Source organism: Sapajus apella, unplaced genomic scaffold, assembly GCF_009761245.1.
Source record: "Sapajus apella isolate SASKATOON/1434 unplaced genomic scaffold, GSC_monkey_1.0 scaffold131, whole genome shotgun sequence".
NCBI classification, from domain to species: domain Eukaryota; kingdom Metazoa; phylum Chordata; class Mammalia; order Primates; family Cebidae; genus Sapajus; species Sapajus apella.
This window is the reverse complement of record NW_022437071.1, coordinates 2,629,085-2,697,144: the sequence shown is the minus strand read 5'-3', so window position 1 is coordinate 2,697,144 and position 68,060 is coordinate 2,629,085. Positions and strand designations below refer to the sequence as shown.

The window sequence follows — 68,060 nt, the reverse complement described above, 5'->3', positions numbered from 1 at the left end:
CATGCCCAGCTAATTTTTTGTATTTTTAGTAGAGACGGGGTTTCACCGTGTTGACCAGGATGGTCTCGATCTCTTGACCTTGTGATCCACCCGCCTCGGCCTCCCAAAGTGCTGGGATTACAGGCTTGAGCCACCGCGCCCGGCCTCTTCTATGTAGATTTTAAAAATTTAAATTGTGTTTCTATTTCTGTGAAAAATGCCAGTAAATTTTTTTTTTCTTTTGAGATGGAGTTTTGCTCTTGTTACCCAGGCTGGAGTGCAATGGCGCGATCTCGGCTCACCGCAACCTCCACCTCCTGGGTTCAGGCAATTCTCCTGCCTCAGCCTCCTGAGTAGCTGGGATTACAGGCACACGCCACCATGCCCGGCTAATTTTTTGTATTTTTAGTAAAGACAGGGTTTCACCATGTTGACCAGGATGGTCTTGATCTCTTGACCTCGTGATCCACCCATCTCGGCCTTCCAAAGTGATGGGATTACAGGCGTGAGCCACCGCGCCCTGCCCACGAGTAAAATTTTGATAGGGATTGCATTGAATCTATAAATCACTTTGGGTAATATGGACATTTTTAACAATATTAATTCTTTCCATTCATGAATATGGGATACCTTTTGATTTATTTGTTTTTTTTTTTTCTTCAATTCTTTTTATGAGCTTTAGGAAGTTTTCAGTGTAAGTCTTCCACTTCCTTGGTTGAATTTATTCCTAAGCATTTGCTTTTTGTAACTGTTGTGAATAAGATTGTTTACATATTTTTTTCAGATAGTTTATTCTTAGTATATAGAAATGCAACTCATTTTTGTATGTTGATTTTGTATCCCGTAACTTTGTTGAACTAGTTTATTGGTTCTAACAGTTTTTTTTTTTTTTTTTTTTTTTTTTTTGATAGCGTCTTTGGAATTTTCTGTATATAAGATCATGTTATCTGCTGACAGCAATAATTTCACTTCTTCCCTTCCAGTTAAGGGAAGAAGTGAAATTATTGCTATTTTTCTGTTTTATTTCTTTTTCTTGCCTGGTTGCTCTGACTAGAACTTCCATTGCAGACAGTCCCTGACATGACAGTTCAATGTACAATTTTGACTTTATGATGCTGCCAAAGCAATACTCATTTAGTAGAAACCATATCTCAAAGATCGAGACAACCATGCTGTTTTTCACTTTCAGAATAGTGTTCAATAAATTCCAAGAGACGGTCAACAGTTTATTAGAAAACTGGCTTTTTTTAGATTACTTTGTCCAAGTGTAGCCCAAGGTAAGTAAGTGTTCTGAGCACATTTAAGACAGGTTAGGCAAAGTTCTGATGTTACATCAGTTGGGTGTATTAAATTCATTATCCACCTACAGTATTTTTAACTTACAATGGGTTTATAAGGATGTAATCTCATTGTAAGTCAAGGAGCTTCTGTGCTATGATGAATGGAAATGGCAAGAGTAAGCATCCTTGTTCCTGGTTTTAGAGAAAATGCTTTCAACTTGTTACTACTGAGTGTGATGTTAACTGTCAGTGTGTCATACATGGCCTTCATTGTATTGAAGCACATTCCCTCTATACCTCAATTTTTGAGAGTTCTTAATCATAAAAGGATATTAATTTTGTCAAATGCTTTTTCTGCATATATTGAAATGATCATACAGTTTTTGTTCTTAACTCTGTTGATTTATAGAACCATTTTGCATTCTTGAAACAAATCCCACTTTAGCATGGTAAATGATATTTTTAATGTGCTGTTGAATTTTACTAACATCTTACTGAAGATTTTTTTCATCTATGATTCTCAGAGATATTCACCTACATAAAAAATATAATTTCTTAAAACGATCAAAGTATCTGTCAGAGTATTTGTATCATGTTGCTTTTCCATATCAATGTATGATAGTTCCTGTCTTTCCTCAGCTGCTACCCTCCACCTAACAGAGGATGTGTTGTCAAATTTGGAGGATTTGCAAACCTTACAATATCTCAGTATACTGTTAATTTGCATTTTTACTATTTTGAAAAGACAAATCCTTATTTTTTTAACCTGAGTAACTGTGAGAATGAAAATTGCCACTCACGGTGCTGTAGAATATTGTAAAAACAACAGCAACAACAAACCCAGAAAACTCTATAGTCACTTTTGGAATTTTAGACACGTAATTTTAAGTTACTTATTAGAAATTCAAGTCAATTTGTTGAGTATGTAGTTGATACATAAGTCTGAAGTTTAGGGGAATGGTATGGCCTGGAGATACAATTTTATGTTATCATAAAATTATGATATTTACAAGCTTGAGATGTATAAGATCACCAAAATAATGCATATAGTTAGAAAAGAGAAGACATACAAAAACTTAGCCTATTGGCCCTCTAACACTGAGAGGTTCAGGAATTAAGGAAGAACCAGATAAGAAGACTAACAAATGTTCAGAGAGGTAGGGGACAAATGTAAAATTGACGTCCTGGAAGTCACACAAAGAAAGAATTTTAAGGTGTAGAGAGACAGATGTTGCAAATAGGTTAAATTATTTGAGCGCTGATGTGGGATTTAAAAACATAGATGTCTTTAGTGACCTTGATAAGAGCAGTTTTTCTGGTTGTTGGAGTAAAAGCCTAGTTGAATTGGGTTCGATAAAGAATTGGCAGAAAAAAATAAACTGAACTGGAGACTAGTGGTATAGGCTACTGTTTAAATTTTTTTTTCCATAGAATGAAGTTGAGAAATGGGCAGCAATTTAAGCCTCTCAAGAACAGGCACCACATGTTTATTTTTTGCATGTTCACAGCACTTATTAATGTAAATATATTCATAATAAAAGCATAAATTCCCATTTAAAAATATTCCCAGTATATGAATTTCCTTTATACCTTCAGAGATAAACTAAACTGTTTGTTCACAGAAAGCATTCTCAAGATTGAGAAAGATGCAAATGCAAGTAATTCCAATCTAAGACAAACTTGAATATATTGCCTACTCACAAGGTTGACATGATTGCTTATTGTTGGATTGATCTTCCGAACCATCATGTCATTTTTAGTCAATTGTAGTCTCAATCAGAATATATATCTTTTTCTAACTGATTCATGGAAATAATATAACTTATTGAGAAGCGTAGATTGTAAGTAAGAAAAACTTTGAACATAAGGTGTGGGACATTCAGTTTCTCTGAATAGAATATAGACAAAATTATAGTTGCCATGCTTGCTCAAACAAATCACTATTCTTTTTCCTTTTTTGATTCATTAACACATTTCCCTAGTCAGGCTAATTGGGTTGTTGAGGTAGAATGCCTCCCAAGTGGAGATGCCTTCTATTTTTCCATTCAGATTTTTTTTTGAATGGAGTAATTACCATAAATCACTGTAACATCACCACCCCAAAATTATCATCCAAGTGAATGCTTTCTTTTTTAGAGATCTTAGCAAAGACACATTGGAGGATGGGAATGATCTAGTGCCTCATCTTTGCAAGGTTATTGGATAACTTTATTACTAACAAAATGCTGATGGGGCTTGGGGGTCAATGTACCTTACCAAGTTTTATTATTATTATTTGGTAGATGGAAAAAAGAAAAGCAATGTAAATGTTAGTAGTGTCATATTTCAAACAATGAAGCAAAAAAAAAATGCTTAGAAGTAGGAAATTTTTCAATTAAATAGCCATCACTTTATGTTCATTTAATTACTTCATAAAGCTGTGATAAATTCTGTTTCTTTTTATCTGTTTCTCCTTTGAAAATTTATATTTATTACATGTACTCTATTTTGTAATTGAAATAATTAATTTAATTAGAGATGATGAACTTGACATGTTTGGCTATATTTTATCTGTGTAGTGAAGGCAGATGATACGCTTTGGCTGTGTTCCCACCCAAATCTTACCTTGAATTGTAGTAATCCCATGTGTCAAGAGCAGGACCAGGTAGAGATAATTGAATCATGGCAGTGGTTTCCACCATGCTGTTCTCCTAATAGCGAGTGAGATCTCATGAGACCTGATGGTTTTATAAGGAGCTTCCCCCTTCACTCAGCACTCATTCTCTCTCCTGCCAACCTGTCAAGAGGTGCCTTCTGCCATGATGGTAAGTTTCCTGAGGCCTGCAAAACCATGTGGAACTGTTAGTCAATTAAACCTTTTTCCTTTATAAGTTACCCAGTCTTGGGTATTTTTTCATAGCAGTATGAGAATGAAATAATACAGTAAATTGATACCAAAGGAGTGCGGTGCTGCTTTATTAAGGATACCTGAAAATGTGAAAACAACTTTGGGACTGGGTAACAGGCAGAGATTGGAACAGTTTGGAGGGCTCAAAAGAAAAGAAGAAAGGCGAAAGTTTGAAACCTCACAGAGACTTAAAAGCCTCAGAAGACAGGAAGATGTGGGAAAGTTGGAACTCCCTAGGGACTTGTTGAATGACTTTGACCAAAATGCTGATAGTGATATGGACAAAGAAGTCCAGGCTGAGGTGGTTTCAGATGGAAATGAGGAACTTGTTGAAAACCGGAGCAAAGATGACTCTTGTTATGCTTTAACTAAGAGACTGGCAGCATATTGCCCTTGCTCTAGAGATCTGTGGAACTTTAAAACTTGAGAAAGATGATTTAGAGTATTTGGTGTGAGATATTTCTACATGGCACAGCATTCAGTAGGAAGCAGAGCATAAACTTTTGGGAAATTTGCAGCTTGACAATGTGCTAGAAAACAAAAATTCATTTCCTGAGGAGAAATTCAAGCCTGTTGCAGAAATTTGCATAAGTAAGGAGGAGCTGTATTAGTCTGTTTACTTGCTGCTGATAAAGACATACTTGAGACTAGGCAATTTACCAAAGAAATAGGTTTAGTGGGACTTACAGTTCCACATGGCTGGGAGGCCTCATAATCATGGCAGAAGACAAAGAAGAGCAAGTCACATGTGGATGGCACCAGGTGGAAAGAGAGCTTGTGCAGAGAAACTCCCATTTTTAAAACCATCAGATCTCATGAGACTTTTTCACTATCGTGAGGGCAGCATTGGAAAGACTTGCCCCCATGATTCAATCATCTCCCACCTGGTCACCCCCACAACACATGGAAATTATGGGAGCTACAAGATGAGATTTGGGTGGGGACACAGAGCCAAACCATATCAGGAGCCAAATGTTAATTCCAAGACAACGGGGAAATGTCTCCAGAGCATATCAGAGATCTTCATGGCAGCCCTTCCCATCATAGGCTTGGAGGACTAGGAGGAAAAGCTTATCAGTGTGCTGGGCTCAGGGCCTTGCTGCTTTGTGTAGTCACGGGACTTGGTACCTTCTGTCCCTGGCATAGCTTAAGGGGGCCAAGGTACAACTGGGGCCATGGCTTCAGAGAGTTCAAGCCTTGGTAGCTTCCACATAGTGTTGAGCTTGCAGGTGCACAGAAGTAAAGAATTGAGGTTTGTGAACCTCTGCTTAGATTTCAGAGGATGTATGGAAATGCCTGGATGTCTGTCTAGGCAGAAGTTTGCTGCAGGGGCAAGACCCTTATGGATCCACTAACAGATTGCACCATACCCCTGGAAAAGCCACAAATACTCAATGTCAGCATGAAGGAAACTTGGAGGGGGACTGTACCCTGCAAAGCCACCGGGGTGGAGCTGCCCAAGGCCATGGGAGTCCACCTCTTGCATCAGCATGACCTGGTGTGAGACGTGGACAAAGGAGATCAATTTGGAACTTTAATGTTTAATGACTGCCCTACTGGATTTTGAACTTTCATGGGGACTGTAGCCCCTTTGTCTTGGCCAATTTCTCCCATATGGATTGGGTGCATTTACCCAATGTCTGTACCTCTGTTTTATCTAGGAAGTAACTAACTTGCTTTTGATTTTACAGGTTCATAAGTAGAAGAGACATGCCTTGTTTCGGATGAGTCTTTGGAATAGTACTTTTGGGTTAATGCTGAAATAAGTTAAGACTTTGGGAGACTGTTGAAAGGGCATGACTGTGTTTTGCAATGTGAGTACACGAGATTTGGGAGGGGCTTGGGTGAAATGCTATGGTTTGACTCTGTCCCTGCTCAAATCTCACCTTGAATTGTAGTAACTCCCATATTCCAAGGGTGGGATGAAGTGGAGATAATTGAATCATGGGGGCAGTTATCCCCATGCTGCTGCCCTCATGAGAGTGAATGAGTTCTCACAAGATCTGATGGTTTTATAAGGGGCTTCCCCTTTGCTTGGCCCTCAGTCTCTCTCATCCACCCTGTGAAGAGGTGTCCCATGATTGCAAGTTTTCAGAGGCCTCCCCAGCCATTCAGAAATGTGAGCCAGTTAAACCTCTTTCCTTTAAATTATGCAGTCTCAGGTATTTTTTCATAGCAGTGGGATAAGGGACTAAAACAGCTGAGTTTTCTAACTTTCTTTCTACAGTTTAAATATTCAGGATAAAAGCAATAATATAGTTAAAATATCACCTAGCTGTTTTGGTAACTATTCATTTTTTCACTTATTAATTCAACATACTATTAGCAAGCTTCTTATATGAAAAACACTAACAATGTAAAACAAGCCAGTAATTATTAGAGGCTTAATCTGTGTGAGGTACTTTGCTAAGTGTTTTCTTTCTCACAACCCTATGAGGTATATACTGGTATAATTTCTTTTGTAAAGATTTGAAAGCTGAGCCTCCTGAAGGTTACGAAACTTACTCAAAATCAACCAGTCACTGTACAACAGAGCTGAAACTTGAACTAAGCTCTCTGACTCTGTAGTTCATGATCTCAGCCATAGATTCTGGAGAAAAATGTAATAAATTGTTGCTTTTGGGACAGTTGTTGTTTAGAGATGAACATCCTGGTGGCAGCCTGACATACTTGGATATAGTCAGGAATTCTCTATTGGTGAAGATGAGATGATGAAGAAACCGTTTTCTTCATTAACTGATTTTCCGAGATTTGTTTTTGCATGTTCAATACTGCTGTTATGGAACTATGACTGTGTGGACACGTGATGGGCACCAGAAAAAATATGGTAAATAATCTGCTTGTAAGGTGCTTAAGTCAAGTGCTGCATAGTATCTGTGAGCATTTGGACATGGGTAAACTTTAATTTTAGGTCTTATCTTCTTCTGGGGATTCTGTTTGGCCTCCTCTAAACCAAAACATTTGGTTTGCAAAGACACAATCACCAAGATGGTCTTAACATTTTCCTTAGCTTAACTAAATTTTAAACAGGTTTCTTTGGGACTATAGTCTCCTAACCTCACCTTTCTTAAAGCGCTTGCTTTAGAAAACTTGCAATTGTAATTATTTCTCTACCTATTTGAGACGTGAATCTTCTATAACTCACGAATGTCTTTCTCAGGGACTTGGAGACATCTCTTTGAAATACAGTCATCGGCCGGGTGCGGTGGCTCAAGCCTGTAATCCCAGCACTTTGGGAGGCCGAGGCGGGTGGATCACGAGGTCAAGAGATCAAGACCATCCTGGTCAACATGGTGAAACCCCGTCTCTACTAAAAATACAAAAAAAATTAGCTGGGCATGGTGGTGCGTGCCTGTAATCCCAGCTACTCAGGAGGCTGAGGCAGGAGAATTGCCCGAACCCAGGAGGCAGAGGTTGCGGTGAGCCGAGAGTGTGCCATTGCACTCCAGCTGGGGTAACATGAGTGAAACTCTGTCTCAAAAGGAAAAAAAAAAAAAGAAATACAGTCATCAAGAAAGGTAGGATCCCTATCTTTCAGCCTCTGTGGAAGGGCAAAATCTTAATTTTGATAAGTAACAGTTAGTAAATGCTGATGGCCTAACCACTTTGACCGACTTCTTCCTAACATCCTCTAGTACTTTTCAATTAATCCCAGTAATAAAGAAATCCTTCTGTTCTTTCTTTTAGCAGAGTTGAGCTTAATCTCTCTCATCTATTGCAACAACCTTAAAATATTCTTCAATGTTTAATCTATCTGGTACAACTTTACTTTGGCCCATATGCCATTGGTATGGTGGAATCAGAAAAACTAGGACATGGCAACTGTGATGAAGACATTCAAAGAAGGAAGGGTTCACAGCAAGTGTATGACTTAAGTTGGAAGCCAGAAAATCCTGCTTATAACCCTTCTACTAAAATACATTTCTATTCTTAAAATAAATTTATTTGCAACTAGAGAATGTGAGATTTGAAATGGATACTTGATATCAGTAATTTCAATCCTTATGGTGTACCAGCGAGAAAAGAGGTAATTTGCCCACAGTCACCCATATGGTCAACATTGGTATTATAAGGCCTATCTTCCAAAAAGCATCTCAGCCCATTTTGGGCAGTCTTGTGTTTTATATTTGTTGCAGATGCAGTCAAGAATCTTCAGGCTACCAGTAAAAAAAGTGCATCTGATCTATGTAAGATATTATTACTACCCTGGAAAAGAGTTTGATAATCATTGAGAGAAGACTATGCAAGTTGTCATAATCCATTTTTTATTCCATAAAATATTTGTGCTCATGAATTGGATTTAATATGAAATACTATATCATATAAATATGAAATACTATATCATATACAACTTCTTTATTTCAATTAAGAACTACCAGTCAACGCCCTATACGGTTTTAATTTTAAAACATCCAACTTTGCTTCAAACTGTTAGGAAAATTAAAATGCATTATTTTTAGGTTTTACAGCATTTTCAAGTAGTCTGTTGTCATGAGATGAATATTGCAACCTATCAGGTTTTTAAATTCATGATACTATTCAAACAAATATCAGGTTTTTGTATGTGCTGTTCAATTTCTCATTACCATGACAGAAATCTTTTTCCAAATTGCCTGAGGTTAGTGCCTTTGTTAGAATCCAGGAGACTGGAAAACATAGCTTAAATCGTGAGAAAGTTAACTGACCTATATTTGAAATAACATATATAATTAAAAAAACATTAACATCAAGGTCATGTCACCAGATCTAGCCATTATCAGACTTCAATCACTAAAGATTAAAATTCATAATTTTGACCCAATATAATATATCTGTCTGGTCATCTGCATTTAGCATCTGGCTCAAAAAAAGTGGCTTTGGAAATATCCTGGGTCACAGAGAATGTTTGGGGTTGCTTAGCTTTAAAGGCAGTTTAAAGAAAGAACAACTGAAGCACATAAATAAATAGATTTACAGTTTAATGCTTATCAGCCATTTTAACTTTTTCCCCAGTTATGTTCATCAGTGGATTGTTTTCAACTAACCACAGAGATATCAGAACACTATACCTGCAATTCTGCTCAGAAGCGGGGATAGTAGGCACCACCTTAAGCCTTCTAATTCAACCAGGATTGGGCTAACCAGGGACTCTGCTAGAACATGATCAGACCTACAATGTTATTGTTGCCTCCCACGCTTTAATTATAATCTTTATAGTAATACGAATCATGGTCGGGGTTTTGGCAACTGGCTCTCTGATAATTGGTGCACCCGATATGGCATATCCCCAGATAAATAATACGAACTTCTGACTTCTCCCCCCATCTTTTCTACTCCTACTTGTATCCTCGATAGAAGCCAGTGCTGGGACCAGCTGGACAGTTTATCCCCCTTTAGCAGGAAATCTAGCACATGCAGGAGCCTCTGTGGACCTGCCCATCTTCTCGCTCCACTTAACAGGTGTTTCTTCTATTTTAGTGGCCATTAACTTTATTACCACAATTATTAACATAAACCCCCCAGCCATATCCCAGTATCAAACACCGCTTTCATCTGATCAGTCCTCATTAACGCAGCCCTTCTGCTCCTTTCTCTCCCAGTCCTAGCTGCCGGCATCACTATAGTGTTAACTGACCAAAACCGCAACACTACAGCTAGTGCTCGACTTACGACCATGGTCGGGACTACAGACTGGTCGTAACACGATTTGGTCGTAAGTTGAGTAGGCTATATGTGCAGTTGAAATGGTGCACGCGGAGATGGTAGTGCTGCCGGAAGCTGGTCCGCACTGTCGTAAGCCCATCTGGGCAACGTTTGTGCTGCCAGACGTGGAGCAGTTGTGGCTAGCGATTGTGGTCGTAAAGTCGAATGGTCGTAAGTTGCGTAGGTCGTAAGTCGATCAATACTTTGTTTGACCCTTCTAGCAAAGGTGACCCTATGTTGTACCAACATTTATTCTGATTGTTTGGTCACCTTGAAATCTCTAACCTTATCTTGCCAGGCTTCAGGATAATCTCCCACATCATAACATATTATTCTGGAAAAAAGGAACCATTTGGGTACATGGGTATAGAATGAGCCATAATATCAGTTGGCTTCTTAGGATTTATCTCATGGGCCCACCATACATTTAGGAAAAGACACAGACACACGAGCATACTTCACCTCTGCTACCATAACTATTGCTGTCCTTACTGGCATCAAGGTCTTCAGCTGACTAGCTACACTGCATATCAAATGACCTCCTGCAATATTCTGAGCCCTAGGATTCATTTTCTTTTTCACAGTAGGAGGTTTAACTGGCATTGAATATACAGGCTATGAAGAATCAGGCTTCGATTCGTATATAGTCCCAACAGCAGACTTAAAGTCAGGAGAGCTTTGACTCCTTAAAGTTGATAACCGAACAATTCTCGCAATAGACATCCACAGCAGTATGTTAGTCTCATCCGAAGACATCCTGCACTCATGAACTATCCCCTCACTGGGCCTCAAAATAGATGTAATGCCTGGACACGTAAATCAAACTACCTTAACCGCCACATGACCAGGCCGTTCTATGGACAGTGCTCAGAAATTTGTGAGTCTAACACAGTTTTATACCTATTGTCCTAGAATTAATACCCTTAAAATGCTTCAAAACTCGATCCATGTCCGAACTATAATATTTATTGCAGAGCTGTCCATCATTCAACCTTTAAGTTAGACAGAGGGGATCTGCACCTCTCTGCAGTGAATGCCTCAGCTAGATACTTCCACATGATCCCTTGTCATCCTGTCAATAATCATAACCTTATCTTTCCTTATTCAGTTAAAATTATCTCATTTCATTTGTTATACACCCTTTGCACCAAAAATAATCAAAACTCAGAAAAGTCCCCTGAGAATGAAAATTTATTCACCTCTTTACTACCCCGACAATTCTAGGTCTACCTGCAGTAGTATTGATCATTTTATTTCCCACCATACTATTTCCAACCTCCAGTCTTCTAATTACTAACCAATTGATTTCCATTCAACAATGACTAATTCAACTTGTACTAAAACAAATAATAGTTATCCATAACATTAAAGGATGAACCTCATCCCTTATACTGGTCTCCCTAACTCTCTTCATTGCCTCGACCAATCTTCTCAGGTTTCTACCCCATTCATTTACACCAACTACTCAATTATCAAAAAACCTAGGTATAGCAATCCCCTTATGAGCAGGATCAGTAATTATAGGCTTCCACATTAAGACAAAAACCTTCTTAGCTCATTTTTTACCATAAGGCACACTTATGCCACTTATCCCTATACTAGTGATCATTGAAACTATTAGTCTATTCATTCACCAATGGCATTAGCTGTACAATTAACAGCCAATATTACAGCCAGACACCTACTAATGCATTTAATCGGGGGAGTTACACCAGTACTATTCACTGTCAGTCTCCCCACAGTTTCAAGCACTCTCATTATTCTAACCCTACCGACCATCCTCAAATTCGCCATAGCCCTTATTCAGGCCTATCTATGTCTTTACCCTACTAGTAAGCCTTTACCTACATGACAACACAATGACCCATCAAACACATGCCTACCATATAGTTAAACCCAGCCCCTGACCACTAACAGGAGCTCTCTCAGCTCTCCTAATAACATTTGGCCTGGCCGTGTGATTTCACTTTAACACTATCTTATTATGAATGTGAAAAAGAGAAAAAAATGGAATGGCTATACCACAAAGCTGGGCTAAGCTGCTCTGTTGGGCTAAAAGTTTTATGACTCATTTAAAAGTGCGTATTGGTGATGACTGGAGCTTTGTGGGAAGGACATTTTTATTATCAGTTTCAAAGTGTCAGTTTATCTATTTAGTTTCGTAAATGGAGAGAAAATGCTATGAAGCAGCTGTTCTTTTGTGGGTAATAAATGAATAAATACTTATTCTATCACTTGGTCTAAAAACCTTTGCATTTAGAAATATAAAAAGATCAAAACATTTAAGTTTTTAAGGAGCGAAAGCACACAGTAACTGACCAGGCACATTTGGCCTCTTTTCACTTGAATGAGGGCTCTTCTACGTGCTGCTGACAGCATCCAAGTCCTTCTCTTATGATTTTTTTGAATCTTGTTTGTGTCTTGATGAAGGTTCACAATTTCTTGTAGGCAGTTCAAACCTTAAAGTTTGTTCATCACTGTATGTTTTTGGAAAGCCCCTTTTGTAACTTCAATCAATGTGAGATTACTTATATTTTTATTTATTTAATATATGTATTCATTATGTATCGCAGTATTGTGAAAATTAATTTGTTTCACCGAAGAAATATTACTATGATTATAAGGATCTTTTCTAGACTCTAATGTGGATATTATATTATCTTCTTTTTTTTTTTTTTGAGACGGAGTTTCGCTCTTGTTACCCAGGCTGGAGTGCAATGGCGCGATCTCGGCTCACCGCAACCTCCGCCTCCTGGGTTCAGGCAATTCTCCTGCCTCAGCCTCCTGAGTCGCTGGGATTACAGGCACGTGCCACCATGCCCAGCTAATTTTTTGTATTTTTAGTAGAGACGGGGTTTCACCGTGTTGACCAGGATGGTCTCGATCTCTTGACCTTGTGATCCACCCGCCTCGGCCTCCCAAAGTGCTGGGATTACAGGCGTGAGCCACCGCGCCCGGCCATATTATCTTCTTATAATCTAAAATTTTTGAATACTAAAACCCAGCTGGCCCCAGAGGTTTTCTCTAGGGAATTACAAATCCCTATCACTTATGATACATAGCATGCTCTGGTAACTAAGGCTAATATGTTTCCCCACCTACTATGGTGTGGAAGTGTTCCTGACGGTGAGTGATCATCTAGCCATTATACTTTCCAGCTCCTCTTGCAGCAGTTGTGATCCCATGGCTAAATACAAACAATAGAATATAAAATATTTATTCATAATTTTATCTCACTTATTGTCATGATAACTTTGGGAAGTCACTATGGTTAGCAGTATTATTTTTGAAATCAGAAATATAGAGGCTCAGAAGTTCTTGCAACTCATAAATGAGAATCTTAGAGATGGAAAATAATTCTTCTGAGGTCAAATCCCATGCTCTTCCTACCACAATAAAATCTTAAAATAGATAGTTTCTCTTTTTTTCTCTTCTATTCTTAGGCAAGTATTGCAAATATGCTTCTATGTTTTCTTTTTTTTTTTTTTCTAGGTAAGGCCAGACACACTGTATAGACCGAATATAAATCTTAAGCATGTATTTATTTATGGATCTAGGCATAAGTTTGCCTGATCAACCTAAACAAATCTATCTGTAATTTTTTGGGTGTTTATTAGAGTGGTTTGGTTGACATTGTGAAGACATATAGCAATAGTTATTACATCTTTGAGTGTTTACCATATACCAATTATTCTCTAAATGTTTCTCATGCATTAATGTATTTTCTATTCACAACAATCCTATGAATTATTTAACATAATTATCCTCATTTCACAGATAAGAAAACTGAGACACAACAGAATGAAGCAATTTTCTCGAGTTCACATGGCTGCAAGTGGCAGAGACAGCCATGGGATTCAGCCTGCGTCCAGAGCCTACATTCTTAAATATGAGGATATCATGTCTCTCAACATGTGTTAATATTTACCTAACTTATAACAATTTTTATTCAGTGGAATGAATGATATGTAACTTACAACTTGCTATCATAATCCAGTAACTTGGATGAGATTTTTAAAGTATTGAATATTGACTTTTGATCCAGACAATTACATTTAGTTTTGTTTTTAATACATCTTTCATAAAACAAGTTCTTGTCTCAATGAAGTTTGGAGATTCACATTTAATAACAAGTTCTAACAGGGAGAGATATTTAAATGGTGTGTAGAGGAGAATGTAAGAGAGGAAGGGCTTATATTCAGAAGAAAAGAGATACTGAATTGAGAGATACTAAGGAAAAGAGACACAGTATAGAGAATTCCTAAGAGACCCCAGATACCAGAAGAGTCAGCAGAAGGATTGGATGATATACGGTGCTAACAAGACTGGAGGGAGAGGGTTCCTGCATGCCCAAATCCTATTAAAGATTGTGTAGTTGGGAACAGGGAAGCCAAGCCAATATAAAGAAGGACAAATACTGAGTGCATTAGCTATCCTGCAGGAGAGCTGCCCCTTCAAAACCAAATTGAATGCTGTTACTTCAAGTGAATTTTACTGGCTTTGGCTATTATCCCATTCCATATTCCCATGAAGATGTCCACCCAGTGGGATCCTTAAGGAAACTCACAAAATCAGGATTACTATTACATTAATATGTTTCTCCTCTAGAGATTTCAGAGTTCTTTTAAACATTCAATCATCATGCAATTTCAGCAAGTACCTTGTTTATGTTTTAAAAATTGACTGTCATTTATTTAGTCCTTTGTCCCTCTTCATGCATTAGTATGTGAGGTATTGTGATATATTAATTGAAGGGCAAACTCTGGGAGCTAGGCCGATGCGGAGTATAATCTTTGCTCATCCACTTCCTAGCTTTGTGACCTTGAACAAGTTACATAACCTTGCTAAATCTTAGTTACATCATTTGTAAGCAGGGGAATAATAAAAGTACCTACTTCATAAAGCTGTAGTGATAGTTTAATGAAATAATGTTTGTAAATCACTCAATGCAGTGCCTGGCCCATAATTAGTGTTCAATAAATATAGACTCTTATTAAACTGATGGTACATTTTGTGAAGTTGATTTACCTTTCCAAAGTGAGCAATGTCACTCTCTTCTTCCTGGCAGGAATAAACTTACCAATATTTCTAACAGTGCCACTGTTGCTCTGGCCTAAGTATGGAACTGCCTTTGAAAAGATTACAGCAACAAAGTAAGTCTAACACAGCTGACTGTATCTTGTCTTTAGCCTACAGGCTGGCTGTCCTCATTCATTCCTAGGCATAGGCCAAGCTAACCATCGGAGGAACTTAGTGTACAGTTTAACTTTGAAACAATAATGATAATAGTTCCTCCCCAAAATGAAGCCCCTCCTTGCTCAGAGACCAAAACTGCTTTTGTAAAACTAATGGAAGGCCACAAGCTTAGGATTATAGGAGGTGTCTGAAATCTCCTAAAACCTAGCAGTAAACAATAACCAGCCATTTTCCCTGACTTCCTTTTCTATAATCCCTTGCTGTTCAGGAGTCATGTGGTCAGACTTCCCTAATTGGGCCTTTAGATAACATCATTATTATAGAAACTAAGATTGGTCTTTTGAGATGTTTTTCAGACTCCTGCAGTCTGGCAACCAACTGACCCAGGACTTATGATTCACTCAACCGGTTCTGGAGCCTCCACCTAGAGGTAAACTCAGTGCATGAGGCTCGTTTTCCAGACGACTATGATTTCATCCCCAACCAACCAACAGCACCATTTCCTGGCCCCCTGCCCACCAAATTATCCATAAAAACCCTAGCCTCTGAGTTCTTACGGTGGTTCGTTTGAGTCATAACTGCAGTCCTATTGCTTGGGTAGCTCTGTGTTAATTACACTCTTTCTCTACTGCAATACCATGATCTCAGTGAACTGGTTTTTTCCGTGAGTGGACAGAAAGAAACTGTCAGGTCATTACAAGTGCAGCAGCTAGAATGAGGATGAAGGGAAGTTGACCAAATTGGCCAGGAGTGCAGTATTGACAATGGACGGGTGAGCTCTGTGTAGATTACCCTGGTTGACACTGAGGAAATGCCCTCCTTACCGAAACTTGTCCCAGAAAAGGAAGAAAAACCAAATAAGTTTAACAAAAGCAATTAAATCCAATAAGAGATGTGAGCCTGAGGTTGCAAGCCAATTTACCAAAAAGTCTCAGTCAAGTGAGGGAAGATTGTATAAAGCCTAATTTAAACAGGAGAAACTAGTTAACAGAAATATCCTAAAGCTTATGGCATACAGAAAAGCAAAGCAATGCGAATCTTTATTTCCCAAGCCTTGAATGGACTGAGGGTAGTTTTGGAGAGAAATAAGGTAAAGGAAAAATCTTTTTGGCTTTTTTTCCCCGTTTGTAATTGTTAAATAACTGAGTCCTCAAAGAAAAAATAATCTCTACTTTTACTTTCTGGCCCCTTTGTGGATATGAGACCAAGAAGTAATTATTTGTTAAATATTTACGTCCTTGGGCTTCATGTGAGCTATTACAATCACTTCAAGCCCACAGGCCTCCATCAATTTTATGAATGTCATTAATCTTGTCACTTAACCATCTTGGCCTTTGCTTTCTGCTCTCCTCCACCTTGTTTGTCCTTGATGTTAAAGAGCAAGGCATGTTTGTTCGCAGAAGGGAAGATGAGTCTCTTTCCTCCTCCTGATCAACACAACTCAGCTGTGTATATCATTTGTAGGTCAGTTTTCCTGTAAAATCTCATCACCCCTTTTACTAAAGTGCTTGGAACTCAGGCAACTTTTCTTTCCTTTTGTGCAAGTATTCTATTTAAAAAAATTTCAGCGTGATATCTCAGGGTTTCATTGAGCACCAAGGGATCACAGAGCTCAAAGTAAAGGTTTGGATTGTGGATTAGAATAAAGAAATTTGAAGAGGAAAGATTAGAAAAAGGACCTGCAAGGGGATATTAATAATTGTTGCCAGGTTCATAGCCCTGAAACCTAAATGGTGAAGGCCAAAAATTCAGAGAGTCACAATTGCTAGTTAATCTTGAAGCTGTGCTTTAGTGGTTCTTTTATTTATTTTTCATCTGTTCATTCAATAAACATTTCATGATTCCTACTATGTGCAGAGTTCTAAGGATGAAACAGTGATGAATAAGATAGAAACTCTATCTTACAGCAGTTTTTAGTCTCTCTGGAAAGATAGATATGCAATTACTGCTATAAAACAAGTATATATCTGTATATATTTAGATACATACTTGTATACATAAAACACATGTTAACAAAGATCTGAGGAAACCTTGAAGAAGAAGGAATTAATTCACATTAGAAACACTGGTAGCTTTATATCAGGGAAGGAAAAAGAGAGAAGTGGCGGGGGCCTGGTGTCTCATGCCTGTAATCCCAGTACTTTGGGAGGCTGAGGCAGGCAGATCACCTGAGGTCAGGAGTTTAAGGCCAGCCTGGCCAACATAGTGAAACGTTGTCTCTACCAAACAAAAAATTAAAAACTTAGCCGAGTGTGGTGGCACACACTTGTAGTCCCAGCTACTCAGGAGGCTGAGGCATGAGAATGGAGCATGAGAATCACTTGAACCCAGGAAGCGGAGGCTGCAGTGACTCAAGATTGCACCACTGCACTCCAGCCTGAGCGACAGAGTGAGACTGTCTCAAAAAAGGTGTGGTGGGGGGTGGCGGGGAGGGAAGCCTATCGAAGTGATGAGACAGTTGATGTGCAAAGTGCCCTGTGGTGGCCAGTGGGTTCGTGGCAGTCTCAAAGTCACCACTGGAGCAATAAGAAGCTCTCCCTCATAAGGTGATCACACATACTGTCTCACCTGAGGATGCCTCTGGTTTATAACTTTGTACTGATGTAATTGTTAATCCAGCTCCCTTTCATTGTGCAGACTAGACAACTGTCTACCTACAGCTCCTTTGCCCCTTGGTACCAAGAGTTCTCCTGTCTCTTTCTGTCTGGCTCCAACTTTTACTCCAAATCACAAAGAGGAAAGGAGTGCAGGACACTGCCTTCAACCTCAAAACCTTTAGGCAAGAACTAACAAAGAACTGAAGAAGAATGGTCATGAAGTATAGGTCTGGGGCTGAGGAGATGCCTTGAACTGAGCAAAGGGCTGAAGTTATGGGCAATGTTGGATCTTCTGTGATTAGACTTTTGGCCAGGATTTCCCAATATTTGTTATGAGTAACCATTATACAACAGATTAATAGTTCATGAATAAAAAGAATTTTGGGGTCATTTCTGCTCAATAAATGCTGTATTAAGCATAGATAAACAGGCTTCTTTACTCTGGATTTCTTATGGCCTTTAAGGTGTTCAGCTATCATGCAACCTCTATGAAGTGCTGTATATCCTATGCTCTGCGTCCAGCCTTAGATATTTAATTATGGAGCCCTCTTTTTTACAGAACATTTCATAAGACAAGCACTAATTTTAGGAAACCCAGCTTTCGGCCCTGAACTCCATATGTTGCTTCCTTTAAAGAAGATTAACTTTTCTTTAATAATTTACAGGGTGTGTTTAGTTAAATTATTGGACTTTCCAAATGGGCTTCCCACTCAGCTATCACATATGTTTTGTTGTTGTTGCTTTGCTTGTTTTTCTGAATGGTCGCTAGATTTGAAAAATATTTGTATAAAGGATTCACAGCATAACTCTCTTTCTGCTAAAGAGGCAATACAGTAAAGTGGTGAAGAACACTGACTCTGCAGCCAGACTGCCTGGGTTCAAACCCCACCACCCCCTGGCTATGTGACATTGGACAAGTTATAAACCTCTTTATGCCTCAATTTTTTTTTTTAATCTACAAATTAAGCATAGTAGAGTGGATTCCCCCTTATAGGATGGCTGAGAAGATTAAGTATATGTGGATAGTGCTAAGAGCAGTTTCTGCCACATAATAGGTGCCATGTATGTTTTCTTTCTGTAAAATGTGGATTACCAAGTACTTATCTTGCTGAGTCATTGTCAATGTTAATGAGCTTATCTATAGGGAGCAGAATTGCCTGGGCTTCACCAATGAGGATGCTCATGGAACTTGGGGATTGAGAAAGGCCAATGGAGATCATCCAACATTTCTATGCTTTAGTTCTTCATCTATCCAATGAGAGCAATGAGTGTCCCTGTCACTGGATTTCTTATAATAATATATAACAATATATGTAAAAGGCAAAAACAATGTGCTTAATATATAGTCAGAGCTGAATGAATGTTAGTGCTTAAATCATTACTGTTAATCCAGCCTCCTGATTTTCTAGTTAAGGAAATAGAAGCTCTGAAATATGAAAGAAAGAGCTCCCATTTTTTAAATTAAAAATCTACATTTATTAATATTTATTTTTATTTGTTTTTTTTTTTTTTTGAGATGGAGTCTGGCTCTGTCACCAGGCTGGAGTGCAGTGACACCATCTCGGCTCACTGCAACCTCTGCCTCTTGGGTTCAAGTGATTCTCCTACCTTGGCTTCCCGAGCAGCTGAGACTCCAGGTGTGCCACCATGCTCAGCTAATTTTTTGTATTTTTAGTAGAGAAGGGTTGTCACCATGTTGGCCAAGATGGTCTCGATCTCTTGACTTCATTATCTGCCTGCCTCAATCTCCCAAAGTGCTGGAATTACAGTTGTGAGCAGCAGCGCCTGGTGTACATATATTTTGCCATCATAGATTCCTCATGGGCTGTTTGGCTGATGGTCAATACAGGATAACAGAAAAGCTTCTCATCTAGGAATGCCAGATATCTGGACTCTTCCACTCCATCATTTGCAAATTAGTCACATGACTTCACAAAAACCTAGGGTGTCTAATGTTTCTTCCATAAAATGATAACATTGTGAAATTAACTGCATCCTTTGTTTTGGTTCCAAAATTCCATATTTATTCAATAATGTAAGTTTTACTTTGTTTTCAGTATATAGAAGACAATTCTGGAACAATAAGAATTAAGCAATCGGACTTGGAGTAAATTGCGTCAGGGGCAGAGATGGAAACCTGGAGGTTGTATTTCCAGTCAGTTCCTTAGCCCTCTAGCCTCTTTTGATAGTTTCTCTGCCTCCATTTTTATGTTCCTTGAAGTTTTTCAAGATACAAAATAACTTATGAAAAATTAAGTCTAATGCCCTGTACAAGCATTTCTCTCATACATAGTTCTCAAATTTCACTGGGGATTGGAGACTGAATTTTGTAACATCTCAGTGACCCCCCACCCACCCCAGATCTGAGAAACTTGGGTCAGCATATAATGACAGTAGATATGAAGCTTTTGGGAAGGTGGAGAGGAAATACTGAATACATTAATGAACAGTCCTCTGCATTCCAAAGCCCTTTTCCACTAAAGATCAAGCCCCAGTCTTTCTCTAATATTAATGAATTACTTTCAAAATTTACATAGATAAAGAAATCACTCAGAGAATATGAAACACTGAAAAACTGTGGCAGCATGACAAACCCAAGCTTTGCAACTGCTTTCATTTATTTTGTCTCTGTGCCTGAGGGACAAAATAGGTAATTTTCCTGTGTGAGGGTAATTATCCTAGGCTGGCCAACCTGGTAAAGAACCCCTGGAGCTGCTGGCTAACCTTGGCACTTTCATCTTTTAGTTCATGCCGACACACCCCAAAAAGAAGAGAAATCTTATATTGCAAAGAGCTGGTCTCTTATTTCCCCTACACTTGCTTGGGGTCACTTGATTTCTTTCATTCTCCATAGTTTTCTCCTTACAGAATTAAAAGCCAGTAGTAAAAAACAAAGAATCTAAAAATATAATCGTGCACTCTATTAAGTCAAACTCCACATTCTAATGATGTTTTTTTGTCATAGCCAAGAACTAAGCTCTGCTTAGATCTAAGTGAGGGCAGCTTTTAAACTTTTCAATTGTCATGTGGCTGGTGCTTGAGGTCTAAGTGACTAATAAAAAGTCAACTTGGATTAGTGAGAAGGAACGTCCTAATAGAGCTGACATGCAATCAAGCGGATCAGTAGAGGAGATATGAAATGATCTTTTCTTACCAGCTGAAGGGGCATTTCAGAGAGAGCCAAGTGCTTTAGTGGACTTTCAGAATGTGGCATCTTCCAAACACAATTTAATGCTTTCTGTAATTAGTTGGGGATGTGCCAGAGAGTTTTCGATTGCCTCATTTTCTTTCTTAACTCTTGATTTTGCTCTACTCACTTTTTGGTTATAGCTCTACATTATATTTGCAAAAATAAGATAATTAGCATAAATACTGTTCAATGACCTATCAATTTCATGTAATGGTGAGTTCTGGCCATCTCACTCTTACAATAGTTCAGTGCATAGATACACAACAGCCTGAGTCTGAATCCCAGTTCTTCCACTTATGTAACTTTGAACAAGTTATTGCACATTTCTGTGGCTTCATTGAATCAATTATCAAATAGGGTTGATGATACTATATTACCCATAAGATGGTGATGAGAATTAAAATCATGTAAAGTCTGACACGAGGCACATAAGATACACACACACACACACACACACATTTCTAGTAACTGAGTTGTCTTACATTTTGTGGCTATACAATCATTTATTTAATTATTCTGGAACTGGTGGTCATTTGAGTCATTTGAGTTAGTTCATAATATTGCTTTCTTTGCAGGCAATGTCTTTCTATACACAATTGTACGCACACTAGGGATTCTAACCATGAAGACCTTTCTTTCTCATTGCATTTTCTCATCCTCTTTTCTTATAATTATTAAACTATATTTCTTCCTTTTTCATCTTTCCTTCCTCATACTACTTTTTCTAATTAAAATAAAAAGTTACTTTCCAATGATAGAGACAGAAATCAGTTTACATATTTGCCCTTTTGAAAGTTCCAGTGTCTACAGGCTTTCTTTCTCAGTATTGCCATAGATGCATTTAATGGTTCCCCAGTGAATACACTACATTCTTTTATTCTGGATTTGATTGAACAGGTCATAAAGACAGTACAGCAATGGACATCCTTTTATCAGTTTGTTTTTATCATCAGATAATATCAGCATCTGTCCCATTTCCAGATGACTTTTTACATTCAGGGTCATTCTGACTCCAGCTTCTATAGCTTTACTTGTACAATTCTTTCTTGACCAAGCCCCATCTCCTCCATATGTGCTGGGCACAGGATTACAGGAGAGAAATGAGAAACAGTCCTTGACCTCAATGAGCTCACGTTGGGGCAAGACAGCAAATATAGCCTGGCATGTCATAAGCCTGACAGAATTTACTATTTGAAAACGAACAAAAGAAGAAAGTCTGTGATTTCAACATAGTATGTGAACGCCTGTAACAAAGAATATGTAGAAAATGAAGTGGGAACACTGAATGATTATGTACTTGCTCATGGGCTCTGCGTATATGAGGCAAAGGATCTCAGGCTGCAGGTGTAGGCTGGAATTATCACCTTCTATGGAAAAGAAAATTTGGGCTTGAATTTTTAAAGAAGAAATGAATAGGAAAAATAAGGATAGTAAAAAAATCAGTACAATGAATACCTTTTAAAAGGTGAACATACATTTAATATCTACTGTTTACAAAAAAGGGAATGTTTACCCAAATATCCATCTGCTTAAAGCAGTCCTTGCCATGTTTAAAATGAAAAATAGAAGTGTATTTAAACATCAATATTTCAAATTAGTTTTCGAATAAAAACAACATCAATGGTATGGTCACTTATAATTGCCTTTTAAGTGTTTTCTCCCCAAGAGATATAAAAATGTTACCTCCAGGAAGAATTCGTAATTACATAACAGAAAAGTAGCTGATGTCAGGCAACCATAAGTTTGATTTTTTGACTCTATATGTGTTCAGGCAAGTTTTTTTGATGTGTCTGAACCTCTGTTTTCTTTTCTACTGAAAGAAGAGATTGAGAGAATTAAACACAAATTAAAAAAAAAAAAAAAAAAACCTCATTATCTTACCTGGCACCTGAAAATATTGATTTTCACTTCAAAACAATTCTTCAAAATGGCCAAATTTTCCACAATATATGTACCAAGTGAATAGCAAATCACTATTTTTCCAAAATAAAAACTATAATTTGTTGTCAATAAATGCTTAATTTCCTGTTGGCTTCTAGTTCCCACATTCTGTCATCTAAGGAACCAAAAAGAATTCAATCACATATTAAAAAAAAAAATCACCATTCTAGAAGAAAGCCTTAACAAACACATCTGTGGGTTTTATGAAATCCATCAACCTAAGGTAAAAGACTACTAGAGGTGCATATCAATGTTTATTGTCATCTTCACCAAACTTCATGATTTACAATCCAGTAACTATAAATGCACCTGCGAACCAAAACTATGTACATTATTATAGCATGAACTGTCAATTGCCTACTGCAATTTCTTCCTAGCCAAAAAAGTCCTGACATTGTACCCAGACTCTTCCCTGGGAAAGGAGTCACAATTAGCCTAAGTAAATCATTGCAGTTACATTTCCAGCTTACATAGACTACCTTGTCTCTGGGGTCACCTGGCGAACTAATTCTGGCCTATGATACTTAAAGAGAAACCTGTTTTGGGGACAGTTAGGGGACTATCAGGAATGCAAGTGAAAAACACATTAAATGTATCCCTGTCATTCTTCACATACGGCAGCTGTCTTATGACCATGAGATGTCAACCAGGATGGAAAGATCAGAGCTTTCCAGAGCCACAGGTCTCCAGGTGACAAGTCACTGAACCAACAGCCCCAGAAGTCACCCATTTCCAGAATTTTTCTGTGTAAGGAAAATTAATTCCTATCTATTTAAAAATTTGAATTTTCTATAACTCTATAACTTGCCATAAAAGCATTATTTTAGATATCGTTATTTATAGTAATCAAATTTGAATTTGAATTATTTATTTTTATATTGCTTACTGGTAATGGATTCACTCAATGGGCCTTGAGGAAATACCATTTATCTATCTTCTATCTATCTGTCTACCTCAGAAATTTTCAAGAAATTTACTAGGAAATTTTTATTTGTTTAACTTACCATGTTAAAAATTTACTAAGAAATTTTTATTTATTTAACTTGCCATGCTTAAGGCTGCAACTATACTGTCTGCAGCTATATTGCCTACACTGCCTGTCCTTCATACTTTAGCCCAATCCTTAGTTTTTTTCAGAGAAGTGTATCCTGATTTCTTGAAAACAGTAAATCCCTCTTTGGCATTTGCCAAGTTTGCTCTTCTACATGGTCTCATACAATTTTCAAACTTAATTTTTAGCTCTAGGATAACAGAGAACATGTCTGTTTTTGCTCACATTTGTGTGCTCAATTGTAGCTCGAGACTTAAGAAACAAATATCAGACATATAACACATATTCACTGAATCCCTAATATGAGCCTAGCACTGGCATATCAAAGAGTAATAAAAGGCTTTCCTCTATCTCTTTCATGCATTCTTTTCTTGCGTTGTGATGATCCATCATAATATATTCAAGACTCACATATTTCCCTGGAATCTTCCTCTCCAGGTCACTCCGGAGAATAAGGCTATCAACATTATTTTTTGCCCAGTGCCCACCACTCAGCCAAATGTTTCAGACAAAGACATTTTTTTTCTTTCTTTGATGTTAATTCATTTATGATTATACTGGATGACTTGTGCTTATAAGCAAAAAGAACAAGAACAACAGTAACACTAATTCAGTACTTAGTAGGTTTCAGGCATTTCTATAAACATTTTAAATGTATAACTCATTTCATCACCAAAAACCACTATGATATAGGTTGCTATTATTATCCCTAGGTTTCAATAAGAAGGCTGAGGTTGCAGGTTAAATATATCACCCTAGGTCACATAGCTTGTAGTGCTGAATTTGGGTTTAAACTTAACCTTTACACTAGTGACTCTCAAAGTGAGATCTCAAACTAGCAGTATCAGCATCACCTGAGAATATGTTAGTAATGCAAATTACCGGACCTCTTCCTAGACCTACTGAATCAGAAACCTGTGGGTGGAAGCCCTGCAATCTGTCTTTGAACAAATTGTCTAACTTACTCTGTTTTGCACACTACAGTTTGAGAACTACTGCATTACACCATGCTGCCTTACAAAGAGTGATCTAAACTAGAAAACTTCTATAAAGATTAATTCAAAGAACTAAGTACCTCCCTAAACTACTCCAGTGAAATGAAAGTTGGAATTACTCTTAGGTGGGAACTGGCTTCCATCCAACTTCTTTTAATCACAAGAGATGAACGGGTGAATTTTTATTGCGATACCTGTGAGGATAATTTTTATGTTTGTGTTAGAGATTGTAGGATATTAAAACAACTTTATGGGGAATGTTTAGCTACAAAATTACAAAATACAAATTTGAAAATAGAAAAGAAATAGAAGACTACCTCCTGCTGTAAATCTGGACCTGTTTTCCCTGTCATTACCTGGGTGGAATAAGGAAATGCAAAGTAATTGCATTATTAAATTAAGCAAAGCATAATGAGGTAACTTAGCTGTGCCACAAATATATAATGCATTCATTAATTCAATGTACATGGGATTTGAATTTTTTGCTTATTTGTATTATTTGTGCCATGCATAACCACTTCTTTTAGCTCAGATAATCAAGTCTTGAATGCATGTACATATACAGTTGGGAGCAATTGGTGTAATTAATGTATGTGTAACAACTTTAGCTGGCTAATGTCTGAAGGGAAAAGAAAAAAAAAGTAAATTTATGAAGTAGGTTTTAGATTAGCATCATACTCAAGATGACTTTTTTTTTTCAGCAAAAAATTTAGCCTTAATAATGGCCTTTAGTTAATAAAGGTGTAGTTGGATTTCACTTGTGAAATCCTAAGCATTTGCTTCACCCTAAGGAGTCCAGTTTGGCAAATACATTTAACACAAACCATTAGCTGCACAAAGCAGAATATTTCAGTTAAATGAAACCCTGATAATATAAAGTAAACTAGAAATATAATCCCAAAAATGAATTTATCAATTTTCTTTTTCTCCCTCTGTGAAAACATTGAATTAATTTTCTTTCATCATTTTCCCCTGTTTTTATGTTCTGCCTCATTCCAGAAAGTTTTGAGGCTATTTATAGAAGTAAGTGCTTAATAATAGTAATAATGATAATAATAATAAGAAAACAAAACAAAATTAAGGAGAAAGGAAAATGAAGACTGGTTTAAAAATTGATAGCTTTGCACTTGTTCTAAGTAAACTTAAATGTTACAGTAAAATTCAAATTCAAGAAACACATTTGGAGCCTCGAATCATTGCAAGGTATGGCTCCTCCTCTTGTCCTGCAGAACCTTCCAGTTCTACATGCAGGGGAAGTCGTTGTGGGAATAAACACTTAAAAATCTGAGTTTCTCCTTAGTTCTTTCCAAGTGTCTGTGAGTATGATCAAGGGTTAACTGATCAACCAAAGTGCACAGCTGTTCATATGTTATAAAGGGAGATATTAGAAGCTATCCTCAGGAAAACAGAGTTCTTTTTCTTGACTATCAGCTTTTATTTTATTTACCACACTCTTCCTTTTTAAATCTGCCAAAGCATGTGTTAATATTGTGTTAATATTTAGGTTAATCTAAAATCTTGTAACCCAGTGTTTTTACCAGCACATGTTAATCTTTCTTTCTCTGTATGAAACCAACAAATTTATCTGACTATCAATCACCCTTAATAGGATCCTGGGGAAAACAATCACAGAGTAGAAGATAGGAGAACAACAATTAACATGCAGCATTAAATCAGAACAGTATGGAACAGAACATTCAGTCATTCTACAGGATTTAATTTGCTCAGAGAAACAGCCTTTAAACCTGAGTCACAGTCACAGCTTGGTTTTCTCTCAATTAAACCCATGCTTGTCTGAAGGAATGAAGGCTTGGAGAACAAGATCAGGGCACATGCTAATGAAATTCCCTGCAGAACAAGGGCATTAGGCAGAAAGCATTGTGAAGGAAGAATCACATAATCTGTATTTAAAATTCCTTATTAAGCAAGCATTTAAGACTTCATTGTGCATTAGGTATGCCACACAAAACCAGCCATAAAAATCAGGGACTATTACAGCTTGTGATCTGAGTGCAGATCATAGTAAGATTACTGTAAAATATATTTTTTGATTAAAACATGGAAATTCTATAAGATTTCAGGTTTGCGGTCAGTGTGGCTTGATCTATCAATTCTCAGCTTAGGGTTGTGCAAGCTTATGTTTATAAGTGACATTATTTTAAAGGACCAACCAAATGTTAGTCTGTGGTATAATGTACAGCCTCATAAGTCCAGAGTATTTAAAACAAGTTTATCTCTCTAGCCACTGAGCAAGGAAAAAAAAAGCTACTTACTAAAGCTTCTCAAGAACTGTAATTACACCTTTGCACCTGCTGAGTCCTGGATTACCTTCTGATACATGACTTTTTAAAATAGAAATAGAATTTCAGTTCCTGCCAAATTAATGTAAAATAATGTTCTGTTACTACTCTTTTATTTTGAGCATCACTGCTTTGGGTAAAATATTTATTATTGTTAATGACACATTTTTATGAATAAATGCTTTATTTAATATATTGAGCATGTACTATGTTAAGTGTTGGTTTATATATTAGGGATGTCAAAATAATACAGCAAACTGTGTCTGCTGTTAAAACTCTTGTAGTCTTGTAGAGGAGATCCATGAACATACCTACTGTGGCAAATGCTGACACAGAAGGATGTGGAAGAGTCCACAGGAACACAGAGAGCATTAAGAGGGAGTAGGAACCCTTCCAACGTTCCTAGAGGAGTAGAGAAGGACCAGCAGGAAAGCCTAAAAGAAAGAAGAGGCATTTAGGAGCGGCAGAAGGAAGTGGAGAAGCAGAACTGGCAGAGAGAGCCTTTTAGGCAACGAGAATAGCTTGTGCAAGGCAGACTTTGTGATTCACCATGGTACTTTCAGGGAACTCTCAGTTTTGGATTATGACGTGTGAAATGTTTGTGTACATGTGGTGTGTCCATCAGAGCGGGTGGGCTATATGGCAGAAATAGAGCTAGAAGCTCATAGTTAGTGGTTAAATGATTAAAATGACAAGAAACAAAGAACTCATAGGCTTCTTTAATCCACAGCTGAAGAATTTAGGCTTATTCTTTGGGTGACAGGATGCCACTGAAAATGTTTAAGCAGGGGAATGATCGTACGGCATTTTAGAAACAGGGTGAGTGAATGAAAGGAACAGGTAAGTTTGAGGATTCTTTCAACAATTTTCTTGCTCAAGTGAAAACATTGCTGAGATTTTTAGAGTTAATAGAGTCAGTTAAAAAATGTAAAGTCACTTTTTTAGGGCAGAATATTCAATCATCAAATCAATATGTTAAAAACTTTTGTCCTTTATACTGTCATTTATTTATTTTGTGTTATACACTGAAAGTTTCTGTCCCTTCAAAATTCATATGCTGCAACCTAATCCCCAATGCTATGGTATTTGAAGGTAGGGTGTTTGAGAGATAATTAGGTCATGAGGGCAGAGCCTGTATAAAAGAGACTCCAGAGATGTCCTTCATTTCTCCTGCTATGTGACAAGACAGTAGAAAGATGGCCCTCACCAGGCATTGCCCCTGTCAGGGCCTTGATCTTGAGCTCCCCAGCCTCCAGAATGTGAGAAATACATTTCTGTTGTTTATAAGAGACCCAGCCTATGGCATTTTGTTATAGCAGCCTGAACAGACCAAGCTATTTGAGAATTAAAACTCAGTTTTATTTCCCTGCTAGACTATAAGAAATATGCGGGTTGGGTCCATGTACTCTTGGGAATCAGTATAGTACCTATTTATTGAAATAATAAATATTTATTGAGATGATTGGAACTGATTTAAATTTTGGTCCCCATATTTTCATTGAAAGGTATTGTTAGGTCACCTTCAAGAAAAACAGAATTAAATGGTATGTATTTTTATCCCATATAGTTATTACACAATTCATACTGAGAATAACTGGGAGGTTCTCTTTCTGGCTATCTTTAAAAAAAATTTAGCAACAAACCACTAGAGATAAAACATCATTCACTTCCTTGGAAGTGGGACCCATTGATCTCTTCAGTTCACTTTGAGGTTCTTCAAAGAATAAACTGTTCACAGTCCTCATGCTGAGAAACAAAGTGTCACTGATTTATGTGCTGAGCAGTGTTCCATAAGGCAGTGGGACATTTTAGGGCAGCAAGCCAGGAGTGAGGCAGCCAAGGAAAACTTGGAAACACAAATTAGAGGCATATAAGAAATATGCTGATTATGGGAAGCTACCAGAAGTTGGTGGTCAGACAACCAGGGAACAGTGCATTAAAAGTCAAAATTAGGCATTTACTCTTTTTTTCTCTCTCCCTAAAGGCCACTCTCACTATGAGCACTTGACTGATGAGCTATAATTTTTCCTCATTGTGTTTGCTTAAGTTCTTCTTCATGTAAAATTACTATCATCAGATATATTTGAGATAAGTCTCTTCCAATCAACTTCTTTCATTTCTAATCAGGAGGCTGTGAAGTATAATCTAGAAACATCTACAGTGTACCAAATACTGTCCCCATTTAAAAAGACATGTAGCATCCTTGCTTCCAAGAGCCTGTATTTTCTCTTAAGAAAATAAATAAGATCAGCCATCTAGAGTATTAAATAAAATGCATGACAGAGGATTGTACAGTGTGTTATCAGAGGACAGTAGCACAACTGCATTTTAGTGGGGGTAGCAGGTGGGCAAGAGTAAGTGTGAGCAGAGGTTAGCCAGGAAGAGGGGAAAAAATGTGCTTCATCCAGGATAATAGAATCACAATTTGAAAAAGCAGCAGAAAGAAGCATTAAGCCCTTCTACTAGTCCTTTTGTTTTCAATATCTCAGCAGGTTTTATTTCACCTCTTCTGGGTTACTGATTTTCAAACCATTTGTTTTTGACCTCTTTGTATTTGATGGTGTCATTTGCATCTGTTGTTCTACTTCTGCCTCTCTGTTTGTTGGATGCTCCTCATTTCCACTTTCCTCCCCTTACTTATAGGGTTAACCAAGGAATCTGCTTTTAGTGTTCTTGTATTCTTGCCCACCTGTGTCTCTGTGGGTTGTCTCATCTGCTTTCATGATTTCAGGTGACATAAAATGTTGGTTCCCACATTTATACAGTTAGGTCTGAGCATTTCTAAGCTCAGTGTATCAACTGCCTCCTGGATATATCCAACAAGGTGTTCTACATGCTTTTCACATGTAACAGAAATTTTATCATATCACCTTCCTCCAAAATACAGTCTGTTCAGCTTCCTATAGTCTTAGTTTGCATTGACAACATCATTTAAATAACCTTATAATCTAGAAATCTCTATACCCTTTTTAATCCTCTCTTTGTCTCACTTCCACCATATCATTCACTAAAATCTTTTTCAGGTAATCCAGCTTCCTTTTTTCATTACTAATCTTAAGTTGCCCTGTGTCACCTCAGTGTCACTGACATCATTTTTGCCTTAATGCAGAAATGAAGCCACCAAATACATATCCCAGAATTCTCTTCCCTGCATGAATCTAATTTAGAGTTTGCCAAGAAGAAGTACAAATACAAGATTTGGAAGGCTTAAGAGTAAGCAGAGTTATTATTCTTCCAGCACAGCTGCAGTCAAACATGTGAATGGCATGCCTGTGAGAATTCTCCCCACCTCCATCTAATGCCAGTGGCTTCTTTATTTTTTGATTCCAGGTTTTCCATTGGCTGCATAAGCCTGTGTTTCCTATATTAAATGTGTCACACTTGATACATGGAAAGTGGCTTTTGTTTTTTAGCTGATAGCTAACTGACTCATCTGGTATGCCTTTTCTCTTACAAGTCTCTCTCTCTAAAAATTACCCCCTATTCAAGTCGTACCCACTATTCACTCTTCTCCTTCCTGCTTTTCCAACTTATTTGATTTCCTTCCCTTCTGTCCTCATTCCTTTCTTCATCTCCTCTTTCTTTCTGCATTTGTCTCTCTTTCTGTCACTCTATCCTCTCTGCCTCTGAATTTTTTGTGGTGTTTTTGTTTTGTTTTGTTTTCTGGTGTCTATGACTGTGTACCAAACCACCTCAAAGTCAGCAATACAAAACAATGTCTATTTATTATACTCACGGATTTTGTGAGTCAGGAATGTGGACAGGGCATAAATGTTTCTTACCATAATTACTGGAGCCTCATATGGGAAGATTCAAATGTCTGAGCATCCTGGAGACTTCCTTAATCAAATGCCTGCTCTCAGTTGGGACACTGTCCATGTGTCCTGACAAATGGCTGTAGGGTTGTGAGAGGGAGCATCCTAACAATGGAAGTTAAGAGGCTGGGTTTTCGAAGAGAAAACTTTTATGGCTTAACCTCAGCATGTACGTGGAATCACTTCTGCTGTATCCTATTGGTTAAAGCAGGCATGAGTCTGTATGGATTCAAGGTGTGGGGATAATGACCCCATTTCTTGATGAAAATAAGTCAAAGAGCTCTAGGATTATGTTTTAAAAGTGCTTCATAAATACCAATTCCCAGTAAGATACTATGTTTAAAAAATATGAATAATAGACTCTCTTTCCTCAAGGTCTTTTTTTTTTTTTTTTTTTTTTTTGGCTACCATGAAACAACAGCACCTTCATTAACATTTTAAACAGGTTTAATTATTACCAAAACTGGAAATTTCTTTACTTAAATGGGGTGAATGGCTGCAGGGCAGACTAATGTATCATTGGATATTGCAAATATAAGGTTGAAGAATTGATGGCTGTGTCTCAAATGGCAGGGTCAGGTGCAGCGTTGACTCTTTCTGCATGTCATCATCAGAAAACTATGGCCGATTCCAGCTGCTTGTCTTCAGAAGTAAATCTCTGTTAGTCAGAGGCTGTGCCTTCTTTATCCTGGGTCTTGATCTTTACATTCATAATGGTAAAACTGGGCTTCGTTTTCAGAGTAATTGTCTTGATGGTCTGGATTATTAAGTGGCTAAGTGCACTAATCTGTTACAATAATCTTTTCTCTTTTCTGTAGTTGTATATTTTTGTGAATTTTCTCATAGCATGCACCTCATTGTCTATTGCACTGTTATTTATTATATATAGCATTTTTCTTACTAGCTGTTTCAGGGAACTTGAGGGAATTTATATATTTGAGGGTAACATACACAGTGTTTTGTACCTACTATGATTTTCACAAACATTAATTGAATTGAATTTCCTCTATGTATAATTAAAATTTTAAATTTTGTTTCATGAGAATGGCTCCACATCAAATGGGTTATAGAATGTTAATCGTTATTGAAATTCACATTTAAAGTTAGTGAGTCTCTTACAAGTTCTACAGTGTATTGCAAATCCATTTCTTTAACAAGATATATTGAGCCCTTTTACCACACTGTGCTAGCCACCACAGGGATTAAACTGTGAGGCTGGCAGAGGTGGATCCTACCTTTCCAGAGCATATGATATTGAGGGAAGTATAAATAAGAGACTTGCAAGTGCTTTATAATGTTAAATTTGTCAAGTTCTGGGTGCAGTAGGAACAAAGATGAGGTGGCCACTAATCTGAACACAGAAAAGAGGATGGCTTCTAAGAGTAGATGATATCAAAGATGAAGCATGTGGGATAAGTAGGAGTCATCTCTGTGAAGCGCAGATTCAGATAGGACAAAGTGTTCCTGGCAGAAGAATAACACGATCAGTGATCTGGAGCTGGGAGAGCTCATGAAACTATTTGGTTCACTAAGGAAATGGGAAAAAGGCATTTTGTAGCAATAAATAATGTTTAACAGGAAGCAGGGTAAACTTGTAATATAAAAGTTTGATTTTGTGTTAAGGGAAATGGAGAATAAGAGAATTCATAGATTTTTAGCAGTTAACTTATGAATGAAATTATTTTAGAAATATAGAACAGGTAATGAGAGACAACTTGTAGGGAGATCTGTTGAAAGGTCAAAAAGTGATCGTGCCCTTACTTTTATAAGCAACAGTGAAGATACAGAAAGATGGATTCGTTTGAAAAATATTTGAATATAGAATCAATAGAACTTGGAGACTGAATCTGTAAAGAAAGAGGGTGAAGAAAATAATCAAGGATGACCCCAGCAAGTTTATGGTTGAACAACTATTATATGACCAATGAATATTAGAGAAAGAATAGTCTTAAGGGGAAAAAGAGAGGCTCAGCTTTGCACATTGTGGTCAATAGAATACTGGTACCCCAAAGATGTGCATATGCAAGTAAATTAAGGACCTTGATTTGAGAGAAATTACCTTGGACAATTCAGCTTGGCCCTACATAATCATAAGAAAGTGGCGTTAGGAAAATGAAAGTCTGAAAAGTGTATATAGCAACAGAAGCAGAGGTTGTAGTGATATGAGGAAAAAACTGAAAGCTGGAATAGTCCAGAAAATGGATTTTCTCCTACAGCCCCAGAAAAATTAGCCTGGCTAACACATTGTTTTTAGGACTTCTGACCTCTGGAATGGTAAGATCATAAATACTTTTGTGTTTTTTCAAGCTCCTATATTTGTGTCTGTTATAACAGCAACAAAAGGTAACACACGCATAAGGTTTTCTTAAAATATATATTTATTCATTATTGTACATGTTTATGGGATACAATTTGATGTTTTGATACATATCTATGCTATATAATGATGCAATCAGGATAGTTGGTATTCATCATCTTATGCAATTATCTTGTCTTTGTGGTGAGAACATTCAAAATTCTCTCTTCCAGCTATTTTGTAATATACAAGATTTTACCGTTAACCAAGTCACCTACTGTGCAAAAGAACTCTACTGTGCAGTAGAACATCAAAATTTATTCCTCCTGTTTTATTGTGACTTTATACACATTGATCAACCTTTCCTATTTTCTCTTTTTCCATTTCCCAGCATTTTTCCTATACTATCTTCTGGTAGTTTTATAGCTTTAGGTTATTACATTTATGTCTTCAATCCACTTTGAGTTTATTTTTGCATATGGCAAGAGGCAGAGGACTAGCCTCATTTTTCTGCATACGTATATCCAACTTCCCATCACCATTTTTGGAAATAATTCCTTACCAAATGTGTGTTCTTGGCACCTTTGCCAAAATTCAGCTGGTGGTAGGCCTGTGAATCGGTTTCTGGGTTCTCTATTCTGTTCCATTGGTCTATGTATGTGTCTGCTCTTATGCCGGTAATATGCTATCTTGGTTTCCATGGCTTTATATTGTATTTTGAGGTTAGGTAGTGTGATGCTTTCAGCTTCGTTTTTTTTACTGATGATTGCTTTGCCTATTTGGGATCTTTTCTTGTTTCATAAAAATTTTAGGACTTTTTTCCTATTTTTCTAAAGAGTGTAATTGGTATGTTGACACGGGTTATATTAAATCTGTAGATCACTTTGGGTCATATCACCATTTAGCAGTATTAATTCTTTGTGAATATGTGATATCGTTGCTACTTGTGTCCTCTTCAATTTCTTTCAATAAGTTTATAATTTTCAGAGTAGATCTTTTTACCCCCTTAATTAAGTTTATTTCTAGATATTTTATTTTTTACAGCTATTGTAAATGGAAATGTTTCTGGAATGGCTTTTTTCAGAGTTCACTATTAATGTAAATGCTATTGATTATTATGTTAGTTCTGTGTCCTGCAGCTTCACTAAGTCTGCTTCCTAGTTCTAACAGGATTTTTTTTTTTTTTTTTGTGGAGTCTTTTGGATTTTATGCATATAAAATTATGTTATCCGCAAGCAGGGATAATTTCACCTTTTCCTTTCCAGTCTGGATTTCTTTTGTTTCTCTTGATGAAGTGCTTTGGCTACGATTTCTAATACTGTATTAAATACAAGAGATAAAAATGGACTTTCTTGTCTTGTTCTTGATCTCAGAGTAAAAGTGTTAAGCTTTCCCTGTTTGGGTATTAGCCGTGGGTTTGTCAAGTCTAACCTTTATTGTGTTGAGTTATATATATCTTCTGCACTTAATTTGTTTAGAATTTTTATTATGAAGGGATGTTAAATTTTGTGAATTGCTTTTTCTGCATCTATTTAAATGATCATATGATTTTGACTTTCTGTAACTGTTATATATCAAATGTATTGACTTGTGCATGTTAAATCAAACCTGGGATGAATCCCATTTGAATCATAGTGAATAATCTTTTTAATATGATTTTGAATTTGCTTAGCTAACATCTTTGTGAGAATTTTTGCAGTTACATTCAATTAGGGATACTGGGCTGTGATTTCTTTTTTTGTTGGGTCCTTGTCCAGTTTTGAAATCAGAGTAACGTTGGCTTTGTAAAAATGTGTTTGGAAGCGTTCTACCTTCCTACATTTTTTGAAATGGTATGATAAAAATTAGTTTTGTTGATCTTTTGAATTATTTTTTAAACTCTATTTTGTTTAATTTTGCTTTAAGTCTTATTATTTCCTTCCTTACACCAATTCAGGTTTAGTTTATTTTTGTTTTTCTAGTTCCTTCAAGTACAGAGTGAGATCATTTATTAGGAAACCTTTTTTTTGATGTAAATTTTTATTGATATATATTTATCTCTAACAATAGCTTTTACTGGATTTGGCATAATGTGTTTCCATTTTTGTTTTCCGAAGAATATTTTAAATTTTTCTTTTAATTTCTTCATTAATTCATTTGTTGTTCAGGGGCATGTGGTTTAATTTTTATGTACATGTAAAATTGTCAGAGTTTGTCTTCTTAGTTTCTAGCTTTATGCCATTGTAACCAGAGAAAAAGTACTTGATATGATTTATATCTTTTAAAATATATTAAACTTGTTTTGTAGTCTAATGTGTGATCTATCTTGGAAAATGTTTCATGTGCAGTTGAGAAAAATGTGTATTCTGCAGCTGTTGGATGATATATTCTGTAAATGTCTGTTAGGTCTATTTGTCTCTGATATACTTTAATTCTACTTTTGTTGTTGTTATTGCTGTTGATGATGATTTTTGTCTAGATGATGTGTTTTTTGTCGAAAGTAAGGTTTTAAAGTCTGCTACTATTATTGTTTTGCAGCATATCTCTCCCTTTATGTCTGATTATTTATTTATTTATTTATTTTTGTGACAGAGTCTCACTCTGTCACTCGGGCTGGAGTGCAGTGGTGTGGCCTTGGCTCACTGCAACCTCCACCTCCTGGGTTCAAATGATTATCACGCATCAGCCTTCTAAGTAAGTGGAATTACAGGTGTACACCAGTACACCCAACTAATTTTTATATTTTTAGTAGAGAGTGGATTTTGTCATGTTAACGAAGCTGGTCTCAAACTATTGACCCCAAGTGATCCCCCCTTGTTGGCCTCCCGAATTGCTCGGATTACAGGCATGAGTCACTGTGTCCAGCCTCTGCTGATAGTTTAATGAGGATTCCCTCATACATGACTTCATAGTTTTCTCTTGCAGCTTTTAGAAATATCTTGTTGTCTTTGACTTTTCATAGTTTGATTATAACATATCCTACAGAATATCTTCATGGCAAATTAATTGGAAACTCTTGAATTTTCTGAATCTGGATGTCCATATCTCTCTCAAAACTTAAGAATTTTTAAGCTGTTATTTAATCGAATACATTTTCTTCATCTCTCTTCATATCTTTCCCTCAACCACTCCTATAATGAAAATATTTCTTAGTTTAATGATGTCCAAAGAGTTCCATATCATTTCTTCATTCTTTTCTACTCTTCTTTCTTGTTCATATTTGCCTGACTGGGTTGTTACAAAAGACCTATCTTCAAGTTCAGAAATTATTTCTTCTGCTTGATCTTGAATATTGTTGAGATTCTCAATTATATTTTTTATTTAATGCATTGAATTCTTCAGCTCAAGTTTTTATGTTTGGTTCTTTCAAAATAAAATCTATCTCTTTGTTGAATTTATCATTCACATCATACGTTGTTTTTCTGATTTCCTTGAATTGTTTCTGTTCTCTTTTTCTTGCTGAGTTTCCCTAACATTATTATTTTGAACACCTTCTAAAGCATCTTGTTGATGTCCTTTTCTTTCAGATCTGTCACTGGAGACTTACTGTGTTCCCTTGGGGGTGTCATGTTTTCTTACTTTTCTATGTTTCTTGTGTTTCCATGTTGATATCTATGCATCTAGTGGAATTCTTGTTTTTTCTAGTTTAAAGAAGGAGTTTTCATAGTGAGAGATATTTTCCTGTATCTATTATCTTAGGTTTTCTGTCAGGTATTATTCACTGGCTTTGTTTCTGGGTGGACTCAGTGGCATGGTCTCCATATAGTTCCTTCAGCTGAAATCCTTGTCGATGACATCTATGATTACCTCAGGGGGCTAGGTTATAGGAAGTTGTAATGGTGTTGGCATAGTTTTCCCAAGGGTAGGAGTGCTGGGTTGATTGTCCAGCCAGGTGCATGTAGGCATAGAGGATCAATAGGCCATGTGGCAGGATCTCCCAGGAGGTGGTGTCCACCACTGGACTTGCTTTCATGGCAGGATTGGGTATGTGTGAGCACAGCCCAACTGGTGGCTATGTATCTGTCTCTTTGAGGAGGTACTGCTGCTGCCAAACTGTCAACTCTGGTGTGCAAATAGGCACAGTGGTGCCAGGCAAACTTGTGGCAGTCTGATTATGTTGACAGGGCCACCACTGGACTGACTTTTGGGCTGAGCCTTGGTATACATGGTCTTGATGGGCCAGCCAACTCTGCAACATGTGTAGGCAGTTGAGGTGGCTGGAGAGCTCTTTGGTGGATTCCTTACCATGGAAGTTCATCTGGTGTGGGGATGCTGTATGGGTTTGAACACTGAGGTCTCAGTAGTTCTTTCTGACGCATTTTCTAGTGCAACCTCATGTAATGCAGCAGGCACCCATATGAACATGATAGGATTATGACAGGGCTTCAGAAGTGGAGAGAGTCAGCTGCCACTGGTCCCCACGGCTAGACATACTGTAGGAGTGGGTCCAATTTCAAAATGGCACTGAGCCATAGCAACTAAGGTTGTGAGAGCAAAGGTTAATGAAGATGGGCTCCTACTTTGAGGTAATACAGCTGGGTAAACTCACAGTTAACCTCCAAACAGGAATTGGATTCTGTGAGGACTGGGGAACTATCCTATAGCAAGGGCTCTTGGCATTTGTGGTAGCAATGGGGGCTTCAAGGGATTACTAGCTTACCTTTTCTCCATAGAAGGAAGTCCCCACTGACTTCTTCAGCATACTTCTTCAGTCTATCTTGTCGAAATATATGGGGGGATAATTGACAGACCATTTTGCTGATATGATGAATTATATCTATGGGATATTCACATCAGAAGTCTGGTAGGTTATTGGACATTTGGTTCTCATGCTTAGGAGAGGGAATGGCCTGATAAACAAGTTTAAATCAAATAAGTATTGAAAGATGCCTAATGGGTTGAAAGGAAAAAGTTACACATGGAAGACAGAGAAAATACACCAAATGAACAAGTCCCTTGAAAAAGAGGCAGACCGCTACTTCCCCATCCCCCATGGAGGAATATGTGTATCCATTAGCAAAGTGGAATGTAGAACAATGCCTTAGAAATGGAAGAAAATTCATTCCTCACTCTGCTTTAATTTTAAAATCCTTATTGTGACAACTACTGATTATGTAAGGTTTGATGAATATAATGATAAGTGATTCTGGAGTTTCAAATTTAAATATTCAAAGAAAAACATGTTACTTTATAAGAAAATACAATTGGCAAAAGAGGGGTAAGTACAAGTCTCAAAACAATAGAACAGTTGAAAATACTTGATTAGATTCTAAATGGGGTTAAAAAGGCAATAGAAATCCTTAATACAAAAAAAAATAAAAATAAAGCCAATACAAGAAAAAAAAGCCAAAAAGGAACAAAACTGGCATTATACTAATTATAAGAGAAAAAAATTAAACAAGAATATAATTCTGGGTGAACTAGTAAATGATGAAAGGTTTTAGTTCACTGATGACAAAAGATAAGGTTAATGTTTTAGAAAGTTCAGAGTTTTCCATTTATTCAGCTCATTGTCAATATATATCAATCACCTACTATGTACTAGGAACTTTGCCAAATAAGAAAGGATAAAAAATTTAAGAAACAGAATATGAATGTCACAGTATTTATTATTTAGCTCCCACTGAAGTCATCTCGGACTTTGGAACACAGGCTGGAATGGACCAGGCTGGTGGATGTGAGCAAAGCAAGATGTGATTATTAGCTCCCCCACAGAAACTCCTCTTGCTGGCAGCTGAGAGAAGCAAAGTAAAAAGAACTAAATGATAATTCACACCAAATGTAAACATATGGTTTCGTAAAGGGGGGTGGAGGTAAGAGGGAAGTGTTTAGTCTCAAAGTGTGAACATGAACCCATTTTAAAGAAGCAAGTTAGCTGCATAAAAGCTCAATTTGTCTATTAGCTTCAGTGGTAAAATCATAAAGATTTCACGTATCTATATAGCATTAAGTATTATGGAACTATTCGGGCCTCGAGTGGTGTTGTCATTGGGTTCAGTAAGTGCTGCTCACTAACAGGCTTTATTGCCTTCTTTTTGAGTGGTCTCTTACTGTATCTTCTCTCTACCCACCCCTCCCCAACCCCCAGATATCCACCTTCTCTAGCCCGAAAGGTGTATCCAAGTTCTCTGTGGACGCTAAAGTACTGTACCAATGTTTGTTGTTATTTTCCTTATTACTGTTCCACTCCCTAGCCACAAGCTGGTTTTCCCTTTCCCTCACCACTCTGCCAGCTTATCCCCTTCACGCTCTGAAATTATTTTTCCTCTCATATCCATGTGGTGTTTCTCATTAGCTACAATAAAGTTGATCAAAAATAAAATTTTTGAGATGGAGCCTTCCTCTGTTGTCCAGGCTGGAGTGCAATGGCGTGATCTCCAGTCACTGCAATCCCCCCCTCCCAGGTTCAAGTGACTCTCCCTGCTCAGCCTCCTGAGTAGCTGGGATTACAGACATGCTGCACCAAGCCCAAGTAATTCTTGTACTTTTAGTAGAGACGGGATTTCACCATGTTGGCTAGGCTGGTCTCAAAGCTCCTGACCTCAGGTGATCCGCCCACCTCAGCCTCCCAAAGTGCTGGGATTATAGGCATGAGCCACTGCTCCTAGCCTGGTAATGCATTTTTTTTTCTTTTTTTTTTGAGATGGAGTCTTGCAGTGGCTCACTGCAACATCTGCCTGCCAGATTCAAGCGATTCTGCTGCCTCAGCCTCCCGAGTAGCTGAAACTACAGGCATGCTCCACCACACTCAGCTAATTTTTGTAATTTTAGTAGACACAGGGTTTCACTGTGTTGGCTAGGATGGTCTGCTCTCCTGACCTCGTGATCCGCCTGCCTCAGCCTCCCAAAGTGCTGGGATTACAGGTGCAGTAATACATATATTAATTAATGGCTTAAATGATAGAATATTTTACCTATTGATCTATAAACCAAAATAAATTATATGATAACAACAGAAAGGTACACACACACAGGCACACACAAAATAGCTTAGATTACTTGAAAGATAAGTAAGCAAATGACTGAAATATAGGTAATTTTACTTATGTGCAGCAAGCTGAGAGGGCACATGTTTATCTATGTATCTGAATACAAATATGGAGATAGAGATACTGGTATATAGATATGGATATAGGAAAGTGATCTATATGATATATTTATTATAAGATCTATATGATGTATTTAATATAATCAAAGTTTCTCTTAATTGTCTAAGCTTTTCTAAATAGTATATTTGATCAAACCACATGTACAAGTATTCCATGAAACAGAAACCAGCCTGTGAATTACACTGTAAAGCATCAGAGATTAGATTGATTTGCTCTGTAATTCTAGTAAAGTACACACAGGAGAAATAATATGGAAGTATTTAGGAAGGTGAATGATAATAGGAGGGTCTTAACATTTCGCTTGTGAAAGCAGTAAAGCAAAGCTAATGGGAAGATTTGGATACTCTCTGGCATAAACAAATTTTCTTTTAAGTAATCAAAATTTTAATTTTTCCCTCTGGCAAAGTAGGTAATTTCATGAAATCCTTCCTGAAATAATAATGAATTATAAATAGGTGAACCTGAATAGTGATAATCAATTAAATGAAAAGTATATGACCAATAAAAATGTGTAAGCGCATATAGTTCATGACTTTAGCTAGTTTTTAAGCTAGTTTAGCTACTGAACCAAGCTCATGTTGCGAATTTAAAAAACACATAACAAAGATGAGTCACCTTAAAATGAGAATTAGATGCATGCATAGAAACAAGTATACATTCTATACATATATAAACACATTTCTTTAAAAGTTGATTAAGTCTTTTTGTTCAGAGGCAGTATTTAAATATAATAGCACTCTTATAGTTAACATTACATAACTGGAACACTTAAAAACATTTTTTTTTCATTATTTACAAATCCATCCCACAAAAACTTCTAATAAGTAAACCTAATCGTGCAGTCTTGGAATTTTGTTTAGCAAATAATGCTCATCAGAAATTTATTTTGTCAATTTTTAGAATACTTTTACTGACAATATTTCCTAGACTTAAATGCTCTTAAGAAGCAAAGTTCTCTTCAGCATTACCCTGACTGTCCTACCAATGGCCTCTGGCCCAGGAAGAGGAAATGAATAAGAGTTAGGAAGCCTATGCTTAAAATCAAATGCCGTTTTGAAAAAATAACTTTTAAAAACCCCTGTTTCCTTGAGAAATAATGACCACACTACCTGCCTGGAAGGAAGCCTTGGGATAATGAGCTGTACATGAAGAGTATCTGCTCAGTTCATGTCAAGGAGGAAGGTGATAAGATAGGAAGCTTTTTACTTGAATGCAAGTTCTGTACTTCAAACTAGGTCAGATATCATTTCCATTGAAAATAAGGAGTGCTCAAGAGCCAGAAATTTTCTAGAAGAATGCTTAGAAATGTGTGACATGCAGACACACTCCTGATGAACATTGTGATGCCTTTAGAGATAGCCTGCCTTAACCTCCATTAGAAGTAGCCACACAATGATACTAGACATTACTCTTTTAGAATTCCCTCTTTCATACCAATCCTATTATTGTTGTTGTTTGGAAATTATAATAATGGTTATCACCTCCTATGTTCTGGAATACGTAAATACTATTAAAAATACTTGTGCCCTATTTTGTCAAGTGTTAAAAAAAATCAATAACAGGATGGGAGGTAGGTAGTTAAGAATGCTACTTGTGTAGCAGGAGCGGCCGCCAGAAACGGATCTCTCGAATGCCGAATAAAGGAGGGAAGAGTTTATTCGGCCCGGAGACCAGGCAGTAATTTGTCAAAAGCCCAGCTCATTTAACAAAGGAAGGTTCTGCCTTTATACAGGATTATACTTTAGATGTCACACATGGAAGAATCTTAGGTTTATAGCTTTAGGAATCACATATGAAAGGGTTCCAGTTTACAGTTTTAGGACTCACATGTGAAAAGGTTTCTGATTTGCTCTTGTTTTAAGTAAAAATAGTGTCTTCCAGAGAGTTTCCCCAAGACCAATCGTGTTATTTCCAGGAAGGAGATTCAGGAGGTGCCAGCTGGCCTGCTCTGTCTTCTATTGAGATGCAGAGGGGGAGGGAATCCCAGATGTCTGGGTCTCCTTTCTCATTTGCACCTATCTCGACTTTCCACCCCACAGTGTATGATGGTTTATTCCTAATAATTTAAATTCAAGTGTATGTTAATCATAATTGATTCTTTCTAAGATTTTTACTACTACATTTACCACATACTTTCCATTTAAATAATTTTTATCTATCAGAGCCTAAAAGTATGAATATTTTCCTTATGTGTAAAAAATTACAGTCCTGTAGACTAATTAGGATGGTTTTCCTTATTTTTTTTGAATGACTTTAGTAAAAAATAAAGGACTGATAATGACTAATGTACATTCAGAGATAGTTCAATCCAAAGTGAAGGTTCTTATGGAAATGATGTCTTAAAAAGGAAGCATTACTTAGAAATAGATTCTCATATAAGTCTGTCTTTGTGGTAATGACACTTACACGGATTCTACAATGGAATCTTTTTTTCTTTTTCTATGATGTTCATTAGGATTTGTTTAAATAAATTATTCCCTACTCTCAACTAATTTGTTAAGAATAAAAGATTGATTTACTTTTATTTTATCAATAAAAGATTGATAACTTTTATAATTCCATTGTGTAACAGCAGAAAGCCCAAGTCCTGTTTTACTGTAATAGGGTTTGCAAAGTTTTAGGTATCCATGGGGTTTTGAAATGTTTCTCTGGCAATTTGTACAGCACTTTTTGTTATATAAAGAAGTTGGAGTGGAGATTAAAAGATTGAGGAAACTGGTAAATACATTTTTAAGTAAAAATATAGGCTGTTATGAGATTAAGATGATGAAAATATTAATACTAATAAGAATGTCTACTTTGGACATGTATTTCAACAGAATTAGTAAAGTGTTTGAAAAAGAAACACATGGGGCTGTAAGGTAAGATGATTTTTTTGATCTGAAGTTGAGCAAGGTGTTCTAACATTTTGCCTTGGTATTGGAAACAGCAGGGTTGGCTACATGCTGGATAAAAATATTTCACTATTTTCCCTTAGACAGGCTTTACCAGGGCACTATCAAAGAAAAGCTCAACACTTTGTGGTCAAGTTTGAAAAGCATCATTGCAAAATGACAAAAATCTTTTCATAAATTCCAAGTGAATCATGGTTTAACCATTTACCAAGTAGCCTTCTCTAATATATTGCAGCATTAATCATATCAAACAGAGAAAAGAATTGAAAGCTAGTCCTATTTTTTTTTTAATTTGTCAATTGAAATACTTGGTTTGATGTCATTGATCTCACTACATTTTGATGGGAGGCTAGGGAGAGTTAGAGGAAACTGCTTGGTGCATTATTAATTGTCTACATCTTTATCATAGCGCCAACACTATTTATCCCATTTTGAATTCTCAAGGTCCCCATCTCTGGCAGTGACAGTGGTCATGGCTTTTGTGGCTACTTTTTTCATTTCTTCTTCTCCTAACTCAAAGGGCAGAGTGCACCTCCTGCTCTTTTCAAGGCTAAGTAAGGGATCAGTTTTTGGAGGTACTCCAGTGGCTGAGAAAGTGTCCCCCTCTCCTTTATCATCAAATGTCTCTCCTTGAGGAAATGATCAAGTTCTAGTCACTCAAGAAGCTGAGACTTTGAGATTGTTCTTTTGTCTGACAATCTAAAATCCTTTGCTGCCTTCTTGGATGAGCCGGTCATGACCTATTTTTAAAGTCAAAATTTTAACTCTTGTTTAAATCATTTGAGCACAGATTATGATTTGTAGCTTTTGGGCATTAGTAGGGTTTTGTTTATTTGTTTTTATAGAATTCTGGGGATGTTAACACCCATTTTTTGGCTCTGTCATATTGCATTTCTACATATTTCCATGGTGTGCATATTTATACAAATTAAAATACTGTAAAAAATCACTTTCAGGTAACCATCAGTAATCAAGTTATTACATGACATTTTCATACCTAGAATAATCGTTTTTCTTTTAATTCCAATAAAAATCAGCTATTCTTTTATATAAGTGAAGTTTTCATGCTTCTCACATTTTCATTCTATTGATTTCCAGTGCCAGATTTCTCTTTTATCAGGAGACACTCCCCATCAATTGCAAACTGTCAACCAAGTTTACAAAATATTACATCCTTTCCATCACTCAGTTTCATTCAATTAAATACATTATACAGGCACATCAGAGGCAGGAAGAATACCAAAGAAAAATAATACAGAGGCAGGGATTTTTTTATTCCCTGCCTTGAGAGTTAATCCAAATGAGCTAGATTAAAATGACTGTGCTGAGACATGTCTTTTCAAAAATAATCTCTGCAACTGGATGAGTATAATTCACACTTTTTGTAGAGTTGCACTTAAATATTTATTTTGTCAAAACGTATGATTCAAAGTTTTGTAGTGCTTTCTTGAAATACATTCCATCATTATTTCCAACTCCTTCAGCTTATTTGCATAATTCTTTGTACCATAAATCATTATAGAAGTAAATATTTCAAATCTTCATATTAAGGCTGAATGAACCAAGCCTTATAATTGTCAAATAACTTGCTCATGGAATCATATAACCTGTGAGGGACAGAGCTGGAATTTCTATTTGGACTTCTAAATAAGCATAGTATTTTTTTCCTACCGTATTCTAACTTGTTTGCTCTCATATAAGGATCATATGTTTCATGATGTGTCTTTAAATGGTTAAAAAGGAAAATGAGTAACAAGAATGGGTTCTATTGTAGTCCCAGGATTAAAAGTAATTTATGTAATTGTTCCCAACAAGGTAAATAGTCAGGTTCATTAGCTTTAAAATTTCCACATTAAACAATCTGGGAAATAGGTAAGCATTATGGTGAGGCTTCTGACATCTGTGCTTCATAAAGAAAACCTATGAAGTTGAGATGTTTAATTAGTAAAACAGAAGACAAAGAAGAGATTCATTTGTTTCAAAGCATTCAAAGGACTACAATGTGTGAGAAAGTGTTATATTTTGTTTTGTTGAAGAAATAAAACAGGATGATTGTGTAGAAGTCACAGGAGGTGAATCTGAGTTCAAATATCTATATAGATATAAATGGTAGATGATAGATAAATGGATAGATGAATAGATAGGAGTTACACATTACAGGAAGAATTCAAGCAAGAGACTCTTAGAGGACATTTTGCACTGAGTGTGAGTTTGAATAAGCTTCTCTTCTACACTAATTTTCTATGATTTTATTGCTTATCATTTTTTTTTTTTGGCAAAGCAAGCCATCTAGTCACAACTGAGTTCGCAGAATAATGAATTAAAACGCTTCTTCAGAGAGGAGAAACAATTATAGTATGAACACTTATATGTTCTAAATATACTCACTGTAGAATTTTCTTTTAAAGTTTTTATTGCATTTATTTGATTTGATACTAATGTTACTGACTTTTTAATATTAGTGTTTTTCACATGTTTTGAAATTTTGGTTTACTGACTCCCACCTTAAGATTTTTTTCTTTTCTCTTTTTTTTCAGGCTCAGTCCAGTCTCAAACTGTGCAAGTGTTTTCAGTTGCCTGCACCTAAACTGGTCAGAACTGGCTCATTTTGCTTCTGCCTCATAGTGATAGTGGGGACATTGCATATTCCAGTGATGAGCCAGTGTTCAAGTCTTGGTAATATGAATGAGTTTGTATTTGTCATGTGTTAAGTATCAGAAAGCATTTGGTAATTAAAATTACTTTTCAAAAATTCTCCCACATTTCCTCTCACCAGTCATGTTTAAGAATATGCATCACAAACTCTACAAAGTAAAGCTTCCAAATTTTCTATTAAGATATTAGAAAACAGACAGAGATTCAAATTAGCTCTTCTCTTCAGGTCATGGTCTGCTCACATTGCTCCATGAAGGACTCTCTTGTTTTACTTGTTTCCCACTTCACCAATGCCATTTTTTTTCCTTTTCCTCTCTATTACCATAAACACTTTTTCTTGTTGATATGAAATATATTCTTTTGTCTCCTTGAATATGTACTTATCCTTTACAGTTTTGAAATATATCATTTGGTCTTTTTGAATATGTACTTATCCTTTACAGTGTGGTTTTATGTGTATAAATTTGTAAATAATGTAAATATATACTTTGCAGGGACATGGATGAAGCTGGAAATCATCATTTTCAGCAAACTAACACAGGAACAGAAAACCAAACACTGCATGTTCTCACTGATAAGTGGGAGTTGAACAATGAGGACACATGTACACAGGGAGGGGAACATCACACATCACAGATACCTGTTGTGGGGTAGAGGGCTAAGGGAGGGATAACATTAGGTGAAATATCTAATGTAGATGACGAGTTGATAGGTACAGCAAACCACCATGGCATGTGTATACCTATAAAACAAACCTGAACGTTCTGCACATGTATCACAGAACTTAAAGTATCATAACTATATATATATATATATATATATATATATATATATATAGTTATAAATCTAGTCATCTTTGTTTAAAAGGCCAATAGTGTATTTTTAAGATATTCAAGTTGCTGCATTGACTTCTAGTTTGTTATTGCTGTAAAGTATTTCAGAGTATGTACCCACTATAAAGGAAATACTGCACTGGCTAACCTGGAAGCAGAATTAATGAGTTTTAGTGTATACTATATTTTATTAGGTCTTCTCTGAATATTTCTATCAGTAGCATGTGAAGATTTTATTTTCTCATATTCTAACATGATGTTATCTGATATTCTATTTTTTGTTATTTTTGATAAGTTTAAGGAATACCACTTGTATTTCACATGTATTTTAATTTGTCTTCTGTAATAATCATTGTAATTGACCTATTCCTAGTCTTGGTCCATTTTTATATTGGGTTTTGGTATAATTATTTCCCTTTTCCTGGAGTCCCATTTAAATTCCAGCTATTAATATATTTTTAATTTTAGACTGCAATAATATTCTTTCAATATATTATTTATTTGTTTTCAGTACTTATGATAACTTGCACTGAGCATAAAATTTTGTTGTCTTGTTGTTGCTGTATATTTTGTGGGTTTTTTAAGATTAAAAAATACTTTTCCATCAGAAGGTTACAGACATATTCTGAAATGTCTTCTATTATTTTATTTTTTCTACAATCAAAATTTTAATCTATCTGCACTTTATTTACATATAAATCTGTTTGATTTTTTTCTCTATAAATATAAAACAAAGCAGTTTTCTCAATACAAAGTAAGCAACTCTCAATTTTCAGTGTCTCATTACAATTTTGTCAGTTTTTTCTGGATATCTTTTGAGGCTATGAAGTTGGGTTCGTACGTATGTTTGAGTCCTGTATTGATCATTTCTTTTACCAGAACCCTGCATTCTTCTTTCTTTGTGTGTATGTATGTACCTTTGAATTATATTTACTCTCTGATATTAAAATGGTTACCTTATCTTTGTTTTGGTTCATAACTCTGTGGCACATTTTTTCTTTTCTCTTTAATTTCAACCTATGACATATATGATGTATAGTAGATACTAGCTTTATTATTCAGTATCACAGTTTATAACTTTTAATTGATTAATTAAAAATTAGTTATTGTTACATTCATCTCTCTTGCCATATGCATTTATTTGCTTCTTTTTTCTCCTTTACTGCATATTTTCTATTGATTTATATGCTGCTATGAAAGTTGCACATTCTATTTGTATTCTTGCATTAAATCTCATATATAAATATATATATGTTTATATTTTCATCCCAAATAAGACATCCTATTTTCTCATTCCCTTTTAATTTTCTCCATGCTACTCTGTTTCCCATACCCTTCCAGGCTGTTATCATAGATAATTTTAGTCCTAGATTGTTTGGACTTACTTCAGTAGTGTTCTTTTTCATTGATTGATTCAATAATAACATATTTTACTAAACTATTCACATTGCTTTAGAAAACCCCTGGATTTGTTTCTGTTTCTACAAGAGTATTTTCAAAGATAGTATCTGTTTGCAAAACCATTGTAAGCTTTGTATTCTTAGGTCTATCTATATATAGACATATTTAAATCAGACATTAGCTAGACACAGTGTTCAGAGTTCAAAGTTTCTTTCCTCAAAATATTATTTCATTGTCTCTTTTGCTCTAGAGATGTTTGTTCCCAATCTAATTTGCCTTCTTTTTGGCAATCTACTCTTTCTAAAAAAGTTTGAATTATTCCTTTTGTCTTTAATGTGTTCTTAAATCTTCTGCTATAATATATCTAGGCTCCATCTAGTATAGATCATTGAATTGTCTTTTTATTGTATATTTTGCCTCTATAAGTTATATAGTTTTTTTCTTGCTCTGTAAGAATATTATTTAATAGCTACAATGACTGGTAATATGTAAATCAGGTTGAAAAGACAAAACTCAAGCCTTAGCCTACACATCTCTTGGTAAACTTAGGTTGTGCAGGTCAAAGGAAGATGTAACATAATGTAGAGAGTTTGTGCTTGATCACTTTACTTCTCCTCTATCCCCAGGAATTACATTCTCTAACCATTTTCTATTAAGGGTATATATAGTTACCTAGCCCTCATTGGTAAAGGGAGTGAAGGATAGCAGAGGGAATGTTCAGAAGCTTACTATTTTTCATTGCTTACTTACTATTTTTTCTCCTTTCTAGTTGGCCTTCTTGTGCCATGTCTCTGGTTGTATATGACTGACATCATAATTTTTCTACCTCTACTGGTGATGGGAGTGAGGGAAGAGAAAATCTATCCAGGATAGTGTTCAGACAGAAAAATAATATAACTAAAATGTTGCCCCATAAGCCATTCTCTTCTGTAATCCCTTCAAGGTTGGGCTGAGTTGGGAGTAAAGGAACACAGGAGCTTGTGTTAGTTCATCATCTTGTCAGGAACTAAAATGGTGCCACTCAATCTGGCACAATATTATATGTTGAAGAAGTTCTCTAGGAGCCAAGTAGGTCTTATGGTTTGTGAACCTCATATTTTTCACATAGATCTAATTTGCTAAGCAAACAAAGTATATGGAAATTGTGAGTTTTAAACCGGTTAAATTAGGGATTCGTTATTTGTCTTGGAAAACAATTTGTCATAATATTCCTATAAATGATAAAGCTCCCTAGTACACTTAAATGTGATACGATTCAAAAACGTCAACATACATTTAGTTTTGAGGAATGCAGGTATTAGAGTGCATTACAGAGAACCTGGAAGGCAGACAACTTTGATTCTAACTCAGCCTCTAATAAATAAATAATTCATGTCCTCATTTTTTTCTCTATTTCTTCATTCTTTCACTTAGTCTGCCATTTGTATATTTGATCCAGTTGTGAAGCTTTGATATCAGCTCGAAATCTACCCTCTTTATGCTCTGCTTTGTTATGCTAGTGCTGGAACTCTTCATGCCCCATTTCTACTCTGCTAGCTGACTCTATGTTAGGCTAAGCCAGTATGGAATGTGAAAGAAAGACTGGAAAGCTGGAGAAAGAAGAGATATGCTATGCCTCCTCAAAGGTCTCATACCCCTCCTCATCCCCCTGCAAGGCTTGCAGATTCCAGCATCATTCAAGGAGCTCCTGATCCTCAGAAATCTGAGTGTCAGTTGCATGTGCTACTTCTCTAGCATCTGAGTTGAAATAATTCCAACCTAGTCCCTTTGAATGATGGCTACTTTTGCAATTATGTTCTACCTTTGCCTCTGTGACACCTTAGTGTTCACTTTCTACACTTTTAATTCTTCACTACAACTCTGTGAAGATACTTGGTATGGTTTATATCTCCTGATTGGAGTCTGACAGGTACAATATTTATTCAACATATTTTATGTTAAAAAATATGATATGTATAAATATCTGCATTGTGCTGGTCACTATTAATTTTGGTCACGTCACTCATGTTCTTTGCATTAAGGCTTTTAGTGTATATTAATTATATTTCCAAAAACTATTTTTAGAGTTTTGTATTTTTCTGTATTAGGGAGAATTTTGTATGAGGCAATGGGATTGTACTATGAAAATAGGAATATTTTACATTCATATGGTATTCTACAGATTGAAATGCACCTTTATGTTTATTATACCTTGTAAAAGTACAAGGCAGCTATTTAGAAATCAGAAAACTTGATGTTAAGAATTTTCCTTAAACATTTTTTTGAAACTGAAGTTTCTTATCATTATCAAAATGTTTAAAATCTTTTAAACATTTTAAAAAACATTTTAAACAAAATGTTTAAAATCTTCAAAGTTTTAGAATGCAAAAGCAATAAATACTAAATTCACACACAGCCTCAAATTCCAGAATTTCTGTTTCTTCTACAATACAAGAAAATGGAAGTCATATATTTAAGAAAAAAAATACATGAAAAATATGTAGTAGGAGGTTGGAATAAATTTGGTGAGCCAGTGTGTTTTTGAGAGAGTGGATGTAAGTTTAAAAAAGAGATACAGGAGAAAAGCCTGTAAATTTCAGCTCTGAAAAAACACCAGTCTTGATGATGACAATACCATAATTTATGGTATTTCCTTTAATTCAGCGCAGTGCTAATATCATGAGCCTTTTCACAACACACAAATACAAAATTCGACAATCACTTACTGCCCATAAAAAGTTCTACTTTCTAGGCTTCCACCCAAAAACTAATTTTGGTTGTAAGTGGGTGTGACAAAACCTCTTAAGAATAAAAACAAAAAAAGAAAAAAAAAAAAAAAACTTTTCCCCAAAATTATTCAGTAAAATTGCTTCTACAGGGTGATGCCATAGATTTATATCCCTGGCTATCCTTTTTCCCTGATATATTGCTGCAAACCTCTTGGTGGGGCCTAGATTAAATATTACAACCTTAATGCATTTTTTAAAAATAGGGCTCAAAAGAATTTCAGTGAAACAAACATAGTATTTGTATATTGTAAAAATTTTATTTCAAAGAGATATTTTATATAGTTTTAGTAGGGATAAATGCAGTAGGAGTAAGGGTTCAGCACACTTCTAATGCTGGCTTTCTTTGTTATGTGGTTTTGTGATTATGCAGATTATTTATTTAAGAACTGAATATCTCTAAATGTGTCAAGTGTTTTTTGTGTGTTTTCCCTAACAGGTGAATCATGGTGTCAGTGCCCCATAGAGTCTCGGAGAGTGCACTGAGGACATTTGAAACACTGCCTCACTAGCTCTTATGAATGCAGCTTTACAAACAACATTGACTATGACAAACTAAGATGAGGAGAGATAATGAGTTGTTTTCCACCTTCTTTTTTCTCAGATTATGTTCTGTAAGTGATATTTTTTTCTTTTAAATTGGCCAAAATATTTTCAATATTCTACGTGAAACTGGATTTTTTGCTTTTCCATTATCCTTTGATGTTTTGAATATTTTTCCTCCTTTATTGTTTGTACCAGAATCTGACTTCAAAGTAGGACATTACTTTGACATAAATTACAGCATGCTAGAATGCTTAATCTTCTCGGTCTCATTTCATTGCTGTCCTGTATAAATAACACATCATAATTTTGTTTCAATAATACAGTAATCCATCTTTATTGCCTTGTGCTTCTTAATGAAGATGGAAAATGAAGGTCCCTAACTATAAATTAGAAGTGCTTAAACAACTGACAAAAAAATCAAGGTTTCAGTTATTTGATAAAGCTTTGTTTATTGGATGTCTATACACATAGAATTTTGAATCCTCTTTGTTTGAAGAGAATTATGTTGACATATGCCAATATGCTTGAAAATACAATATCCATTTATTAGGTGAATTAATCAATCAGAACATACTAATTTCAGATGAAAGTTCTAAGGTGAGGTTTGCTGAGCCACTAGGACTTGATTAATGCAATTTCATGGGTCAAGAAAACTAAAAACTAAACTGTTCAGTATGGAGAGTAATCAAGAGTTTGAGTGGATTCCTTAGGGTTAGCATCTAAAAGAAAGAAATGAAAAGATCTGGAGAAACATTTCCTCCTTCATTTGTCTGTTACCATTGACCTTCTTTTACACTTCTGTAGGATAACAGTGAAAAAATGAAAATTTCTGAAGCCTACCAAACTTTCTTTTGCCTCACGTTTTCTGCAGGTGCCTTTATGTCCATCTTCCTCTAAACACCTCAGTGCCATGAGTCCATCACCTTAACCTGTTTGCAGAAGCTCTTTCAGACTTCAGCCTAGGTGATATTTCCTCTGCAAAGTCTTTTCAGTCCCACAGCTGTGATAGGTTTCCTTCCTATGTGCTCCCATAATATCCCCTTCTTGTTCCTATTATAATAGTAATACTTATCAATATGTTTGGTTATATGTTCATTTATTTTTCTGGATTCTCCCTTATAACATAGGCTTCTTGAAAGTGCAGACAGAGTTTTATTCTGGGTTATATTATTAGTGCATATTATAATAGCTGACACATATTAAATATTGAATATTTATTGATTGTATTGACATCAGTGGCTGAAAAAAGCATGCAGTGTATCTGAAATGCAGAAATGATAAGGCAGTGCACTGTGATGATTTGATGTTGGCCCAGAGTACAGACTATGGAGCCAGATTTCTTGGGTTTGATTCTCAGCTCTGCTACGTACTCAGTCTATAACCTTGGGCAAGTTGTTTTATGCCTCTGTGCCTTAGTTCCCTCACTTGTAATATAAAGACAGTAAAGGGATTCTACCTCAAACATTTTCATGAAGTTTAAAAGAACTGGTATATGTGTAGAAGACTCACTAGATCATAGCAAGTATTAGATGAGTAATTAGTTAAAAGTGAAAGTCTGGACAGGAAGTTTAATTCTAGGATTATCAAGTGAGGAATTGGAGATGTTGTAATTAGAAAGAGATGGAGAGGCTGAGTCCAAAATTCCAGACTATAATTTACAAGAAGTGGGACATTACCTCTGAATGCCTGGCTGCAGCCTGCGTGTCTCTTCTTCCTGCTCCATCTTAGTTCCCAGGATATATAGTTTTATCATTTTATCCCTAGAGCAATAATTCTCACAAGATTGTCCTTCAACTTTCTGCATAAGAATTGCTTGATTGCCTTGGTAAAAGGTAAGTTCCCAAGCATCACTACAGAAACCTTGCAGAAGGAATCTGGCGAGCTGCATTTAAACAGCATCACGGATGTATGAAGTCTGAGAACTACACATTGAGGTTCACAACTCCGGCCATATTTCTAGAAATATGGTTGTGTAGAAGAGGTTTGAAAAAGATTTCCTTTACATGCTTTTAATCCCCCTATGGCTTTCAGTCATAATATTTATACATCCTTCATAGCATTGCTTATTTATTACCTGTGCTTTGATGTTTGCAAAAAAATATAAGATAAAATTTTGGCCTCAAGTAGTTTATGGTATATGTAGTTAGTTGAGAGATTTGTGTCAAATATATTAATAAAACTGTTAAGATTTAGAAACTTAGGTTTTCATATTAACTTTACATCCATACAGTGTAAAAGAGAGGGTCGATGTAGGCTGGAGTAGTCTGGAAAGATTTTGGAAAGTACATCAGCCATGAAACATGAATGGGGATTGGCTGGGCAGGAAGGCATGGGAATAGTTGAGCAAGAGTGAGAATGTGAGCAAAGGAATAAAGATGGACTTGAGGATGCAACACTTAGGGAAGGAAAGAGAGCCCAGGCTCTGATCTTTTATGTTAAGGAGTAGAAAGAGTACGAGTCAAAACACACAGCATCATCTCCAATTATTTCCCATACTTTTAAAAACAAATAAACAAAAGAAACATAAGGGAAGTCAGAATTTGACGAGATTATAGAGAATCGTAAGAAAGTCTTTCTTTAGGGATTGAAACACGACACCTGGAATCTAGGAAGATTATGACAGTGGAACAAACCTCCACTTTCTCTAACATAAATGTAGAATGCTTTTCTGGAATATGTATAAAGTAGTTGGAAAAATAGGTGTTAGTAATTGAATTAAATAACCCAAATCAGTGCAAATTACAGGAAGGGCTAGTTGCTAGTAGGTTGTGTCTACATCGATTCCTGATGAGAGGAGCACAAACTGGTATTTCTTAGATATGTTTGTGTTTGTTCATTCATGTGTGTGGCTGCAGGAAGAAAAGGAGTTGGTTTGAGAAAAGACTTTCAATGAAACAGAGGAATCATAGTAGTGGTCTCACATATAAAAATGTAAGAGGGAAAAAGAAAGAAAATGATAAAGATGGTAGAATCCAGATTCAGCTAATGGAAAGTGGAAAGGTTAGGATAATCAGCTGCTAGAACAGTATTTAAAATAATAATAGGAGAAATAAAAGGAAAAAAAGAATAGATTCTTTCTTTCTCTTTTCAAATTTGCTCTCCTCCACTTTTATATTACAATGGAAAATTTCTCATCCATTCAACAACTCTAAAAATATATCTACTATTTGGATGATAAACTTGGCTCAGAGAGTTTAGTCAATTTGCCCAAAAGCAAGGTTTCTGAGGAAGCATGTACACTGAGGTCCATCTTACTGTGAAGGTCTCATTTTCTAGTCATCCAGTGGCAGTAAATAAGCTGAAATAATTTTGATTATAATTATTTTTTGCATTTTCTTAAGCTAAAGGCCTCTTCTCTTGTACTCACTTGGTTTATTTCTTCAATTCTCACTCTTCTTTTGCTTTCTAATTTTTTTTTTTTGCTTGAATTTTGGAATTTCTGCTTTGTTCTGACATTCTATCACCTCTCTCTCCATACCAGCAATAAGGCATTTTTTTGGCAGGTGGCCAGAGACATCCTTTGAAAAGACAAATTTGATCATATTTTCTGAAGAAAAATGCTTTAGTGGCCCTTAGGGATTGGGAGATGTCAGCCTTTGCCTAATTCTTTATCCTCATGTCCAGTTACTTGCCCCTATTTCTGTACGATCCAGCCTTGCTTACTTTTCTCTTTTCTTTCTTCTATTTTTTTTTTTAGTTATTCAGATAACTCAAAACTTTTATATTAGTTTCCTAAAACTGCCATAACAAATGATCACAAAATTAATGGCTTAAAACATTAGAAGTAGATTTTTTTTTTTCTAGTCTGGAAGGCAGATATCCAAAGTGTAGGGGATCAGCAAGGCTGTATCCTTTTAGGGGTTGTGAGAGAGATTGCTTTCCATCCTTTATCTCCTAGCATCTGGTAGTTTGGCATTCCTTGGCTTTTATGTGCATCACTTAAATTTCTGCCTTAGTCTTCCTTATCTCATCTCAAAATCCTTGCTTAATTTATCTGCAAAATACTCTTATTCCAAATACGCGAATATACTGAACTTCCATGTGGATATATACCTTTTGTAAGGACACAATTTGACCTACTACCGTCTGTCCTCTGGCACTCGAATCTTTATATCCATTCCACATGAAAAATACATTCACTTCAACCCAACACCCTCAGAAGTCTCAGTCCATTATAGCATTAACTAAGTCCAAAATCTCATTGGAATATTATAAACTCAAAAAGTCCCAAATCTCATCACTGAAATCATCTACATCAGATCTAGGTGAGACTACAGGGATAATCCATCCTAACAAAATTCCTCTTCATCTGTGAACCTGTAAAACTTGAAAATAAGTTACCTGCTTCCAAAATACAATGGTGATAGAGGCATGAGATAGATATTCCCATTCCAAAAGAGAGGAAATGGAAGGAATAAAGGGGTCACTGTTTCTAAATAAGTGTGAAATACAGGAGGGCAAATTATTTTAGATTGGAAGGCCTGAGAATAATCTTATGCCTCATGGTTCTGCCTCCTGTGCTCTAAGTGTCAGCTTCTTCACCCTCCGTGCCCTTGACCGCAGCTCCATCGCCCTCTGAGTCATTTTTCCTTTTTCTTGAACAAGAGCAGATGTTTGCAGTCAGGTAGCTCTATCAGCATGTTTTTTGCCTGCAGAATTTTGGAAGTCTGTTAACCTTCCTTCATTTCATCTGGTCTCTGTTCCTTTTTGTCCAGGTTGACAGTGTTTTGCTGGTATCACATGCTCAGAAATCTGATAGGCCTCTCCTCTATATCAAGGTGATTCCTGCATGCTATTGGACAAAGGATTCTCCACAGGTCTTTCCTAGATAATTCCATAACTATACCTGGCTTTTGTCCAGAAAGTTGATTGGGCTCATGAGTCACAAATATAACTTCTTTAGCAAAAGTTTGTTTAGCCACACACTTGGACTTCTCTCCAGAATGTATTTTCTCAACCGTGATTTTCTTAATTTTAACAATTTTCTTAATTTTTTTCTTAATTTTGCAATCTGGATAGGCCAAGAATCTCCTAACCATCAAGTGCTTATTTCTCTCTACTTAAGAGTTCCTTCTTCAATTTATCTTCTTCCTCTTGCATTCAAATAAAAGCAGTAAGAAGAAGCCAGCCTACACCTTCCACACTTTTCCTGGAAATAACTGAGTAGTAACTGGATACTAACTGGAAATAGCTGAATATTCAAGTTCATTGTTTACAAGTTCTGCTTTTCACCTACCTGTAGAATAAAATTCAGTCATATTTTCTGCTACTTTATAGCAAGAATTTACTCTTCTCCAGTTGCCAATAATTTTATTCATTATCTTCTAAAACCTTACCTTTAACATATTTTCACCAACAATCTCTTTAAAGTAAGCTTTTTCTATCATGTTTCTTAAAAAATTTTCAGCTTTTATTCATTCCTCCATTCCAAAGCCACTTCTACATTTTAAAGTATTTGTTACAGTAATAACCCTCTTCCTAGAAAAAAAGTTTCCATCAGTTGGCATTTTAATATATTTACACTAGATACAGATATAGATTATATATAGAGAGAGACTTATGATGAAGTACAGGAATCATAGTGTGTATATATGTTTATGTGTGTCTCTGTGTGTACATATATATGATTTATTGAGGAACTGGCTCACACAATTGTGGGGCTGGCAAGCAATGTGTAGGTAGCCCAAGGGCTGAACTCTCAGGCAAAAGTTGAAGCTGCAGTCCACAAATGGAATTTCTTCTTCCTCAGTGAAACCTGTTTTTGTCTTAAAGCCTTTCAACTAATTGAATGAGACCCATCCATGTTATCAAAGAAAATTTTCTTGAAGTAATTTGATGGTAGACATTAACTACATCTACAAAATACTCTCACAGCAATGCTTAGATTAGTGTATAATTAAATAACTGGATACTATAACCCAGCCAGGTTGATACATACAACTAATGATCCAACCATTGAATATATTTTTTCAGCTACCTGAATCTGCTCTATTCCAGCTAAGTTGCATTCATACTGCAGGTTGCAGCATTAATACCTTCTCACTCTTGGAGGATAGCTTACTCTGAGTCCCAGACTAACCTCACTCCCTGTTAAATGTCCCCAGCAGTATCCTGTTTTCATACTTCTTACTACTTAGTCAATATCTAAGTCACCTGCCGGGTTGCAAATTCCACGAATTTCCACGAGTCTATGTTGTTCCCCACATGGCTGGCACTCAGTAAAGTCTGTTGAGTGAGAAAGTGAATAAATCACAGGTTAGGCTGATCCAGATGGCAGTCTCTCTGTCCACAGCTCAGGGATTTAGGGCTAGCACTTGCTATTTTAATAGGAGCCAAAAAAATAAATTAAGAAAAGCTGTTTCTTCCTCAATCCTACTTGGCTTTTAAGAACATCGTGTCTAGGGACTAAATAAAATAAAATGAAATTTTAAAAGCAAGATTTAACAATTAAAGGTGAGCAATAGCTTCCACCTCTACTCAGTATTTAACCCTCTCTAAGAGTACAGAAAACCACTGGGACAATGGGTGGGATAACAAGAGTTTTAGGATTTGACATTAAATCTGAAAATATATTTTAAAACATGTTTGAAGAATGGGCTTTGAAATCATATAGACATGCATTCATGTCTTGATTATAAAACTTACCATCAAGTCATCTTGACCAAATTACTTTCTTAAGCCTCCATCTCTTTACAATGTTAGTCAAGAAATTTCAGTAGATTCAGCCTGTTGGAACTGAATTATATTTGAGGTGATGTCAATTTCAACAGAAGTAAAGGAGACAAACCTAGGGGCCAAATGGAAAGGGCCTTTGTTTTTCCAGGACCTAGACTGCACAAGAGAATGAAGGTGTTCAACATATGCCTACAGATGGAAGAACAGTGACCCCGTGGGGAAGTGGAGACTCCATTGTTAATAATGGAAAATAGTAAAATACCGTTAAACACCATGTGCTAAACACCTTCTTTGGACCAGACAGAATTTACATACTACTCTCTGATGTCCAAAACACTAGTTTCGTCAGTTTCAATAGAGCAAATTAATTGGAACAGTTATGCTTATACAATTTACATACGACTTATTATCTTCATTTGTAAAATAAATACAATAATAGTTGCTCTACTGACAGTCCAGAGCTTGTTGGGAAAATCAAAATAAAAGTGAGATAATATGTTTGAAATTGTTTTGTTCCCTGTGAAGAAAATAAAAGGTATGATTGTTAAGGAACGTGTATCTACATGCTTCAAGAACTAAACAAATTTGTACTTAAAAAGCAAATCACTCAAACTGGTTATTTGGCATCATGTGGACAAAACAATTGTTGATTTGACAATTCTTCACATTTTAACTGGTTGTCATGGCATCGTGTTGACTGAAAAGAAAACTGATTCTCTCTCCTCCACAGTTTTCAGATTCCATGAAACATTAAATAAAGAGATCTGAAAATAGAGGACAGTTTTAAAAGTCTCCACTTGAGGCTTAGTCATAGGATAAATTTTAGAACATTCCTTTTGTTGTGTCCTGAATAAGCTGATATTGAACATGCCCCATGCTGTTTGTCTTTTGGAGATGTCCTAATTTAGACTCTGCTTTTGACCTTCTGGACAGATGTAGAGAAGGAATGGCATGCAACTGGCAAAAAAATGAACAATGTTGGTTTCTCATTTAGTTATCAAGAATATAAATCAAGAATGATATAATGTTATAATTGAAAATTCCTTAAAAACATTATTTATACTAGCCTTTCTAAAGATCACATTTCAATTTAATGAAAGAGTTAGATCTGTAAGCCTGGTTTTCTGGGGCCAAGTTAAGTATCCCTGACTCCCACTTCTTGCCCTCACCTGCGCTACGCTGTAAAATAAATGGAAATTGTGTTGGCTTTAATCTTCCTTCCCTTTGATTTGAATCTTATACAAAAACAGCATTTAAAGTCTTTAAAATTCTTAATAACCTCACACATATTTTTGTCTAGATAAACTTGACAGAAGATGGCATGCACCTTCCCCATTTCTCAGAAATGCTAGATGACCTGAGGTTTCAGTCTGGCTACTATGGACACAGTTGGGGTTGTGCCTCATCCACCATTACACCCTCTGATAAGTTCTTAAGAAAAGCTATTAGTCCATTAAACAGAGAGACAGAAGGTAAGGTCTGCTGTATGCCTATCTATTGATAGGAAGGCCAATCAGTCCCCATTTCAGAGCCCACTTATCCAGCTCAGTTATTCTGAGTGGATAGATCATTTTGCTGCCAAAAGTACTTATTTTCCTTTTACCCAACATTTCCCAGAGGCAATCAAGGCATGAGTGTTAATCTTTGTTAACACTAGGAATCATGAGCCTAATTTAAACGTTGCAGTAATAACCAGTAGACCTACATAGCTAAACAAAACAAAACAAAATAACTTTGACCTTCAACCAACACAGTATTATGAAAATAGCCAAATGGCTCTCTACAAAACCACTTAAATCATAAAAGTTTCAACTAAAACCAGAAATATAATTTTAATTACTGGCAATGTTATGGCTTGAGGAAATGAGGGTTCATTGAAGCTTAAACTTGAAGTTGAAAAATGGCTACCAAGTTATCCATTATATAGGCAATTGACTATCTTTTATCACCACTGATTAAAGTCCATTTAAAATCTCCAGTGTAGTTACCTGTTTTCACAAAATTATATTTGAAGAGTATATTACAGCATACTCCCGACCCCCAGACCCTACTAATTACATATATGTGTTTTAAAAGTGCCTCTGGATGTTATCTGAAAAGGTATTTTTATTAAAATATTGGAGAACTCTCAGGGATTTAAATGGATCATCTAAAGCTACATAGCTAGTATGAAGGGAGGCCAGACTTTCTGACTGAAGAGCTATTTGCAATATGTTACACTGTGTCTAGTAGAGCTAGTCCTGGACAACTCGTGGTTTTGTTTTTTTTTCTTTACCAGACACTGCGTTGCTTTTTCCATCTGATGTAGCATAACTCCTGATTTCATTTTCTTTCTGTGTTGACCAAGTATTGACCAAGTATCCTTTCATGGTGACCATATAATTACACAGTTTACATAAATAAATTCTAACTTTCTGAAGGATTCCTTCCTGAGTGCTCATTGTAAATGTAATGCATATGTTAGCTTATGTTGGACACTTCATATCTGGATTTAAAAGAGAATCAATGTTTAAAACATAAACTTATTTGTCAATATTATGCATAGGATGAAGTAGAGGCCTCTGGTATAGACCTGGGCAACCTTGGAGCTCTAGAGCTGGCATTGGCTAGAATCCAGAATGAAGAAATTCATCTTATTTTTCTTCCTGGTGTCTTTGTTTAGGAGAATTAATGTTGTTTCCCTTTGTAGAGAGTATAGTCTCCACAAAGACAAACATTGAATATGTGATTAGAGTGTGAGTTTCACAAAAGGGCATCTGTAGGGAGAATTCTACATTGCTTTTGGGCCACTTATTCTGAAAGGCTCATATCTCCTCTTTCTCAGTGCAATGCTATACATATTTCATGCAGATACCCACTGCCTGTTGTGATGTGTTGGAAAGGCCCAATAGATCATAGCTACTCTGTATAGTGCCTGTTCTCACTGATGTTAATCTATATCTTATTTTTAAACTGCAATTTCTCTAACTTTCATCGGATAACAATGAAAGTTTGCGGAAATTATATGGATTTATTAAACCTGGTTAAAAATCTCAATTTTGCCATTTACTAGGTATGTGATTTTGGGTGAGTTACTTAACCTGTTAAAGCCTTAGTCTCTTAACATGTCAATTTAAGTAGAGATCGATAATTACTTCACTCCCTTTTAATATGAGTATTACGTGAAATATTGTACACGAATGCTTTCATATATATTGCTTTATAGCAAGTTTTAGAATGTCTCAAGAAAGGAGGTTACAGAGCTTGCGTGCATTTCCCAGTGTTTTTATTTCCGATCTCTCTTTGTTCTTCGTCAATAATAAACTTATATTCCATGCTTGTCATAGTACAAAGGACTTGGGAAACTTTTAAAATACAACCATAGGCAGAGATACTACATAGCAAAAATAATGGTTTAGGAGGAAATGAGGCTAGAAACCCTGAAAAATCTGATGTCTAGAATTAAACAGAATATGGAAAAATCATACTACTTCTTAGTTCATTAGTAGGGGGAAAGGAGAAAGAATATTCAGAATTCTCACTTTAAATTCTTGGGCAAATTGGGGAAGAGAAAACTACGGTGGCAGGATTCTGAGAAAGTGGAAGGAAAAAGCCGTTGGGCCAACATCAGAAATGAAATGTAGATTGTGAACTGGCTCTTCTCCTTTAGCCTTTCTTGTTTTGTGTGGTATTTGACCAAATGAATTGAAAAATCAAATGTGTGGTGTGATGTGGTGGTGATGGAGACAAATGTCCATTGAAACATGTGGGACCTAAAATGAAACTAAGGGGATACAGAATTAATCCAATATATCACCATTCTCCCATATGTCAACTTTAAAGATTTGGTCTCTCAGAAACTAAAGAAGTGAGAGGCTAGTGAATTAATCCAAGACATCAGCACAAGGTCCCTTGGTATCTCTCTGTAAATTTTGATCTCTAAAGGTACAGGGGACAAGTTTAGTCATGTTGGAGTATTTATGGATTTTGTAAGTTTCCCTTTAGCTCATTCATTGGAGGTTTTCCATAAAATACAAATGCATAGACTAAATCAATAGCATCATTAAATTGGAATCATAAACTAAAAATAGAAAAAATTAAACAGAAAATAGGAAAAGCTCCATCCCCATATTATAAGAATAAATTCTAACCCAATTATCTTCTCCTACACAATTCAGTTACCATATTGCATCCTTGGGATGATAATGAGAATTTTACTTTCCTTTTTTTTTGGTGGCTCTGCCTGTCAAAGGAGAGCCTCATGGGAGTAGAAAGTATTATGTCTTATGTTTGTGCCTACAACCTGTATTTACTCCTGATGAGGCTGCTGCGTATGGCTCTGCTTTCCATTTAAAATCTAGCTTCTCATTAAACAGTTTCTGTTTTTAATCAGCCAGTCAGCAGGCCATAATAGCTAATCTTGTAAAAGGGTTAAGTTTTTAACTGATTCATATTTATTTGAACCTCACAATTCAAATAAGAGAGAAAAACATATCCAACTTTTCTTAGGCTAGAGACACTGAGTGGGATATGAGATGTTACATAGTCATGAGACAGTTGCTCTGAATAATAAGTGAAAACCATAAAGCCTACAATATTTTGGCTTGAATAATAGATCATTAGGTACTCATAAAAGAAGGATCTTGATGATAAATTTAAATAGGACTCCTAAAAGTATATTTAGATAGATAATTTCCTTATAGTAAGAAACTAAAGCTTCCTTTCTTCATACGTGTAATCCTAAGAACAATATTTTGTTTTAATTTATACCTAAAATTACAAAACTAAGCCATGCCTGATGCTGGAAAAGGCAACTATTTTCATAAACGCAGTAAAACCATCTTGGCTTGACAGTTTTGCAAACATTCATTTGGAAGCTGAGGTTATTAGCCTTTACTCCTGGTACCAGAATGGCAGCATAAATCCTCAGACCAATGTGCGCTGTAGTGCATTCATTAACATACCTCCCAATTTTTGTATTGCCTGGTTATTAGGTGACAATGCTATGCCATTGGATGTCAAAGGGCAGTGGCAGCTGTCACAAAGAACAGCAGGTGGCCATGCAATTGCTGTATCTCTACTTTAACTTTTCACGGCTGTTTGAGTTAGGAGTGACCAGTAGCAAAAAGAACACCCAAGTTATTCTCATTTATTTAACAAATTTGAAAGGTATATTGAGGTGAATTACTGTCCCCTGTCAAAGTGGTCTAATGGCTGCTACGGTTACCTTTAAAAGGGTAGGAGTCAGTGGCCTGAGGGATTGAGTGGAAGCCACATTGGTTTTAGTGGTAAAAGATATTTGCCAAGAAGGAAAGGACAGTGAAAGATTTATGTCGATCCTTTGTCTAGGACTTAAAGTGCTATAAAGCATTCTTATAACTCAGTTGGCAATCACATCACATGAGGGAGGAAATAAAACTGTTTGGTGTTCCTTCAGTGGTAACCTAAGGTAAATTATATTTTAACAAGGGCTATTTGGGAATAGATGCAATTATAAACCCATGAGAATTTTAATTTGTTACTTTACTTTTGGATGGTTGTCCAATTCCAACTTTAAGTCCTTAAGAACTTTGTTAAGGGACTCAGAATAATATTTCTTTAATTACTAGCTCAGCACAGTTTTCTGTGCAGATTTTGAGTACTGGGTCACTGGCATGTCCTAATTCAGTAGCAGACGTGTTTTTCAATGCAGTCTTTAATGCTTTGTCCTCTCCTTCAATTTCTCATGAGGTTGGAAAACATTTATTAAATTTTTTTCTAACTTATTAGAATCATATACTTGAAGTATTTAGATATTCGGAGATACATTAAGGTATTCACAGACTGAAAGTATCTTCAAATCTTGCATCAAAATGTACAGTGTCCCCTAGGTCAGTGGTCCCTATCTTTTTTGGCACCAGGGACCAGTATGGAGGACAATTTTTCTTCCAGAGAAGGTGGTGGGGATCATCAGGCATATTAGATCATCAGCCATTAGACTGTCATAAGGATCGCTCAAGTTAGATCCCTCGCATGCACAATTCACAATAGGATTCATGCTCCTGTGAGAATCTAATGTCCTAGCTGATCTGACAGGAGAGGGAGCTCAGGTAGTGATGCTCCCTTGCTGCCACTCATCTCCTGCTGTGTGGCCTGGTTATTACAAAGGCCAAGTATGGGCTGGATATGGTGGCTCATGCCTGTAATCCCAGTACTTAGGAAGGTCAAGGCAGGTGGATCACCTGAGGGCAGGAATTCGAGACCAGCCTGGCACATGGTGAAAAGAAAAAAAAAAAAACAGAAATTAGCTGGGAGTGGTGGTGTGTGCCTGTAATCCCAGCTACTAGGCAGGCTAAGGCAGGAGAATATCTAGAACCTGGGAGGCAGAGGTTGCAGTGGGTGGAGATTGCACCACTGCACTCCAGCCTGGGCAATAAGAGTGAGACCCTGTCTCCAAAAAAAAAAAAAAAAAAAAATAGGCTAAGAATGGTACTGGTCCAGGGCCTGGGGAAGCAGAAAGGAAATTATCTTAAGATTGTGAGTTTCTTTCTTTTGTTTTCTGCTGAGAACCAGCTGTTCCTTTGAAAATCACTTGCTTCTCCTCAGTAAAGTTGGCTGCATTCTCTTTCTACTAGAATATTCTGTAACCATTTGAATGGTGAGTGTAATGGGTCAGGAACTAAGAAATTGAATCAATCCAAAGGCATTCTACAAAAACTTACAATATGCTGGTACTTTCTAGGTTAGTCAGTGTTACCACAGAAAGGGAAGATTCTGTTTTATCTCCAAGAACAATTAAAGGCTTATCTTTCATTAAGTGCTGGATTGAATGATTCAAGCTGTAGACACTGCAGAGGCTCAGAGAAAGAAAAGACTGAAAATATCCAAGACCAGAATCATTTACTTGAAATTAGTAACCGTAGCGTTTATTTACAAGCTTAGATAAGTCCAAATAATAGAGTCAAACTGGTAACAAGATGAAAAAGCTGACACAAGTACTCTGTGTTCACATGAAAATAGTAGACTAAATAGTAGGTTGCTCTGATCCAGCTGGGATATTGAAAATGTCACTTTTATTTGTTAAGTATTATTGCCTCTGAATTCTTTTCTATGTAAAGCCCGAAGGTCACCTGACACACCATCAGGCAATTACTTCCTTTTTCATTGTGCGTGTCAATGGCTGGTAAAGTACCTATTATTACAGTTTAGGAATGCTGCATTCTTTTCCTCTTACACTGGCACCTCCTTGGTGATATGCATGATTTGGCTGGGGCAGAGAAATAAAGTTAGTAGGAGTAATCACACAGTTGCATGCTGAGAAGAAGAGTGAGCTTTATTTACAGCACAGCACTCTGATTTGGCATTAAGAGAATTACATCAACTAAAAATGATACATAATAGACTTGGCAGAAACACAAGCTGGTGGTCAGGCCTGATTATATCAAATAGAAACCCTTGGAAAGTAATGTTTCCAGGTTATTACTCAGATTGATAACAGGTGTCCACAGGACAGTAATCCTCACAGATCCTTAAATGCTTTCTAAATGCTAAGGTTTTGAGCTAGAGATATCCTGTGGCTGCTTGACAAAAGTGTTATGCTAATTAAGATCTATCCAAGTCTCCTGATCTAAGATAAGTCAGAGCCTAAAAGGAAATCATGTCGTGAATTGATTCTCTCACTGTGATATAGTTGCCATAAATTTGGGAGGAATTCTTAGGCTACAGATATAAATCAACTCACAGGAAGAATTTAAAAATAATATTATTAGCCAGAAAACATAGATATTGAAAAAACTCACGGATAAATAATTCGTATATGCAATCATTAGTATAGTTTGGGTTAAATTTGCCATTGTTTTCCTCAAAATAATGTGTTTAGGGCTTAATGTAATGGCTTTCAAAGGACTGGTTTGTATGAGCGGCTATAACATATGAGCCTTTGTTGTAACAAATATATTCTAAGAAAAATAATAATTTGTCTGCTTGATTGTTTTTTTGTTCTGGATTGTGAATTTGATAAAGGCAAAGAATGTCACTTATTTCCACCTATATTGCCAGTACCTACTAGGATTCTTATCTCATATTACACATTCAGGAAATGGGTGACAATGCTGAACGAAAACATTTTCGGCATATTTTCAATTATGAGTTTTCTTAGGAATAACAAGAACATTAAGGAAACAAACAAAAAATGGATAGGGACTAGAAATTGTTAAGGCATTTAGTTGTCTGAGCAAAACAAGGCCTGATATTCCATCAGATCCATTTTTAATTAAACTAGAAATGTAAACTAAAGTCGCAGTGTTCTAGGGTTAATGCAGTAATTCTTTTGTTTTCTTTACATAGCAATACGCATGTTTTCAAGATCTATTTAGATATGATCATGGATTTGTTTTGGATTTATCATTTGAGCAACTTCTGCCACCTAGACTTCCACATTTAGATTCTAGGAAATCATTTTTCATGTGGTCAGAACTTTTTAGAGTTGGTCAATAACAACCTGAAAGGTCAATAATCATGGAAATAAATTTGCAACTGTTGAGGACACGTCTTTCATAAGAAAAAAATGTAGCCAGGAAGAGGCAGTTGATGCAATCATATGTGACAAGAAGTGTTCTGTGTAACTATTCTAGCAGATAGAAAAACAGTTTATTAAATGTGCATTGAATTTTACATTTGAGGATCTCAGAGATATTTACTTTTGTCTGAAGGATATTCTAACCTATGAGGACATCACTAAATTCAAACTCTATATACACCTTTAAATTGATACAGTTATTTTTAATTTTCAGATCATGATGTATATATAAACTTATCAGCTATAACATGAAATATGGTATAATATAGAAATATAAAATACATATTTGGGAAGTGGGACTATATGTTTTCTGTCTAAATGTTCTGCTTTATAACATCAGGATTGAATTTTTTGCCTGACCAAGAGGCCAGCCCTGCCTATTAGGTAGGTGTATTATAAACATTCTATAGATAAGCTGCAGAGGGTAATATGTTGCCAAGCGTACACAAGTAGTTCATGGCAGAGAGAGAATTGAAACTCTGGTATTGAGCTGAGAGATTTCTTTAAATCAAACATTACTTAAATAGAAAAAATGCTAAAGTTCAGTTTAATGACCACCATCCCAATCCCAGTCTATGCCTTTATTCTCCTCAAAAGTAATTAGTGACCTCTCCATGTGCTACATGTTCTTCCAGATCTTTCTCTATGTCTTTGCATATGTATACATGTACTCTTAGAGAATATTTAGTATCAGGTCCAGGATACTAAATTTTATAGCCTTAATATGTAAGTGATACAGTATAGTTTTTGTCATTTTGAGACAATTTTTAATTCAACCATATGGTCTAGAGACATTTCAATTTTAACATATTTAGTTCTACCTCTTCTTTCTAACTTGTGCATAGCGTTCAGCAGTGTGACCATATTTCCCTTATTTTAACCGTTTGTTTCTGTGACAGTTAATGCTGAGTGTCAACTTGATTGGATTGAAGGATACAAAGTATTTTTCCTGGGTGTGTCTGTGTGGGTGTTGCCAAAAGAGATTAACATTTGAGTCAGTGGGCTAGAGAAAGCAGATCCACCCTTAATCTGGAGGGCACAATCTAATCAGCTGCCAGCAAATGTAAAACAGGCAGTAAAACATGAAAAGGAGAGACCGGCCTAGCCTCCAGCTATATGCTGCATGCTTCCTGCCCTTGAACATCAGACTCCAAGTCCTTCCATTTTGGGACTCGGACTGGCTCTCCTTGCTCCTCAGCTTATGGACAGCCTATGGTGGGACCTTGTGATCTTGTAAGTTAATGAACTTTCATATATATGTCTTATTAGTTCTGTCCCTCTAGAGAACCCTGAGTAATATACTTTCTTATGAACAGTAAGGTTATTTTGATTTGGGGGAGAAAACACGCATATTTATGGTAATAACTTGATTTCTATCAATTTCTCAATTTTTAACAAAATTTGCGCATAGATATCACTTGCTTTACCATGTATATATGTATCTATAGATTTGTTTTC

At 36.2% G+C, this 68,060-nt stretch overlaps 1 pseudogene; it reads left to right on the top strand.

The window, feature by feature from the left end:
- Window positions 1-9,884: 9,884 nt before the first annotated feature.
- On the top strand, window positions 9,885-11,776 carry LOC116539718 (annotated as a pseudogene).
- Window positions 11,777-68,060: the final 56,284 nt, after the last annotated feature.